The 72,089-nt window shown below is 34.8% G+C and overlaps 1 protein-coding gene across 1 annotated transcript; it reads left to right on the top strand.

The window, feature by feature from the left end:
* The first annotated feature begins 35,989 nt into the window (after positions 1 to 35,989).
* Positions 35,990 to 46,849, top strand: LOC134855538 (uncharacterized). Its single transcript, XM_063872080.1, has 5 exons — positions 35,990 to 36,212; positions 38,054 to 38,145; positions 40,244 to 40,397; positions 45,555 to 45,681; positions 46,588 to 46,849. Exons 1-5 carry the CDS (start codon positions 36,016 to 36,018, stop codon positions 46,693 to 46,695), a joined length of 678 nt encoding a protein of 225 aa, XP_063728150.1. The 5' UTR covers positions 35,990 to 36,015; the 3' UTR covers positions 46,696 to 46,849.
* Positions 46,850 to 72,089: the final 25,240 nt, after the last annotated feature.

The raw sequence follows: 72,089 nt of genomic DNA, 5'->3' as shown, positions 1-72,089 counted from the left end.
TATCTGATGAAGGTTATTCTGCATTACACTGCTTCAAGTCAAAGCACATTCATTTCAAACTAGTTTGACTCTAATTTAACCTAGGTTTTTTGACGTTTAAATCTTGACTATTGCTTCAACAATTAAGGGATCATAAATTATTTCTATTATTGCTTTGACTTGTATTCTGAAAAATTTGAAAAAAATCAAGCTACTACATTGGTTAGAATCTAAACCTTGCTTTTAAATCTAGACACTGCTTCGATCACTAGGCAAGTCGGATCTTGCTTCGACTGATGCTTCATTTTTGTTCCGACTTTCGATACTAAAGTAACGGAATATTTGTGCTCGGGTGGGTTTTTTTTCTTCAGACAAAATTCGACTTTTTAACTAGCCATTTTTGACGGAATTTTGTTTTAGTATCCAAAAGGTATTATTGTACTGAGCATAAATTTGAAAAGATTTTTTACCTGTGATCATTTTTCGTAGAGTTATGGGGGTTTAAAGATTGCCATTTTGGCCCATTTGAGACAATTAACGCGCGATATATTTCGCGATAATAACGCGTAAGCGGAGATTTAATCCCTCTTAGAAATCGCTCCAATTTGGTTGAAAGAAGCTTATTTGCCATAATTTATTTATTACAAGGAGCAAAATTTATTCTTTTATAGTTTAAATGGCGTGTGGGGAGATGATTTTCATCGAAAAAAGTTCAAATTTTAGAATTTTTTTTTAAATTTTATATTACATTTAATATGTTAATGAAATTTATGTTATAACTGCTCCATAAACCTTAAAAGGTAATTGGAACATTCAGTACTTCGCCCTGATACAAGCAGTCTTGTTTGATTTAGCGGAATAATTAGTCTGGAAACAATCGCGAAAGTAATTTATGCGTGACTCGACTGAGCATAAGTTTGAAGTATGAAGTCTAGTAAATTAATATTTTTCAAACTTGATCAAAAGAGAAATTGAATTATACTGCTTCCCCGGGTTCACCAAAACTTCTTCTCATATAATTCCATACCTACAGAAAAAAAATGTTTAAAATCTCTATGACAAACATTTTCCATATATGAAAGCTGTATGATGACTGTTTCTCCATAAACTTAGGAAGTTTATTTTTTTAAACTAAATTCATTTTCTGAAAAGTTTGAGTTGTGTTCGTAATCGAACGCAAGTGGCAAAGACCTGGCTTTAAGCGAAGCAGAAAAATTTGGACGGTCTTTCATTTACAAGGCATAGAAAACGGGGCAAATGTGGTATTTGGGCAAAAATTTTGATAATAGAAGTGTAAACTTTGGCAAAAAACCCCTAATTTTTCAGATGAATTTGACAAAAGCGCTTAAAGAATACAAAGTTGTTCGTCGGTTCAAGGTCGCCTTTAGGAAAAAAGAAAAACATCCAACATATGTGTATCCAGGACTACGTTATGCACACAAAAAAGACTTTTTTTGAGAAAACTTTTGTTTGAGTACGAATTTCGACTTGAGGTTGAAAAAAAAAAACTTTGAGGCAATTTCCAAATTATTTGGAAAAACTTTTGTGTCGCCATCAAACAGTGCTAGTCATACAATTTCCATATATGGGAGTTGTATGTTAGGTTTTTTTTTTAAATTTTTAAAACCTCGGTTTTTTCATCACCAGACTGTTTTATTAGAATCAAACAGCCGCACAAATTAGTTTAATCTTTTTGCCCTTTTCAAGAAATCGTACAAAAACTGTATGACAAGTATTTTTTCATGTCTTTGATCTATGGAGCTGTATGATAAGCATTTTCGACGGATGGAGATCAACCCGGGTCGATTGCTGCTTCGGCATGTGGTTTCGACAATCAGCAGACATCGCGATTGAGCGGTAAACATCTTTTTCTCAGTTTAAATCCGGTCAAGACTATTTTGTACTAGAAACAAGACTGCTCATATCAGGGCGAAGCCCTGAATGTTCCGACTGCCTTATAAGATTTATGAAGCAGTAATAATACTTTAGAAGCAGTAAAAAATAAATTTAATAAAATAAAATGAAAATTTTTTTTCTAAAACTTTATTTTTTTTTGAAGATCAACCCCCCAAACGCCACATAAAGTACAAAAGAATAGATTAAGCTCCTTGTATCAAATCAATTATGGCAAATCAGCTTCTTTCAACCAATTTGGAATAATTTCTAAGACGGATTGAGTCTCGCGTACGCATTAATAGCGCGAAATATGGCAATCTTTAAACCACCATAACTCTACGAAAAATGATCACAGGTAAAATATCGTTTCAAGTTTTTGCTCAGGACAAAAATACATTTTGAATGATTTAAAAAAATTCCCTCAAAAATGGCTAGTTAAAAAGTCGAAATTTGTCTGAAGAAAAAAAACCACCCTGAGCACAAATTTTCCGTTTCTTTCGCATCGAAACTCGGAACTATAACCTAGATTTAAACATCATTGTCTGTGTTATCGTATACCAGCGGATACTGTGATTGTCTAATAAAAATCAGTTCGGGTTCAAAGGCGACAAAAATTTGTCAAGATATAAAGTATAGCCAAACTAAAATAAATGAATACACTTCAGTTCTAGCATATGCAAAATTGCCTTGTAAAATCTCCCACCATTGCTTGGACTTGCACCTTAGCGGAGAACATGAGTCTTGTTTTTCGTTTTTTGCAAATTTTGTTTCCACCATTGCTTCGGTTGTGGCCTAACGGATAACGCGATTGTATAATATAGTTCAGTTCTTTGCTCAAATCCAGGCATCGCGTCAAATCTTACGCATCGCCGCACAAAAGCCTAGTTTTAAGAAATTTTTGACTAGAAACTATTTAAGAAAAAAATTTCAAAATAATTTTTGATTTATTACAACATTCATTAAACAATACTAGCAAGATTTTCCGATTGATTTTTGAGTTTTAGTGAGAAATTAAGAAATGCTCGTTTTCTCAAAAGCTTTGATGGAAAACCGCTTTTTATTGCACCATGAAAATTTATCATTATAAAAGTTAGAATCGTGGTGAGAAAAAAATTTGAAAACTAAATATAATTAAGCTATCCCGCACTGACAAAAATGGTTTCGGATCGAAATAAATTGATTTTAAATCGATTTTAAATCCATCCAAACCGATTAACAATATACATTCTACGAACTTTAATGGATTTTAAATCGATATAAATTGATCTTTTTGAAAATTTTAAATCGATTTAAGGGTCTAAAAAATCGATGTAATTCGTTTTTGATGGATTTTCCGACTCACTAAAATCCATCCGAATCTCACTTAAATCCATCACAATCTCACTTGAATCCATTTTAAATCGATTTAAATCGAGATTTCTTCAAAACATTGGATGGATTTTCCGACACACTAAAATCGATTTTTTTTGCTAACAAGGCAAAAAACATACTATTTAGAAAACTAATTAAAATTTTTTATTCTTGATGTTTTAAACAAAAACACACTGCCAGAAGTTTTAGAATTCAAGAAATAAATAAAAAAATGTTCGTATAAACCAGATTTTGAATTCAAAAATATCCGATAAACTAGACTTTGTGCTCAGAAATCATAGAACAAAATTTATTTTGAAGTTTGAAAGGTTCAAAATATTTGTAAATGTTGTTATAATCAATTGAGTGGCATTTAATGAACAATGATTGGCACCAAAAGTGCCTTAGATTTTTTTCTTGGGCCGGTCTAAAAAGTAGCACCAAAGACGGAGTCTTTTGGTAAGCGGGTGAATTTCGGTGGGGGTAGTCTATAAAAGTCAAAATTGAAGAGCAGTCATCACTCGTATCAAGGGGGAGATTTAGGGAGGGTATGTGAAATACTCCCAAGGTTATCCCATGAATTTTTGACCCAACTTGGAGGGTAACTCGTTTGTGTTCTTTATATCCTTTACCCAAGAGAAACCGCGGGACGGAAGCTGCGACATAAAGTTCATTTGTTCTGATGGCAGTGGTGTTGTGATTTGGATCTCATTTTGCATTTATTGCAAACCTTATTTAGCTTAATTAGATTTAGATAACAGGTCACTCTTATATGACCTTCACTTGCCATTCTCTCCGGCGGAGAGAACGATCTCTCATTGTTTAAATGTTTTAACTTACCGACTAATTCACTTTAACTCTTTATTCTTTTTAATAGTTTTAACTTAGAATTAGCTACAACAAAGTAACAATTTATCATGGCGCTGTCAAATAACGAATCTAACGTGAGAGGAATACCTTCATTTTGGCAAAACCATACTGTAGATCCCCCATTCCCTGGGAAGATTGGAGCGATCTGTTTCACTTTAGCTATAATTGCTAAAGAGAATATAGACATAGAAAACCTACTAAATCCTTCGGAGAGACATCACCCTCAACCTCCAAATTTGGAAAATCCGATGGACGGTGAAACAGATAACCAAAGACAGTCGAGATTGGAGAGAAACATTCAAGAACAAAGACGATAGGACGAAGAGGAATCAGCCTCCCTCAAATCTGAAACCAAGAAATTCAATGGAATGCGACTAGGAGAAGCTGATAAAAAGTTACGATCAGTTCTATATCTAGCTCTGGGAAACGAAGGAAAAAGGATTTTCGGACAAAATTTTATCAAGGTGAAAATCTTACAAATCTTTTTTTAAAGAATTTTGGGACTCCCTAGCGATCACTTTCGTAAGAAAGACAAACGTCGCATTTGAACGACATAAACTGCTAAACCGAAAACAACGGGATAGAGAATCGCTGGAACAATTTAGGGGTGCCTTAGCAGAAATGGCGAAAAAGTGCGACATAACCGCAGGAGAAGAAGAGTGGATACGAGACATTTTCATAAACAATATGAAAAAAATTACGACATCCAAAGAAAACTGCTAACAGAAACCCTTCCCCACGAGAAGCACTAAACGTAGCACTCATAGATGAAGAGGGAATTTTAAATTACCTAAAGCTAACAAACAATTTTAAATCCAACGGATCATCCGTACATAAATCACACAGCCACTTTAACGTTAAAAGAGAGCCAACTCTCAATATCGAAAAAAGCATCAACTGTATGAAGTGCGTCGGAATCTTCTCAAAAGGCCACCTAGCAGTTTGCCCAGCAAGGGACACTACCTGTACTTCTTGCAAGTATAAAGGTCATTTTACCAGACTTTGTAGATCTCGCCGTAAAAATGTAAACATTGTAAATAGGCAAATTGTAGATAATACAGATTTTAAGCCGTCGGATACTCCGAATGTAAATACAGACCATGTAACTAGAGAATGTTGTGGCGTCATAAACGCATGGTCGGAATCTGGACAAAGCGAAAACGACGATTATTCTGTATTAAACGTAACTACGATTTTTGATAAAGACGGAAAAGAATTGAAGAAATTATTGAATATTAGCCTCGGAAAAGAAAATCAAGTAATTTTAAACATACAAGTGGATTCAGCTAGCCCGGTCAGCTTCCTCAAGAAAACGTGTTACACGAATTGAAACTACGAGACCCTTACTTGAAAATCTATCCGGTGGATAAGGCAACCAAGGACCTTTACTGTGGATTCACGGATAACGCCATAAACATTTCTGGAAAAGTGAAACTTCCGATCTTCTCAAACGGCTGGTCAGACAACGACTGTCATTTTTTTGACAGAGGGACACGAGAGAAATATCTTAGGAAATGACAACCTACCGAAAGTGGGGATAGAAGTCTCGTAGAAATACTTCCCGCATTTCCAGACTAACAAGCAGTGTAAGTCAATAATTTCCATCTCTCAAACAGACAAAGAGAGGGAAATTCTAAACATATCAAAAACATTCAAAAATTTATTCCTTCGGATTGGAAAAATTAAAAACCAGATGAAAATCACCCACTTTCACGAACCCCTAAAACCAATCCAACTAAAACGAAGACGAGTCCCCCTACGCTTACTGGATTCTGTTAAGACACAACTCAACAGATTAAAAGACGAGGGACATATTAAAAAACTAGAAAATTGTGACGAAGATTGTTTTTTATCAGTTCAATAGTCATTACTTGCAAAAAAAAAACAAATCCATCAAGTTAGCCTTGGATTCAAAGTTTATAAAAAAAAATCTACAAGAACAAATACCAAATGCCGAACATCCACGAACTGGTAGACAATGTCGCGGCACAAATTGCTAATGATTCCGTTGGAGAAGTGTGGTTTACTAATTTAGACCTAAAAATGCATACGGTCAACTTGCATTAGATAAATTTACTAGCAATCAATGCAATTTTAGTATTGTGGGCGGTGATATTACGGGTACTTACCAATTTTAAACCGGTTATTACGGACTAGGCGATATGACCAACGAATTTTCAAGAGTAATGGATTCTACGTTAGGTTATATCCCTTTAACCAACTGTTACCTAGACGACATTTTAATCGCTTCCAAATGAACATTTTTAGACCACAAGAACATTGTGTTAAAAATTTTATCGACACTGGACGAATTCAACTTTGCTGTGAAATGGTCAAAATGTAAATTCTTTCAAAAATAAATAGAATGGTTGGGATTCAAAATCTCAAAAACAGGAATTATACCTTTATTCGACAAATAGAAAGCAATAAAGGACTTACCTGTTCTAAAGAATTTGAAAGAATTAAGATCATTTTTCGGATCTATAAATCAGTACATCAAGTTTGTCCCGAATATAGCCTCTCTAGGAAGCCCACTTCGACCGCTTCTCAATAAGAAATCGATCTTCCAATGGAACGACGACCATACGAAAGCGTTTGAGAAAATTAAACAAGAAATTGTAAATCTAACAGAGAATACCCACTTGGATGTAAAACGCAACACTAGAGTAAAAACGGACGCGTCTCACAATGGTATGGGAGCTTCCCTCGAACAAGTCCATGGGAATGACTGGAAAACAATTTCTTTTGCCTCTCGTTTTTTAAACCCACACGAGTCAAAATTTTCTACGAATGAGCTCGAATTGTTAGGGGTCGTATGAGCCGTCGAACACTACAAAAACTACCTTTACGGATCGGAATTCGAAGTAATTACTGACCACAAAGCTTTACTTTCCGCCCTCTCACTAAATCACGGAAAAAAACATATCATAGTAGATTAACAAGATGGGTGGACAGATTGTTACCTTTTAATTTTACAATCAAACATCTAGCAGGAAAGGATATGGGCTTCACTGATCTTATTTCTATGATTCCATCTAGAAAAACCCTCCCAATATCTCAATACGACAAAGAATTGTTAGTGACAAATATCAATAAGATTAACAAATCAATTTATTCCTTTTAAAGGAAATATTTTTTTCCCTTATTCCCCTAAACCTAATGTTGATCTAGGTCAGAAGCAGGAGGGTTCGAGACGAAAACCAAAACCGAAAAAACCGATTCCTAGGACTCGCAAACAAGTTGAACTGGTCCCATCCGATAACCTGACAAGGACACGCGTGTCGGGGACATCCTTCAAACCAGTCCCAAGACAAACTCGCCGCTCGAAGAAGTCGTCAACCCCTCCAGGTTACCAAGCTTCAGATGAATCCATGCCAATTCCTTCGGATATTTCGGATACTAGTGAATGGGAATGGATAGCGGGCGGTTTAAATCCGGTCAAGACTATTTTGTACTAGAAACAAGACTGCTCATATCAGGGCGAAGCCCTGAATGTTCCGACTGCCTTATAAGATTTATGAAGCAGTAATAATACTTTAGAAGCAGTAAAAAATAAATTTAATAAAATAAAATGAAAATTTTTTTTCTAAAACTTTATTTTTTTTTGAAGATCAACCCCCCAAACGCCACATAAAGTACAAAAGAATAGATTAAGCTCCTTGTATCAAATCAATTATGGCAAATCAGCTTCTTTCAACCAATTTGGAATAATTTCTAAGACGGATTGAGTCTCGCGTACGCATTAATAGCGCGAAATATGGCAATCTTTAAACCACCATAACTCTACGAAAAATGATCACAGGTAAAATATCGTTTCAAGTTTTTGCTCAGGACAAAAATACATTTTGAATGATTTTAAAAAATTCCCTCAAAAATGGCTAGTTAAAAAGTCGAAATTTGTCTGAAGAAAAAAAACCACCCTGAGCACAAATTTTCCGTTTCTTTCGCATCGAAACTCGGAACTATAACCTAGATTTAAACATCATTGTCTGTGTTATCGTATACCAGCGGATACTGTGATTGTCTAATAAAAATCAGTTCGGGTTCAAAGGCGACAAAAATTTGTCAAGATATAAAGTATAGCCAAACTAAAATAAATGAATACACTTCAGTTCTAGCATATGCAAAATTGCCTTGTAAAATCTCCCACCATTGCTTGGACTTGCACCTTAGCGGAGAACATGAGTCTTGTTTTTCGTTTTTTGCAAATTTTGTTTCCACCATTGCTTCGGTTGTGGCCTAACGGATAACGCGATTGTATAATATAGTTCAGTTCTTTGCTCAAATCCAGGCATCGCGTCAAATCTTACGCATCGCCGCACAAAAGCCTAGTTTTAAGAAATTTTTGACTAGAAACTATTTAAGAAAAAAATTTCAAAATAATTTTTGATTTATTACAACATTCATTAAACAATACTAGCAAGATTTTCCGATTGATTTTTGAGTTTTAGTGAGAAATTAAGAAATGCTCGTTTTCTCAAAAGCTTTGATGGAAAACCGCTTTTTATTGCACCATGAAAATTTATCATTATAAAAGTTAGAATCGTGGTGAGAAAAAAATTTGAAAACTAAATATAATTAAGCTATCCCGCACTGACAAAAATGGTTTCGGATCGAAATAAATTGATTTTAAATCGATTTTAAATCCATCCAAACCGATTAACAATATACATTCTACGTACTTTAATGGATTTTAAATCGATATAAATTGATCTTTTTGAAAATTTTAAATCGATTTAAGGGTCTAAAAAATCGATGTAATTCGTTTTTGATGGATTTTCCGACTCACTAAAATCCATCCGAATCTCACTTAAATCCATCACAATCTCACTTGAATCCATTTTAAATCGATTTAAATCGAGATTTCTTCAAAACATTGGATGGATTTTCCGACACACTAAAATCGATTTTTTTTGCTAACAAGGCAAAAAACATACTATTTAGAAAACTAATTAAAATTTTTTATTCTTGATGTTTTAAACAAAAACACACTGCCAGAAGTTTTAGAATTCAAGAAATAAATAAAAAAATGTTCGTATAAACCAGATTTTGAATTCAAAAATATCCGATAAACTAGACTTTGTGCTCAGAAATCATAGAACAAAATTTATTTTGAAGTTTGAAAGGTTCAAAATATTTGTAAATGTTGTTATAATCAATTGAGTGGCATTTAATGAACAATGATTGGCACCAAAAGTGCCTTAGATTTTTTTCTTGGGCCGGTCTAAAAAGTAGCACCAAAGACGGAGTCTTTTGGTAAGCGGGTGAATTTCGGTGGGGGTAGTCTATAAAAGTCAAAATTGAAGAGCAGTCATCACTCGTCGTATCAAGGGGGAGATTTAGGGAGGGTATGTGAAATACTCCCAAGGTTATCCCATGAATTTTTGACCCAACTTGGAGGGTAACTCGTTTGTGTTCTTTATATCCTTTACCCAAGAGAAACCGCGGGACGGAAGCTGCGACATAAAGTTCATTTGTTCTGATGGCAGTGGTGTTGTGATTTGGATCTCATTTTGCATTTATTGCAAACCTTATTTAGCTTAATTAGATTTAGATAACAGGTCACTCTTATATGACCTTCACTTGCCATTCTCTCCGGCGGAGAGAACGATCTCTCATTGTTTAAATGTTTTAACTTACCGACTAATTCACTTTAACTCTTTATTCTTTTTAATAGTTTTAACTTAGAATTAGCTACAACAAAGTAACAATTTATCATGGCGCTGTCAAATAACGAATCTAACGTGAGAGGAATACCTTCATTTTGGCAAAACCATACTGTAGATCCCCCATTCCCTGGGAAGATTGGAGCGATCTGTTTCACTTTAGCTATAATTGCTAAAGAGAATATAGACATAGAAAACCTACTAAATCCTTCGGAGAGACATCACCCTCAACCTCCAAATTTGGAAAATCCGATGGACGGTGAAACAGATAACCAAAGACAGTCGAGATTGGAGAGAAACATTCAAGAACAAAGACGATAGGACGAAGAGGAATCAGCCTCCCTCAAATCTGAAACCAAGAAATTCAATGGAATGCGACTAGGAGAAGCTGATAAAAAGTTACGATCAGTTCTATATCTAGCTCTGGGAAACGAAGGAAAAAGGATTTTCGGACAAAATTTTATCAAGGTGAAAATCTTACAAATCTTTTTTTAAAGAATTTTGGGACTCCCTAGCGATCACTTTCGTAAGAAAGACAAACGTCGCATTTGAACGACATAAACTGCTAAACCGAAAACAACGGGATAGAGAATCGCTGGAACAATTTAGGGGTGCCTTAGCAGAAATGGCGAAAAAGTGCGACATAACCGCAGGAGAAGAAGAGTGGATACGAGACATTTTCATAAACAATATGAAAAAAATTACGACATCCAAAGAAAACTGCTAACAGAAACCCTTCCCCACGAGAAGCACTAAACGTAGCACTCATAGATGAAGAGGGAATTTTAAATTACCTAAAGCTAACAAACAATTTTAAATCCAACGGATCATCCGTACATAAATCACACAGCCACTTTAACGTTAAAAGAGAGCCAACTCTCAATATCGAAAAAAGCATCAACTGTATGAAGTGCGGCGGAATCTTCTCAAAAGGCCACCTAGCAGTTTGCCCAGCAAGGGACACTACCTGTACTTCTTGCAAGTATAAAGGTCATTTTACCAGACTTTGTAGATCTCGCCGTAAAAATGTAAACATTGTAAATAGGCAAATTGTAGATAATACAGATTTTAAGCCGTCGGATACTCCGAATGTAAATACAGACCATGTAACTAGAGAATGTTGTGGCGTCATAAACGCATGGTCGGAATCTGGACAAAGCGAAAACGACGATTATTCTGTATTAAACGTAACTACGATTTTTGATAAAGACGGAAAAGAATTGAAGAAATTATTGAATATTAGCCTCGGAAAAGAAAATCAAGTAATTTTAAACATACAAGTGGATTCAGCTAGCCCGGTCAGCTTCCTCAAGAAAACGTGTTACACGAATTGAAACTACGAGACCCTTACTTGAAAATCTATCCGGTGGATAAGGCAACCAAGGACCTTTACTGTGGATTCACGGATAACGCCATAAACATTTCTGGAAAAGTGAAACTTCCGATCTTCTCAAACGGCTGGTCAGACAACGACTGTCATTTTTTTGACAGAGGGACACGAGAGAAATATCTTAGGAAATGACAACCTACCGAAAGTGGGGATAGAAGTCTCGTAGAAATACTTCCCGCATTTCCAGACTAACAAGCAGTGTAAGTCAATAATTTCCATCTCTCAAACAGACAAAGAGAGGGAAATTCTAAACATATCAAAAACATTCAAAAATTTATTCCTTCGGATTGGAAAAATTAAAAACCAGATGAAAATCACCCATTTTCACGAACCCCTAAAACCAATCCAACTAAAACGAAGACGAGTCCCCCTACGCTTACTGGATTCTGTTAAGACACAACTCAACAGATTAAAAGACGAGGGACATATTAAAAAACTAGAAAATTGTGACGAAGATTGTTTTTTATCAGTTCAATAGTCATTACTTGCAAAAAAAAACAAATCCATCAAGTTAGCCTTGGATTCAAAGTTTATAAAAAAAATCTACAAGAACAAATACCAAATGCCGAACATCCACGAACTGGTAGACAATGTCGCGGCACAAATTGCTAATGATTCCGTTGGAGAAGTGTGGTTTACTAATTTAGACCTAAAAATGCATACGGTCAACTTGCATTAGATAAATTTACTAGCAATCAATGCAATTTTAGTATTGTGGGCGGTGATATTACGGGTACTTACCAATTTTAAACCGGTTATTACGGACTAGGCGATATGACCAACGAATTTTCAAGAGTAATGGATTCTACGTTAGGTTATATCCCTTTAACCAACTGTTACCTAGACGACATTTTAATCGCTTCCAAATGAACATTTTTAGACCACAAGAACATTGTGTTAAAAATTTTATCGACACTGGACGAATTCAACTTTGCGGTGAAATGGTCAAAATGTAAATTCTTTCAAAAATAAATAGAATGGTTGGGATTCAAAATCTCAAAAACAGGAATTATACCTTTATTCGACAAATAGAAAGCAATAAAGGACTTACCTGTTCTAAAGAATTTGAAAGAATTAAGATCATTTTTCGGATCTATAAATCAGTACATCAAGTTTGTCCCGAATATAGCCTCTCTAGGAAGCCCACTTCGACCGCTTCTTAATAAGAAATCGATCTTCCAATGGAACGACGACCATACGAAAGCGTTTGAGAAAATTAAACAAGAAATTGTAAATCTAACAGAGAATACCCACTTGGATGTAAAACGCAACACTAGAGTAAAAACGGACGCGTCTCACAATGGTATGGGAGCTTCCCTCGAACAAGTCCATGGGAATGACTGGAAAACAATTTCTTTTGCCTCTCGTTTTTTAAACCCACACGAGTCAAAATTTTCTACGAATGAGCTCGAATTGTTAGGGGTCGTATGAGCCGTCGAACACTACAAAAACTACCTTTACGGATCGGAATTCGAAGTAATTACTGACCACAAAGCTTTACTTTCCGCCCTCTCACTAAATCACGGAAAAAAACATATCATAGTAGATTAACAAGATGGGTGGACAGATTGTTACCTTTTAATTTTACAATCAAACATCTAGCAGGAAAGGATATGGGCTTCACTGATCTTATTTCTATGATTCCATCTAGAAAAACCCTCCGAATATCTCAATACGACAAAGAATTGTTAGTGACAAATATCAATAAGATTAACAAATCAATTTATTCCTTTTAAAGGAAATATTTTTTTCCCTTATTCCCCTAAACCTAATGTTGATCTAGGTCAGAAGCAGGAGGGTTCGAGACGAAAACCAAAACCGAAAAAACCGATTCCTAGGACTCGCAAACAAGTTGAACTGGTCCCATCCGATAACCTGACAAGTACACGCGTGTCGGGGACATCCTTCAAACCAGTCCGAAGACAAACTCGCCGCTCGAAGAAGTCGTCAACCCCTCCAGGTTACCAAGCTTCAGATGAATCCATGCCAATTCCTTCGGATATTTCGGATACTAGTGAATGGGAATGGATAGCGGGCGGTTTCCCGTGTAGAGATGTAGTCAGAGAGCATTTTATTTCCGACTCGAATGAGCTCGAATTGTTAGGGGTCGTATGGGCCGTCGAACACTACAAAAACTACCTTTACGGATCGGAATTCGAAGTAATTACTGACCACAAAGCTTTACTTTCCGCCCTCTCACCAAATCACGGAAAAAAACATATCATAGTAGATTAACAAGATGGGTGGACAGATTGTTACCTTTTAATTTTACAATCAAACATCTAGCAGGAAAGGATATGGGCTTCACTGATCTTATTTCTAGGATTCCATCTAGAAAAGCCTTCCCAATATCTCATTACGACAAAGAATTGTTAGTGGCAAATATTAGTAAGATTAACATATCAATTAATTCGTCGGAGAAACAAAAAATTACCTGCTCAGCCATTGGTTCTAATCTAGAAAATTCCGATTACGGTAAATTACGTAATTACTTAATATCGTTAGTATTAAAACTAATAAACTCGACTATCCCAATTTGTTCATCTAATCACAATAGAACAAAATTTTGTACTTCAAATTGCATTCCAACGGATTATTCAATCACGAACCCAATAATTATTTCTATTTCTAATTCCGCATTTTTTTACTTCTTAATTCTTTATTGTAGATTGATTAACTCGCCTGTAGATAAAAAAAGTGTAGCTACCGATAATATGAATCATAAGAATATTGTAATTAATCCCTCTACTTCTGGTATTTCAGTAGATTTAGATCTCTCGCTATTACCCGACCACGCTAATCTCGTTAAAAAATACCGCGAAAACTTGAAGTTGCCGGATCGACCCTTGGACTTGAACATCCTCTTTAACGCCAAGCTGGTAGCCCTTTTGACAGAAGACGACGCCATGTTGAACTCTATAGTCAAAGCACTTCAAAACAAAGTGGAGAAGACTAATGCAAAATCTCCTTACTTTAAACACTTCACCAGAGATTTACACGAATCCGACGGATTGTTATACATGGACGTAAACTAGTTATACCTTTTACCCTGAGAAACGCGATGATAAAGACACTCCATGAAACTCATCCAGGTCAATTCGGAATGAAGTGTTTGGCCCAATACATCTGGTGGCCTCATATTAACAGGCAAATTTACTTTCATGGCATAAACTGCTCAGAATGCACATCGGCGGGTAAGAATTTGAAAACTGTTATCCCAAATTCACAAACTAGTGAAATTCCTCCATTATTGGAACCAAACGATGCACTTAATTTAGACTTCGCTGGACCCTTGGATTCCTATTCGGGGTCAAACAAATATATTTTACTTTGCATTGATAGATTTTCCAAATTTCCGTCGGCAAAAATTACGTCTTCTACTTCTGCAAAAACAGTTATCGAATTTTTACAGGATTATACATTTTTTCATGGTATACCGTATTCAATAAGGGTAGACCACGCGACTTGCTTTACAAGCCAAGATTTTAAATTATTCTGTGATTCGAACAATATTAAAATAATATTTTGTACAGTAGGTGACCATCGATCCAACGGATTAGTCGAAAAATTGGTACACACTGTAAAAATTAAACTACTTGCTATTTCACAAGAACAACCAAAATGTACACTGTAAAACGCTGTTTCAAAGATTATCTGGAATTTACGTTCATCTTACCAATCCAAAATCAATTGTTCTCCATTTGAAATTCATTATAACAGAAAACCAAATACAATTTAGAAACAATTAGCTTCTGGTAAACCTTCCTTTGGAAGTTTAGACAAAGGGAAATCTACATTGTCTAAAGAACGGGCAAATGACTGGAACTCGGGCGATAAACTCGAGGATGGATACAAGGACGACTTGGTAGCGAAAAAGAACCAAACGCCGATCGAAAAGGGCTATGACATTGACTACGCCTCATCCTCGAAAATCAAGTCCGATAGAATACCCCTCCAAAGCCCCTTCAAAGGTAAAATCCCTCTGAAAACAAACGTTAACATCAATTGAGACTGTTTCTATAAGGAATTAAACAAAAATATCATAAATTCGTCTACTTCGACAGAAGAATTATCCGACGGAAAAATAGTACAAAAGTCGGACTATTCGGAATGAAGTACTATTTTAAAAGTTTTCAACCCCAAACAATTCGGAACGATTTCTAAGACGGATTAAATTTCCGCTTACGCGTTAATAGCGCGAATTATATCGCGCGTTAATTGTCCCAAATTGGCCAAAATGGCAATCTTTAAACCCCCAAATCAGACCTTTTAAAGGAAATATTTTTCCCCTTATTCCCCTAAACCTAATGTTGAACTAGGTCAGAAGCAGGAGGGTTCGAGACGAAAACCAAAACCGAAAAAACCGATTCCTAGGACTCGCAAACAAGTTGAACTGGTCCCATCCGATAACCTGACAAGGACACGCGTGTCGGGGACATCCTTCAAACCAGTCCGAAGACAAACTCGCCGCTCGAAGAAGTCGTCAACCCCTCCAGGTTACCTAGCTTCAGATGAATCCATGCTAATTCCTTCGGATATTTCGGATACTAGTGAATGGGAATGGATAGCGGGCGGTTTCCCGTGTAGAGATGTAGTCAGAGAGCATTTTATTTCCGACTCATGCATGACTCATATTCCAAATGGAATTGACCCTAATTTTAGCGTAACCAATAATGACATAAAATCTGAGGTTTTAGAAGACAATACGGCCCAATACGGAGAAAAATTTGGGGACCAGACTTTTGAGTGCCCAATAAGCATTATCCCCGCTAACCGAACCTCTAGAGGACTGGAACAGAATACTACAACACAGGTGGAGGAAGAAACCATCATCAAGCCACATGAACTTCAGGACGATTGTAATCCAACGGACTTGGGCACAGTAACAGACTTCCCGGTTTACGAGATAGTAGACTCCGCGGACGATGGCACCTCGACTCACGACTCTACCAACAAACCTGGTAAATTTCCTCCCATCATCCGACGCTCTAGTAGGATGTTGGACCACCGAAATTTTACGGTCAAAGGTATTTTATAGAAGCAATAGATAGATCTCAAGAAACCTCGGGTTCGGCAGCTAACCCCATCGTGATAGAAATAGACGATAACACCACTCACGATGCAGACAGTGCCGTGGCTCCGGCGTAGTTTATCTTAATTGATTCGGATTCACCATCTCCCAAACAAACCTCCACCTCTTCAACTGATGAATCGTTAAAGATGGCGATAATTTTGGAGAACATTCAGAACCAGATAGTGAACTCTTTAATGCTGAACTTGAAAACTTTTAAAATGAGTATAGAAGTTGTAAACGATATTCTTAATACCTATTCCCTTCTCGAGTACTTTCCACTTCACACAACGGTGCTAAACTGTATTTTCCACAAACTTGAGTTGGAAGACTTAGTGTGCATAACTGTTTGTAACTCATCAGTCCTTCGGAGTGCTCATTCGATACTTGCTCGTCGCATTCTGCCTTTATAAAATTCATCTCAGCCAATTATCTAACTTCCGCGACCTCACACCCAATAACCTGCGGTGATAATTTCGTTTTTGGATTTTCTAACCCTTTCTTATCTTTTTAGATCCTATCCGTTGGATACCGGATAACCTCAACCTCAATTATTAGTGCATTACTTAGTGCTAGTGTTGGTGCTTAAGCTAATTTCAATTACTTACTCAGTAGTGCAAAAAATCTTTTTCTCTGTCCCCAAAAGGTGGAGAAAGGACTCAGACTCAGTTATTTCGTATTTTACTTATCGGGCACTAATTAAAATCTTTTTGGAAAACTTTGCATTTATTGCAAACCTTATTTAGCTTAAATAGATTTAGATAACAGGTCACTCTTATATGACCTTCACTGGCCATTCTCTCCGGCGGAGAGAATAATCTCTCATTGTTTTAATGTTTTAACTTACCGACTAATTCACTTTAACTCTTTATTCTTTTTAATAGTTTTAACTTAGAATTAGCTACAACAAAGTAACATTTTATCAAGTGGGAAGTGCAATTACACAATCGAGGCTTCAGCCGACGTTCTAGAGAATATCTGCTTTGCCGGTTTATTCGCGACCGCAGAATGTTTCGGTCCATATGATTACAACGAAAAAGAAGCAAAGATGTGGATAATAGTAAACTCACAGAATATAATCAAAAAGACGATTTCAATCAAGAATAGTTAAAACCAGTTTGTTTCTTGCAATGCTGATTGACAGTTACGTACAATAAAACTAAATTGACGAGAGTCACCGTCGGTGATAAAGCGATTGTATGAAGAAAAATCCGACACTAAGAAAAATCCGAAAAAAAATATATTGCAGTTTCATGTTCATAAAACATACAAGCTTAAAATTGGTGAATAGGGGGTGAATTGGGGGAAGGGGGGATGGTCGATCTTGTTTTTTTTAAGCAATTCAGTCAATTTTGATATCTGTAACGATTCAGTCAGTTTTGGTATCTCTAACGACACGTATCAAATTTTTTCTGTCATTTGAAAATTTGAAGAAAAAAAGTTACAAAAATCGATTTAGATCGATTTCAATTCAGACCAGAATTAAGATCAATTTGAAGCGATTTAAAATTGCCTGTAATCAGGGGGCGGATCTAGGATTTTCTCGAGGGGGGGCGGATTTTCAAAAAATTTTCGAAAAATTTGACGACCTTTTTTTTTTGTTAGGTCGATCAGATTGATTTTCCGAGCTCTCCCAAAGCAGTAAAAGAACCCGTTTTTGGGCACTTTTTGGAAAATTTTGACAAAAAAAAAGCGTTTTTTGGCGCGCGCTCCCCCTCAAAACTAGTATATATTGGCGCCGAAGGCGCCTTTAGAAAAATTTTAGGGTCGATCGGCCACAATTGGATTTCTTAAAAAGTACCAAAGGGGGGACCCTTTGGGTTGGCAGAGGTTCGAATCCCTGAGGGGGGGCGTCCGCCCCCCCCCCCGCTCCTCCCTAAATCCGCCCCTGCCTGTATTCAATTCAATCTTTTTACCAATGCATTTTAATCAATTTAAATCAATTCAAAATCGATCCAAATCGATCTGAATTTTTTTTGATGAACTTTGTTTTTTTTTACAATTTAAATCGATTTCAATCTAATACGCATCCTTTTTCCGTACTAAAATTGATCTAATTCATTTTTAGTGGTTTGCTTTACAATATTTGTAAAAGATTCATTTCCAAAAATGAAAGAAAAAAATCAACGCGATTATTTTTACCTTTGTTGACCACAACTCAAATTGGAATAATTAACTCCCGATGTGTTCGTCCTCATTACAACAAAGCGACAATTAAATAATTATATTGTTGGTTCACTTTGTACGCACTTTGAGTTTTTTCTGGAAGTTAGGAAGTTGATCAAGTTTTTATTCATTCAATTCAGTGATTGCATAAAGCCAGAAAAAAATTCATATTGAGCGTTCCATGCGAGGGAGTTTCAGTATCTCAGAAGCATTTCTGAAACGTGAAAGGTCGGATTTTGAGTTATTTGTTATTTGTCTTTATCAATGGGAAAATTGATGCTACTTCAATCTTTACAAGTTGAGAGCAGTTTTCGGACTGGATTTGCGCCTTGAACAATTTTTGTGTTTTTCTTTTCAAATCTGTTTTTTTTTTCGAGATAATTTTAAGCAACCATTGAAGCCAATTTTAAAAACCTTTTCAAGTTAAATTCGATTCGATTGAATATTTCAACAATGGGTTTAAGCGTTAATCTGGAAAAACAGAAACTTCGTATTAAAACACTCACTAATTCACCTTTAAAGATGTTCTGAAACACCATCTTTAATTCATGCTCTCTGCCATAAAAGAAATTTACAATTCATTTATTTGTCATTACCATTGATAATAATGGAAATACCACCGATCAGAGAAATCACCATCTATTAAATGTTATCATTAGTATTGTTAGAAAAGGATGACGAGTTCAAATTTAATTTCTTTTCTTGTTTTCATTTATTTTTGTATCATGAGTGAAGCTGATACGATCGTGTATCCTTTGGGAGAACCTAACTGGTCGTCGCAGACTTTCATTATTCCATTAACAACTCTTGGAAATTATCCGTCGACAGAATGTCAAAAAACCAGCAATTTTTATTGTCTATCTGCTTTTGAAACGGATAATATTCTTGTAAACTCAGCAGTTGAGCTTCGTGATGGTTTTGTATACAGCGGTTTAGTTTTTCATGGCCGAGTTCTAACGGAGAATATTATTACTATTCAAGAAAAAGCGCTCAGGGCAGCCGATAAGATATTTCAGCCTGCCTTCCGACAGCATAATTTTTTTATTCTGAGGAAAAACTGTTGCTTCATTCAATTTAGAAGTTATTACACGTACGGATTTTTGCGATTAAATTTGAATCCAAAAGAATATCTCTCGAAGCTCACCAATTACAGAGAAGAAAATAAGACTCTGAATTTAATCTGGTCATACTACAAGACAGATTGCAATGTACATATAATCAGTAAAATAGGATTTGGCATCGGAAAGTTGAAAAGAATTCACCGCAAGAGTGGAATTGGAGTTCCAGGAGCCAACGCACCCTACAAATTGAAAGTTGGAGACCACTGGACGCCTGAAATCCCGTTCGAAAACGCCGGTGATTTTCTTACTTTCAGGTGGTTTAAGATAAATATTCTATGCCGAGACCAACCATGGATTTGCGGCGGAAACAACAGAATCCGAAAACAGTAGGCGATTTAAAAAAAAAAATATCGCTCAAACTTTTGAAACAACCGTACCAAAGTTTCCTGCATAAAACTGGATTAATTTTTTTTAAATTAAAAAGAAGTCTAGATAATCTATTTTGTTGCAAGTATAGACAAATCCTGGATGTTGTATCGAAAATAGCCGACTATTTTCAAAAAATAAAAATTCATCATCTTCCATTAGAAACGACTATATTTCAGTTTTGATTTAAAATAAATAATCATTTACTGCAAAGTCCTTAGTGCTTGCTTTAATAACTACTAGTTTTCCAAAATTTAAAGTTTAAAATTTATTTGGCTGAATACAAAAGTGTTACGATCAAGTAAAAATTGCACACATAAATCCAAAATGAAGTTACCTTCGTTTAAAAAAAACAATTTTGAACAGTTTGCTCCTTACTTACCAACTATAATCAGTTTTTTTCTTCTTGTAGAGAGACATACTATAAAAATCAATTTTATTTAATGTTATTTCATAAAAATTTAGTAGGGGTAGCGAAAAAGTTTTTTTATTTAAAACTCAAGAAAAACTCAGTCCGTACCGTTTCTATGAATTGTTTTGTTCTACAATTCTTGCTATAATTCTTGTTTCTGAGAGATTTTGGAAAAAATGGCTTGGTTGTTCTCTGCGTAGACTTTTTCTTGAGATAGGTTGAGAAATTTCATTGCTACTTTTCGTCATTAATTTTTTGACACTATCCAGAATGCATCAATGTCTTGGATTCAAAACAAAACAAAAATCGATTTTAATTATTATCATTTTGGATCACTTGTTTCAATTGTCATCACAAGAAAGTTAAGCTCAAAGTTGTTTGTTAAACCTTCATAGAGTCGTTTAAAAAAGATTGATCAAACCTTACGAAAAGGTGAAGAGACAAAAAGATTATCAGAAAAACAAAACGAACATAGAAACTTGGGTGATAGAATGACTTGATCTGATTTTGATCTGATAGAATGACAAAAATCGATTTTAATTATTATCATTTTGGATCACTTGTTTCAATTGTCATCACAAGAAAGTTAAGCTCAAAGTTGTTTGTTAAACCTTCATAGATTCCTTTAAAAAAGATTGATCAAACCTTACGAAAAGGTGAAGAGACAAAAAGATTATCAGAAAAACAAAACGAACATAGAAACTTGGGTGATAGAATGACTTGATCTGATTGTTCCTTCAATTGAATAAATTATTATTATAATCTACAATTAAAGTATAAATCTCAACCAAACAATTTTTAGAAACAACTTGATTTGCAATTTGTCATAATAGATTAACAAATAATTATATATATATATATATATATATATATTTGGCAATAAATGGTATTGAGATGGCCAAGCCTCATTGAAAATAGATTTCAAACGTAGTTGCTAAATTCTTTTGATTAATATAGCGCGAGTTGCCAACTGCCATCAACTGTCGCCTCTTGTTGACATATTTCATTTCAAACTAAACAACAAGAATTGAATCAATGATCTTTTGTAAAATTATTCAAGTTTTCGAAAACCTTTTTAATATGTTTCTGGAACTAAACGATGATTTTTTTTGGTTTAAAAAGATAAAAAAATATTTTCTTAATAATGCCCCAGCCTGATATGTCAAGCACATACTGTAAAGGGTTTAAATATTTCAGAAATGACAGAGTCAAAAGATACCAAACATCAAACATTAAACACTCAGTCCGTACCATTTCTATAAATTGTTTTGTTCTAAAATTCTTGCATGTCAGTTTGAATAGACAATGAACAAAAGGAAAAAATTTTGAGTTTTTGAAAATAATTTTTTTTCTTCAGGTTTTTTTAAGATGCCGTGCTTAAGCCATTAATAAATAAAAAACATGTTCAAAAATTTTTTGCAAAAAGAAATGACGTGTTTTTAGTGCTTTGAATTATTTAAATAAGAATATTTGATGCTGTAATTACGAGGACTTTTGAATTCTATGTTATTTTTGAATGAGATCATTTTTGCAAGTTTTCACAACACTTATTTACTCAAAATATCTTAGTAAGCAAAGTAAAGAATAGATTAAAAAGATTGATTTTGCTATTAGGCTTATAATTCGAGCGTTGGCTCCTTCATGTTTCTGAGAGATTTTGGAAAAAATGGCTTGGTTGTTCTCTGCGTAGACTTTTTCTTGAGATAGGTTGAGAAATTTCATTGCTACTTTTCGTCATTAATTTTTTGACACTATCCAGAATGCATCAATGTCTTGGATTCAAAACAAAACAAAAATCGATTTTAATTATTATCATTTTGGATCACTTGTTTCAATTGTCATCACAAGAAAGTTAAGCTCAAAGTTGTTTGTTAAACCTTCATAGAGTCGTTTAAAAAAGATTGATCAAACCTTACGAAAAGGTGAAGAGACAAAAAGATTATCAGAAAAACAAAACGAACATAGAAACTTGGGTGATAGAATGACTTGATCTGATTTTGATCTGATAGAATGACAAAAATCGATTTTAATTATTATCATTTTGGATCACTTGTTTCAATTGTCATCACAAGAAAGTTAAGCTCAAAGTTGTTTGTTAAACCTTCATAGATTCGTTTAAAAAAGATTGATCAAACCTTACGAAAAGGTGAAGAGACAAAAAGATTATCAGAAAAACAAAACGAACATAGAAACTTGGGTGATAGAATGACTTGATCTGATTGTTCCTTCAATTGAATAAATTATTATTATAATCTACAATTAAAGTATAAATCTCAACCAAACAATTTTTAGAAACAACTTGATTTGCAATTTGTCATAATAGATTAACAAATAATTATATATATATATATATATATATTTGGCAATAAATGGTATTGAGATGGCCAAGCCTCATTGAAAATAGATTTCAAACGTAGTTGCTAAATTCTTTTGATTAATATAGCGCGAGTTGCCAACTGCCATCAACTGTCGCCTCTTGTTGACATATTTCATTTCAAACTAAACAACAAGAATTGAATCAATGATCTTTTGTAAAATTATTCAAGTTTTCGAAAACCTTTTTAATATGTTTCTGGAACTAAACGATGATTTTTTTTGGTTTAAAAAGATAAAAAAATATTTTCTTAATAATGCCCCAGCCTGATATGTCAAGCACATACTGTAAAGGGTTTAAATATTTCAGAAATGACAGAGTCAAAAGATACCAAACATCAAACATTAAACACTCAGTCCGTACCATTTCTATAAATTGTTTTGTTCTAAAATTCTTGCATGTCAGTTTGAATAGACAATGAACAAAAGGAAAAAATTTTGAGTTTTTGAAAATAATTTTTTTTCTTCAGGTTTTTTTAAGATGCCGTGCTTAAGCCATTAATAAATAAAAAACATGTTCAAAAATTTTTTGCAAAAAGAAATGACGTGTTTTTAGTGCTTTGAATTATTTAAATAAGAATATTTGATGCTGTAATTACGAGGACTTTTGAACTCTATGTTATTTTTGAATGAGATCATTTTTGCAAGTTTTCACAACACTGATTTACTCAAAATATCCTAGTGAGCAAAGTAAAAAATAGATTAAAAAGATTGATTTTGCTATTAGGCTTATAATTTGAGCGTTGGCTTCTTCATGTTTTTCCTAGAGATTTTGGAAAAAATGGCTTGATTGTTCTCTGCGTAGACTTTTTCTTGAGATAGGTTGAAAAATTTCATTGCTACTTTTCGTCATTAATTTTTTGACAATATCCAGAACGCATCAATGTCTTGGATTCAAAACAAAACAAAAATCGATTTTAATTATTATCATTTTGGATCACTTGTTTCAATTGTCATCACAAGAAAGTTAAGCTCAAAGTTGTTTGTTAAACCTTCATAGATTCGTTTAAAAAAGATTGATCAAACCTTACGAAAAGGTGAAGAGACAAAAAGATTATCAGAAAAACAAAACAAACATAGAAACTTGGGTGATAGAATGACTTGATCTGATTGTTCCTTCAATTGAATAAATTGTCATTATAATCTACAATCAAAGTATAAATCTCAACCAAAAAAATTTTAGAAACAACTTGATTTGCAATTGGTCATAATAGATACACAAATAATTTAAAAAAATTATTTGGCAATGAACGGTATTGAGATGGCCAAGCCTCATTGAAAATAGATTTCAAACGGAGTTGCTAAATTCTTTTGATTAATATAGCACGAGTTGCCAACTGCCATCAACTGTCGCCTCTTGTTGACATATTTCATTTCAAACTAAACAACAAGAATTGAATCAATGATCTATTGTAAAATTATTCAAGTTTTCGAAAACCCTTTTAATATGTTTTTGGAACTAAACGATGATTTTTTTTTGGTTTAAAAAGATAAAAAATAATTCCCCAGCCTGATATGTCAAGCACATACTGTAAAGGGTTTAAATATTTCAGAAATGACAGAGTCAAAAGATACCAAACATTAAACATTAATCTTGATTTTGTACCAAAAAATTAGCGAGTTTGAGTGTCTGCGGCTATACACCTTAAATGATAAGTGTTTTTATATTTTTTTAGAATTTTTTTCTCAATTTATTTATATACGATTTATTTAAATGGATTGGATTTAGTCAATTATAGTTTTTTATCAAAACTTTGTAATTTTAGATGCTTTTCATTCCTAGATGAGAATTGTTCTTTTTTTTAAGCATAACAAGATATCATAAATAGTTTTTCAGTTAATCGATGGTTTTTCGGATTATGATTTGGGCTTCAGTTAGAAAACAATTAAATCCAAAAACTCAATTATACTCAGATTGTTGGATCATCGCTGGGTTTATCAAGGTTCTGCGTGGTAGAAAGTCTGAAAATGTTTTTTTTTTGCACGGAATAAACTTTTCTAGCCTAGGTTTTGTTCAGAGCTTAGACTTTTTTGAAGCTTCCAGTTCCGATGACCAAACTTCGAAGATTCCAATATTAAATCTTTTTTCGGTCATCCTACCAAGTTTTCAAAAAAAAATTGAACTGAAGGAGTGCTGATTACATACGCTCTTGTGTGAGATTGAATATTTAACCTCCAGGTTAGAACTCCGTGCTGGCTGATTGAAAATCAAATCAAAAGCTTGCACCCCTTTTTTTGATAGTTTCGACCCACTTAAAGGCAACCACTTTTGTAGACTTGCTTCTTTATTTTTTTTCTATTTTTTAAATTATTTTTTCACAAAATGGTCGGGACAAACTTGAGAAGCGTCGAGTTCTCTTGTTTTCTTTTTTCTCATTAGCTCTGGTTTGTTTTGCACTGGTTTGTTTTTCACAGTCTCTTTTCCCGCACAAAGTGAACCGGATTCCACCTTATTGTAATCGTAACGCACAGTATTGTAGTATTGTAATCGAAATAAAATTGGGGTATACTATCTAGTTTTTATTAGTGATCAAAAATGTGAAATCTATCGACATTTTGAAATATAAAGACAATTACTTAGCCATGTTTGTTTTGGATTTCAAAAGGCAAATGTATTTTTTTTAATAAGAATAATTTGTTTCAATAAAAAAATAAACTGATTTCCTAATTTTAACATTCAATCCAATGTTTGTCAGTAGATTCTGCTAAGTACAGTGGGATATTACTCAAATATTATTGAGCTAGAAGGAAACTTGTGGAGCTGTTTTCCGATGCCGAATTCAGAAACAAATTGTAATCAGAAACAATTGAATTCAGAAACAATTGTAATCAATTTCTGACAGAGTCCTCAGATAACTTCTAAAACAAATCAAACGCTGGAGATTTTGCCTTTGGTGTCCTAGATTCCCGAGTTGACCAAAAATGCTAGTCATACAATTTCCATATATGGAAAAATGCTAGTCATACACTTTCCATACAATTCCATACGTACAGAAAATTGCATGAAAGGTCTATGATTAGTATTTTTTCATAAATGGAAATTGTATGACTAGCATTTTTCCATAAACCAAAAATATTGATTTTTTACATTTTATATTCTCAAAATTTTTTGGTTGTGTTCGTAACCGAACACAAATGACATAAACCCGGGTTACTCAAACGTAGTAACCGAAGGTTTTTTTTTAAGATCATTTATCCACGAGGGATAGGAAAAACATACGAGCTGTACAGCTCATCACGGCGAACCGCTGTTGTGCCCCTGCTTAAGAACTACATGCATTTTTTTTGGTTATTTTTCCCAATGAGGTTTGGCCATCTCGCATCAAAAATGCTTTGGAAACAGCCTGCAATGTCTTAATTCTGTCTCACGCAAATAATGTAACGAAAGTATCAAACTTTTAAAATTTGGCAAAAATTTTCAAAGATGATTATTTCTAAAATTTGAATTTTCAAATTGCCAGACATTGATCAAGGCATACAAAAATATGCCATACAAAAAACGAGAAGTCTTGAGCATTTTTGAAAAAAGTTATCAAGAGAAAAGGAAAAAAATATAATATTAGTATATCCAGGACTACGTTATACACACAAAAAATTAAATTTTGATTGCAAAATTTTTTTTTTCAAAAAATGTTTGTTTGAGTACGAAAATCATTTTGCGGTTAAAAAACACAACAATTTTTTGAGGGCAATCTCAAAAACAAAGAAAAGATTTTGTTGTCACCATAAAAAAATGCTAGTCATACAATTTCCATATATGGAAATTGTATGATTAGCATTTTTTTGACAAAAAGTTTTTCTTTTTTATTTAGAACGATACACCAAAGTTTATGCCAAAACAAGAGAAAAGTTCTTCGAAAATTCCATGACAGAATTTTAACAAAATGTATGAAATTAATTTGACTAGTATTTTTTCATAGACTTAGTTTATGGAATTGTATGATTTTTGGTCTATGGAGGTCAATCCGGGTTCTCTGTCACGCTATAGTTTTATCTATAGTTAATTTAAACTAAATATTGACATTTGTTTATGGTTGGCTTATCAAACCAACTATCGGCTTATCAAAGTGGATTTATAGTAAGTCGAATATAGTTGATTAGGAATGAGTATATAGTTAAAATTTATTTTTTTTTCGAAAGAATTTGAGTTCATTACAAATTTTTGTGTGCTACTTTCATTTGTTCAATATGACTTACAATTAATTAGTCAAACAAATCAATCCTAATTAAATAGTAGTCAATAAACAAAAGATGCTGTTTGTTCTGACTGTGGAACTGTAGGTTTAGGTGGATATTGATTATAATTATGTTCGAGAAATTGTGATTGTTTTGTTTGAATTGAGTTTGCTATAGGATGACTGATTTTGTTGTTTGCAAAAAAAATCAAATTTCTGCCGTGCAAAAATAGTTTCCCTGTTTACTTTGTTTTCTTCCAAAAAAACGTTTTTTAGTTATCGGTCTGTGTTGTTGGTAATCCATTTGTGGGTATTTATAGAAAACAGTTGGTTTAGCTGTTGATTGCATTTTTTTTTGGAACCGGAACGCTGTTTCTATTTTTTGATAAATTTTTGAAGTATTGGTGAGAAACTTTGTTGTGTTGTTAATGGTATTGTGGTAAGTATTTCTTCATTGGTAAAACGCGATAGTTTTCTGAAAAAATTGTTGATTTAGTCTTATCCATTCAAATTTTCTCGTAAATGCATGAATATTGATTTTGGATTATTGTAAGTTGTTCTATCGTATTGCAGTTTACTGGTGTTGTATCCGCTGTGAATGAGATTACTCTTAATTTTTCTGGATTGTTCTACAACGTCTATATCATGTTGAAAATAATCTATTACAAATGCTAATATTTTGTAGATAGATTTTACAGTTTGTGAAGGTTCTATTTTTGCGAATTGCTTTCAAAATTGTAAAAATAGATTGATTTCTTTTGATATTGCTCCATGTCATGATTTTGGGGTGGTGTTTTAAAAAGAGAATCGTCTGTATCTAGAATGGAGATATAACTATAAATTAGTGCGAGAAAATCATTTGTGAGTTTTGATGTTGTATATTTTTGAAATATTCCGCGAAAACTTGTGAAAAAATTAAGTTTATACCATCTAATTGAATTTTATGTGGTGGGGCTGGGTTATTTAGATCTGCACACAGGTTTTCAATTGTAATTATAGCATAATGTGAGATTATAATGCATTCATTTGATAAATAATTGTCTAATTTTTGCTTCTTTATTTTTAACTCTGGAATTTTTGTCGGCATGGGCTGTTTCCTTTTCGAATTAATTTTATTATGAGATTTTGACAGACTAGTACATGTCCGCGTGATGCGTCTTTGTCAGTTTGTATGAAGAATGAATGTTAGGATAGAACCATCTATGAGCTTGATCTTTTTAATGGAGTGTTATTGGAGAAACACGTGCCATGTGAAGCAAATTGCTAGTGCGTTTTTATCATCAGACCTAACTTAAAAAAACGGGTACCAACCAACTCAAAAAGAAAAAAAAAATTTTGTGCTGTGGAGGATAAATTTCGTAACCCGAGTTTCTGCAAAATTAATTACTCATACATTGGTGATCTTTAACCCATCAAGTTAAGCAAGGGAAAATTAAACGCAAAATACCAAAAAAATGGCCTTGTTCTGGTTGCAAAAACGTAGCTAGTTGTAGGATTTTAATTGAAAAAGAAATTTACATGGTATAGAAAAACGATCTGATTGTTTAAGGTAGATAATCGTTACTGTTTTGGAAAATATCACAACTTCTACAGTAACAAGATAAAACCAAAAAAATTCTTGCATGTTTGCTAAAAGAGTAAAAATGCTTTAGTATTGTCTACGTCCTTTACAAAAATAATGAGATAATTAGTTAAACGTTTCCGGCTGTTATAAATCCGAGTTATCAAAAAAAGTAGTAGTGGAATTTAAAAAAAAAATTAGGGTAAAAACAAAAAATTAACAAAAAAATTTAAATCTTGCTACATCGGAAATATAGATTTCCTGGGCAGACTAGGCACTTTTTCTGGACTTGAGTATGTTGTTTCAACTTTTTTTCTGGCTCTGAGTTTGCTTGACCATGTACGCTGGGAGTCAAACTGCTTATTTTTTTGAATGAGAGCAGGATTCTTAGCAAATTTATCAATGTGACCATTGATGATGATCGTACATGATTTTAAAAAAGTTTGATTTGAATCGGTGAACTTTAGAGTACTGTTTATTTTTTTTTATAATGCTGAAAAAGCAACAACGCAATGTACTATTTGCACGTGAATTCAAGTTTTGTAGTGTGTCATAAAATTTGATTTTTTTTCAGCCAACTTGCTTGACCATTTTATAAGGTAAGAATGATACAAAACACCTCTATAAACACTTAATTTGAAAGCTTACTAGCAAAGAAAAAGGTTTTTTTTAAACGATTTATCTTTTAGTAAGAATAGTTTTTCATGAAAAATTGCTATGCCAGGTGAAATTTACAATACAATGATCTTTGTTTCTTTAACCTCAGATTGAAATTTTCTTTCCTTAAAAGAAACAAAGATCACCATAAACTGGTGCAAACATTATTTCTTGTTACAAAGTTAATTTAGTAAAATCGGCTGGTGCTACAATTCATTAATAGTTATCTGTAAATGTTTAAAGTGAGTATTAGCTTGTAACCTCAACGTAAGGCGTCATGTGTAAAATGTTTTTCATTTTTCTTCAATTGCTTTTTTGGCTGCAACCTACCTACCAAAACGATACCATAGTATATCCACTTGGAGATGCAAAGTGGAGTTCTCTGACCTTTATTATTCCCGTGAAAACATATGACAACGATTTTTGGCTAGATTGCAAACGTCAGAGCAATTTCTATTGTCTATCCCATTTCTCTACTGACAAGGACATAATTGGTACCGGAGTGGAGCTACGTAATGACTACGGTGTTTTCAGTTGGAGTGACAAAGCTGTTATTAAATTGCGAAAACTAAACAGTTATGTCCAGGACCAATCAGACAAACTATTTAAACCCATTTACAGAATGCACAACTTTTATCCCAAGAAAGGAAGCTGTTGCTCACATCAGTACGAAAGCTACTATAATCAAGGATTTTTGAGGTCGAATCTCACACCAAAAGAGTATTTATCAAAACTAACTGATTATCGAAGCGAAAACAAATCATTGAATCTTATTTGGTCTTATTACAAACATGATTCATGTGTGCATATTATTACCAAGTTAGGATTTGGCGAAGGCAAATTGAAAAAAGTTCACCACAGAAGAGGTACTGTGTTAGGGCTACCATACGTACCTTATCGTTTGAAAGTTGGTCAAACTTATACACCTGATATTCCATACGAGAACCCTGACGAGTTTTTAACTTTTGACTGGTTTAAAACAAACGTATTATGTAAAGATCAACCATGGATATGTGGAAGGAGATCCCGATTAAGCAAATGGCGAGACTATTTTTCCAGAAATAAATAGACTGCCCGAATTTTGACATACTTTTTTGAGAACTTGTTTGCCAATTACAAACTTTGTCTGTTAGAAGATTCAATGCAAAAACTAAAGACAAACAGTTTTTCTGAAAACTTCAAATTTTTGTTTATTAAAAATTAATTGACTGTTAAAAAGCATCCCTTTGTTGCCATGCACAACTCAGGAACAAAACAAAACTTGTTGAAAGCACGAGTAGCTCATTTGATGAGTATAAATTTCAGCAACAAATCGAATAATTTTTTTAAGGAACAAACTCGCGGAGAAATATGCTTTTGCAATTTTTTACCTATGAAGAATTTTTTTGTCATGTTTTGCTGGAGGAAATTTGAAACAGGTACATCATGTATCAAGCCTAGTATCACAGGGATCAGGTTATTCCACAGAGATGAGTTTACTGTCAAAAAACAAATTTGAATAGGCAATATTGGTAGTATGAATCAACTCGATCATTAATGATATAATTATTCTGGTTTTTGACTGTGTGCAAATGTCAAATTGACGCCCCGCTCAAATCTTTAAATTAACAATTTTTCTGAAATATATCTTCATTAGTGTAGTCAAAGCGTTTTTTGCTACCTGCATATCAACTGGTTACTGCTATTGGACCGTAGGAGCTTGATCAAGAAAATCTGTAAGCAAACTGTCAAAAATTTGCGATTCGATTGAGTCAAAGCTTGTTTTTAATACAAATTTTTTTTTAAGTTAAAAATTGAAAACAAAATATTTCATTTTAAGAACAATTTTAAATTGGAAACAATTGGAATGGATACACCATATATAAAACATACGGTGACAGATGTGGAATCTATCTAAGCAATTAAGCAATTTTTTTCCAAGTTTTATGTTTTTTTTTTGTCAATCGAACTACAGAAATGAAAAAAAAAAAAATGCATAAAACTGCACACTGTGATAAGGTATCAATTATCACAAAGTATGGATTATCAAAGTATCAAAAAAGTATCAAATATCACAATTTCTTACAACAAAAAGTTGTATGAATTCATAATTACGCTAAAAGTCTAATGAATTTCAGAAATTCAGCTTGAAGTAAATATTTTTACGGTACAAATTTTTACAAATGGAAATTGTATGATATACATTTTGCTGCAGACTCCATTATTGAGTTCGTTTTATAATAACTTTTTGTGAAGGTCAACGCGGGTTTGAGTTTTTTGGTTGATTTTTTTTCCATTTTAAGCTGATTGACCGTGCTCAAGATTTGATCAGGCATTCCAATTGACCTAATCGCCATCTAGAAGGTCCACGGTCGGAGTTTATTTTTGTTGAAAAAGGATAAAGTTTTATTTATCTGAGCAGAGTTTAATGATACAAAAGCTCGTGGAAGTTGGAGAATTTCACGTGAAGTACTGCTTAAATTCAGAACTGATTAAGATCTTGAAAAAAATTTATTGCAATTTTGACGCTTCACACGACATTAAAAGATAATAGTTTTTTCAGCTGTTGATGCCCGCATTTAAGAAAAGAGAAAACAAATCGATTATAATGAATTTTCGTGGTCTTAAATATTTAAAAAAAAATCGATTCCCATGTTACATTCAGACAAAATTGGACTGAAAATGGATTTAAATCCATTTTCTTGCCAAAACGAAATGCCTTATAAAATTTTCGGAATCCATTATAATGGATTTTATAAAAAGTCGTGAATCACATTCAAATAGATTTTTTTCCACTTTATTTTTGTTTCGCGAATTTCTGCATTTATCAAGTGAGTCATGCTGAAACAGTGCAAAGCAAATGTGCGGCCTAAAACATTTCTAAAACTAAACTCAAATTGCAAGAAGTTTCTGTGAAGCCCTCTCCTGAACCCACAGCCCCCCACTGAATCCCCCAACCTGAACAACCCCTCTTCCCCAACCTGAACAACCCCCCACCACCTGAACCCCCACCCCCCTCTCCCACTGAACACCCACCACCCGGGGTTGTTGTAAATGGGCAAACAGTGGGGGGGGGGTAATGGAAGGGGGATCAGGGCACCTCCAATTTTACCCCCCCCCCCAAAGTTGCTAATAACTTAACAAAATTGTTGAAAGGAACAAAATTCAGTTTTTGAGTAACATGAAAAAGTAACAAAAATATCAAAGCTAGGCAGAAAAAAGAAAAAAATTAAATTAACCAACGTTAGTTTAAAACATAGAAAAGACTTCATGTGGGTTGAAGTTCGCATCTCATCTCAGTAAAGTGGAAAAAATATCGATTATAATTTAGTTTCATTGTCAGTGTCAACAAAAGTTTATAATCGATTTGTTTTCACTTTTGTGGACACTGACAAGGAAACTCAGTTATAATCGATTTTCATTCATGGAACTCCAATGCGGGTGATCATATTCATTTTTTCTTTTTGAGCTGAATGCCTGTGCTCAAGGTTTGGTTGGGCATTCCTTTTGACGTAAAAGCTAATCACAAAGATTCTTATTTCTTGTGATTGTCTGCTAAATCGAGAAAATTTCACTAATGGGAAAAATTGTGCACTGGATAGGCGCACAATTTTGTGTCTGTATGCTCCTGGATTCCATAGACAAATCTTTAATTAGGATAAATGTTTGTCTGAACAATCAAAGGGAATGACAGAACAAAAGAAGAACAAAGGGAGCGTCCTTATTGCGGAATCCGCTTACAATTCACAAATTGCACAGTTTGGCCGCGTAATGTTGTGATATAATCAATCTGCGCGTATTTTAATGCTACAAAATGTTGCAGACATTTGGACGATTGAATGAAATTAAAAGAACTAATCGAAGATCTTGAAAAATGGTTTAGGCTTTTCTGATGGTTCAAACCTCATTAGAAAATAACCTTTTGTCTGTGAAAAGGTTTTCACTTCTAAAATATGTAAATAAGTTGCTAAAAACAAAACTCTATCCGAATGGTACTTTTTGTTGACTGCAGTTTGGTTCAAAAAAAACATTCTCACTTATAAAATGAGTGACTAAATTTTTTTCGCAGCATTTGAGTCGTTTTCGTTTGGCAGCATTTGAGCCAAACCAGAAGTTTGTGACACTTCAGTACTTGTTTGCCCTTACAAGCAAAAACAGAGTTCACAAAGCCTCCTCTTTTCGTAGAGTGGAGTTTTCGAGAAGCAGGCTGTTGAACTTAGTTTGGACAGCATTGATAAAGAAAAGCTATTCGTATTTTGACTCTTATTATGACCAAATAACCACGAAGGAAAGAAACAACTTATAAGCTGCGTTGCTCATCACGGAGAGTTGCTGTTATGCTCTGGTTTAGAGATACACGCTAATGTTCGCTGAAATTTCCGGACTGGATAGCTTTTACCGGCTTTCTGATTTCTTAGTGACTGATGGAAAGACCACGGATCAAAGTGGGCTCACAACAAGTGACCTTTTTTTGATTGAGGGGCGGAGATTTAGGCACTTCAACACTCTTTACAGCCGCTTACTTTTTCTCAAAGGTTGTAATTTTAAGAGCAGATTTGGGGAACAGGAACTTCGATCCTCTCAAAATTGTATCACCTGCTTCGTCTTGACATAGACCTTGGTACTTTTCACAATGATAGAGCCGCGCAAAACTTAGATAATGTTTTTCAATCCCTTTTTTGAATCCATAATTTTTTATGAATCCGGAAAATTGTTGTCTGAGGCAGTGTGAGAGTTACTACGTCACAAGGTTGCTAAAGTTAAGCAAAAATCCATGAGATTTTTTAAGGCTAACAGACTACAGCGCTGAGATCAAAACACTGATCCTTATAAGGTAATTTTATGTCTTTTTGCAAATTTCACGCGATCACCAAGTTGAGATTCAGTGTCTGTAGAATAGCTTTTCCGGAAGTACCATACAATTAGTTTGAAAAACTGAATGCATGAGGTTCCATTAAACAACCCTGGACATTTTTTTTACGTACACTTGGTTTAAACAAACAGAATTTTTCCGGAAAAAGCATGGATTTGTGGACTTGATCGGAAAACCAGAAACTGGTGGTCAATTTTTTCATGGAGAAGACTAACAATTCTTTTAATTTTACCAAAACAGATTGGTTTTGCTTGATGCCTTCAATTAAATTTTTTTTTCCAAAATTACTCAAAAAAGTTTCGTAGTTTTTTGCCTGTCGAAAGTCACAAAACGTTTCTGTAAGTGTAACTTAATCAGACTAAGTAATCAAGCAAGCCACATGATGATTCGAAACGTTGCAATAAAAACGCCGAACAATAAAATGACTGACTCTCTAACTGTCGTTGAACTGCCACACGGTAAGAGGTGAAAATTAGATTCTATAGTCATCGACTCATGGACAGGAACAGTGTGCTTTTATGGTCGCTCCATTCGGAGCCAATCTAAATGTGGTTCAAAGATATTGAATATAATAAAAATTAACGATTTTATGCCAATACCAAATTTTGCCCATTCTTGCTTAAATTGGTCAGCAACCCCAAATAAAAATCTCTGAATAAGCGATCACCGTTAAAAACAAGCTCCGTTAATTCCATAAGGGGTTAGTGTTTGGAAAATTTTTGAAACATGGATCAACTCTCAAACACCGCTACCTCGTCAGAGAAAGGAAAAGACTCCAAAATGAGGACTAAATTGGCTTTTTAAAGCAATATAAAATTTTTTGCGATACAGTAACGTCTCAATTGCGCCGAAAATGAGTTTGAATGAGTTTTGAATCAGAAGTGGCTTTGATACGGATAGTTTTAGAGCCGATGTTAAAGTTACTTATACATCTCCCAGAGGTCGCTTAGCGCCAGAAGGAATAGTCTGAAATGTTAAACTTCGTTTTCTTCTTCTTTGCTGGCGCTTTTGTTCGTTTTCTGAGTCTCGATCTTTCTCAATTTCTTTTTGATTGATCGTGTGTATCTCTTAACTTTTCTTAACATCTTGCAACAAGTAACGCTTTCAAATTTTTCCCCAGCTTAACCAGGTAACAATGAGAAGACTGGTTGTTATGTTTTTTTTTGTCGTTTCAACTCTTCCTAAATTTTATTAGTATTCGAGTTTCTTAATTTTACTTTTTATGGTAAGTTAATGCAGAAAAACGATTGAAATGGTTATTTTTTTCCTCTTGATGATAAATTAGCTCTGTTCAGTTGATGATAATTACTAGCATTTACTTTATTCGATTAATTCTAGGTCCGCCTCTGGGCAAAACGGTTGACTTCGGATTGATCGAATTACAGATTTTTGTATATCACAACACAGCCAAAAACCTATCAAAAATAATTGGAAAAACCCCAAATTTTAAAAGCACTTGTGGAAAAAACAATCAAGACAAACATTTGTCAAGCAAACATTCTTTTTGGGTAGGTTGAGTTACAACCCGTACAAAGATTTCCATATTTGAGTCGAAATATTCTATTATAATCGATGTTTACATTCAAAAACGTTGAGAAAACAATTGATTTCAAAGCGCTTTAGAATAAAGCATTTTCTGAGCTCTCCTAAATCACTATAAAGCCCCAATTTTGACAAAAAATTTTCTGCGCCGCTGCAAAACTTTGAAAAACCAGGCCAAAAAAACGTTTTTAGGCAATTTTTGAAAATTTTGACCAAAAAATTGCGTTTTCTCAGAGCGCGCTACCCCCTCAAAATTAGTATATATTGGCGCCAAGGCCCCTTTAGAAAAATTTTAGGGTCCGTCACCAAAAATGGATATCTCAAGTAATTTTTGGGTCGGCAGGGGGTGAAAACCGCTGGTGAAAATATATAATGAAAGACTGAGAATAGAAGAAATATAAACGGCCAGAATTTGGCATAAGTTTTATTGATTTTTATTAAAATTTATTTTGGAAAAATGTCGAATTTCAAAACAAATACCAATTTCGTAATATCAACATTTACATGAACTTCAACTTTACAATATAACAAATTTCATGAACTTCAACTTTACAATATAACAAATTTCATGAACTTCAACAATTACAGTATCGAATTCAATCATATTGTCATAAAAGCAGCATACACTTCCAAATCAATGAGTAATCGACTGTTTTTTTTAACTTTATTAAGTCTTTTCGCAGACCAATCAGGGTGTAATGTAACATTCGGCTACTGTCCTCGTGTCGTCCCGACTCTTGTAGACGAAGAGACACTCGGTGGAAGGTATATATTAGAAATGATCTACACACATTTTGCCCCCTCTGAAATTTAGTGGCACAGTTCGCCCTTAATATCTTACACACAAAGAGCCGTAACAAATGAGTGGTAAATAAGGGTCTAATTGTGCCAGTGTTAAATTTAAGAGGGGCGAAGGATCTACTCAATAATCTCCGCCCCTTTCAAAGAAGGGGGGGGGGGGAGATTGTTAAGTAGATCAAAATGGTCGATTTTCGACCAATCAGAATATAAAGCTCAGTGTTTTTTTTTCACTGACTGTGTTTATGTATAGGGGTGGAGGTTCTTAAGTCGGTACCATAGTAGGGGGGGGGGAGATTGTTAAGTAGATCCAGGGCGAAATGTGCCACATTCTTTAGAAATTTGTTTCTTCTACATGGTTTGCAATCTTAGTGACATCTTCAAAATTTTTGAATTCCTTTGTAAAATTTTAATGAGTGGTAGGTAGCTCTGAAATAAATTATATTCCAATGCTTTTCACTCTGTTTTGAAATTGGAAATTTTTGACTGATAATTTCCTTTTTTTTGGCGTGCGCTTTCTACTCAAAATAACTGGTGGTATATAAACCAGCCGAGCTATCAACCAGGCGTAAGTATTATGTAATAGTTAAGTAACATTTATGCAAACTTAGTTGATTTGATAACTTTACGGCTAAATTTATATGCTCTGCGCATTTCGGCTGGTTTATTCACGCTCAAATAAGTGTATATTGACGTCAAAGGCACCATTGGAAAAATTATTGAAGCTAATTGATCAAAAACTAACTTCAAAAGCATTTTTCTCGAACTGGGTTAGAATAAGACAAAAATTAAAGAAGAAAATTTGCTTGGATTTTACCAGATCTACAATGGCGCAGGTTATTTTGTTAGATTCGAACCCAATTTTTGTACAAAAAGCAAGGACTGCTTCTCTTCAATCTCAACCACGAAGCTTCAAAACTTCCTTTTCTGTCGATATTTAAAAGCCAATTAATCCAGGTCGGACAAAATGTTTTTTCGTCTCAATGAAACCAATCAATCTAATTTTTAAGCAAAACCCGAATCAATGAGAGCAGAAAAATATTATGGCAGTTAATCAGGGGCAGATCTAGGATTTTCTCGAGGGTGGGCGGATTTTCAAAAAAAAATTTCGAAAATTTTGACGACCTTTTTTTTAGGTCGACCAAATTGATTTTTCCAGCTCTCCCAAAGCACTGTTTTGCCCGTATTGTGGCTAAATTTTCTGCAAATTTTCCGCAGGCAAATTTTTGAAAAAACAGTCAAAAAAGCCGTTTTTGGACACTTTTTGAAAAATTTTGACAAAAAAATCGCGTTTTTTTTTGGCACGCGCTCCCCCTCAAAGTTAGTATATATTGGCGCCGAAGGCGCCTTTAGAAAAATTTCAGGGTCGGTCGGCCAAAAATGGATTTCTGAAAAAGTACCAAAGGGGGGACCCTTTGGGTCGGCAGGGGGTCGAATCCCTGAGGGCGGGGGCGTAACTTTACCTTCTCCGATTAAATAAAAAAAATGGAGTGCGGGCAAAAAGTAGCCACATCGTAAGCCAATCAGAATTGAGATAAGAATACAAACGTATGAAATATTATCATTTCTCGATTCTGATTTGCTTACGATGTGTCTACTTTTCGCTACTTAACCAAAGCAAAATACAATTCTCCATCTCACTAAGCTTTTTAAAAAAAAACTACTTACCGTTGCGTGTAAATTATTCGCTTCTGATTGGCTGAAGTATTCGCAATCAAGAACCAAGTTTTTAGCCGATATTAACTTTGATCCGAACGCGCATCATTTCATAAGTTCTGATCAATTTTTTCCAACTTGATTTTTTTCAGGTGGTTTGAGATCGAAGTAGCTAATATGGTAAAAGGAGGCAGAAAAATGACTTGCTCTTTTGTCGATTTTGACATCAGCAACATTGGATTTGGTAAGTCAAATTATGTTTTGATGTACTTTTCAACACCAACTCCATATCATTTTGAAAGTAGAAATCAGCAGCTTCAACTAAATTCTATAGATTGCATTTTTTTTATTTCATTGCTTTTGTTGTAACTAATTTTTACCGAACTGTTACTTCTGAACAACCTTGATAACAACATCTAACAACTCTTCTCGGTTTCTCTAAATAAATAGCTTTTTTCATTTTCCTAATTTGTACCTATAATTTTAAGCTGGCGATCGTCTGGGAATTTGAAAGTATTTGAGAATTATCAGCATCCAATCACAACTGGTTGGTTTCTGACCAACAAGATTTCGAAATTGGCACCCAAAAAATAGTGTAGTAATTGTTTTAAGAAAAAAGAAAAAAAAACTTTTTTTGAAAATTATCACTCCACACGATATTTTAAATTAAAAATGATGAATTTCACCAAAAGCAAAGTAATGAATTAACCAAATAGCATGTCTAAATTCAGTTTGAAACTATTTTATGACGGATTAAAACTCCTCTCTCTTTGTCAATTAACGCACGGAATAAATCGCGGGTCAATTGTCCCAAATTAGCCAAAATGGCATTTTTAAATATCCATATTTTTAAAACAATGAAGGTAAAAATTTGTTTCTAAATTAGAGCTGAAGAAATTATTGACTCTTCGATGGTACAAAAGTATTTGCTCAAAACTTGCTAGTTAAAAAGTCGTAAGTCGTCTTGAGAAAAAAAATCACGCGGACACAATTATTTCATCTCATTCTTCAAAAGTCAGAACAACAAAAAATGAGTTATAACATTACTATTGTATATCAGGGCAAAGCCCTGAATGTTCCAACTGCCCCTTATTCCATATCAAATAAATTTTGGGAATTGAAATTAATGAAAAACTGTAAATTTTGGACAAACTCGAAGATCAATGGTGAAACTCTGAGTCGTACGTAAATAATACGACCAATTAATTGAATTTGGAACAAGTTTTTTTTTTGTGCTGGATTATTCGCCACCCATAAAAAAAAACTCGCGTTTTGCTTTCAGGATTATGGATAAATTCTGCAAACCGCGCTTAAATTAGTTCAGAGCTTTGCCAAATTGGCAATTTTCAAACTCCCAAAAATTTGCAAATAGAGATCGAAGGTAAAATATCTTTTTGAATTTGATTTTGAGGAGTCGATATCGTCAACAGGGCATATAATTTTTTGTCAAAAACTGTTAATTCGGTCGACGAAAATTGAAAGAACAAAAAACACCCCCAGCAAAGTCGGAACATAACGAGAACACATTGTGTTTCTAGGAAGAAAAACACTAAAAGCTCTGCCGGTGGCGTGGCTGCTTTGCAACCGTTTGTTGCTCTCATAAACATTACTTGTATCTGAACTGACACACTGCGCGTATTATCTCAATTGCAGTTTTGCTGATTTTGTAAGAGGCTTGTGATTTTGTAAAAACCCTGGATTTACTCAGTTTCTTCGAAATTTATTAATTGCTGAAAGCTGATCGGGCAACAAGAGGGTTCAGTCAATTATTTTCTGGGTCATTAGAGGTCCCAATCTAGCTATTCGATGTTCTATCTCACAGTTTTGTCCAAAAATTATGGCTACCCTGATGAAAATGGTCATAATGTCAAACTCTGTTCAGTTTCCAAAAGCTACTTTTTCTAAACAACGTTATGTTTGCAAGTACGTCTCCGAACTAAGCTTTTAAGTCCCTTTCGACGCTGTTTTACTTTCTGCACTTTCAAACGCAACCAAAAACGCCATCAAAAGGCATTGAGGTCATGTTTTCAAAAGGACTTTTGAGGTCAATGTTTCCAAAAGGACATTTGAGGTCAACGTTTCCAAACTCCGTTAAGTTTCCGAAATCTTTTTTTTTCCAATTTCCGTTGTATTTCCAAACTCCGTCTCAAACACCTATTTTCTTTCCTTTTGTCTTCGACACTGTTTTATTTTCAGTGCTATCAAACGCAACCAAAAATGCCATCAAAAAGTTTGAGGTCAAATGGTTCGCACCATCCTACCTACCTAAAAACAAGTTCCTTTTAAATGGCGCAAAGGGTTGATTTTTAACTTGATGCATAATAATTTGTTTACCAAATTAGGAATGCGACTGCGAATGAACAGATCTCAAATCTTCCCATCATCTGCAGTTCGGAGTACAGTCATCAACGGTCTCCAGATTCCCTCTCTTTCCCAGTCCCCCCACGGGGCATTTGTAGTGGAGTATCCGGGTGACAAAGTTCCATATGAAGACAGGTACGCGCAATCACATAAAAAAACCATCGACGCAATATTAACCTCGGCCAGACATTTTAAAAGTTATCAGACTCTCGCCCCCCCTCCACCTGCAAGTTCTTACAATTGATCACATTGTCCAGTTGTTATGAAAATTGGCATGCAGACTAACTAGACCAAAACAAACCAATCTGGTTTACTCTTTTTATCAACCTCGTAAAACCACTCGATACATCAAAAAATTCTGGCTCGTGTGGGGTGGGGGGAGGTGGGGGGTTGTGGGGGCGGAAGGAAAAGAGGGAAAATTATTCAACCGGTACTGTCAACCATTTGTCAATCCATCGGTGCTAATTAAATACCGGCAGGTACCGGCCAATGGCGCCGTCTGTCATCCTAGGTGTGACCTCTAACTCTCACTCTCATGCTATACTTGAAAGATTAATTTGGCACATTCTCTATCTGAAACTTACACCACTTGAATCGGATATACAAAACATAATTTAATGATTCTAAAAAAGGCCTGCTGAAGAGGGGGGGCATTGCTGGCCTCCCCTTCCCCTCATTTCATGTTCCCCGGTTTTTACACCATTTTTGGGTAAGCGCTCATATAAATATTGGAAGGCGCCACAATATAAACTAAATTTGAGGAAGAATTGTCAAAAAAGTCGTAGCAACAAAACTTAAATTAGTTGATCTAAGAAATGTAGACATAATTTTTGTTTCTATTTTTTGTCTGTCACCCTTGGTCTGACCTCTAATTCTCACTCTCATGCTAAACTTTGAAAAGATAAGTTGGTATTTCTATCTGAAATTTACACTTTTTGATTCGAATTTTCCACATAGCGCAGCCAACATATCCAACAGAACCAAATGGGGGAAAATTCCACGTGCTAAATGGGAGAAAACTCCAACAGACCCAACAGAATCAAATGGAGGAAAGAGCACTTGGAATAACCGGAATCAGTTCGCCAAACTTGGAATAAACTTCAAACACTATTACTACGGCTGAACGCTTACAGCGACACAGATTGGGAAATTGGCAGCGAATGTGAACGGAAAAAACCGATTCGAAGGCGAACAAATGTTAATATCGATTTCTATCTCTAGCTGGGGGAAAAAGTCAAGACGAGTTACACAACAAGCGGCCGCATCTGGATCTGGGGGGTGACGAGATATCCACAGGTCATAGGCGCAAAAGAGGTGGAATTTCAGAATGCAAGAAAGAAATAAACAAAAGGTTTGAAATTTTCTAACCACTGTCTCCAGCAACACATCAACGAGTTTCTCGAGCAATTCCGCTCAGTAATGAGCGAGTTGGTCGCAGTATGTGACTTTGGTACACTAGAGGTACGCATACTGAGGGATGTCTTCATAGTAAACATGAACAGCCGTGAAGCTCAGAATGAGCTGTGCCGGTCGTCAGAAAGGACGAGGAAGTGTATAGGCTCGTTTTGTCGTACAAGCGGGGGACAAATGTTCCAAATCCTATGTTTCAACAACTGCCGGCAAGAACTGCTCATCGGGTGGTGGCCTTCAGATCAAAAATGAACCAGTGGTAGTCATCTGGGGGTTACCGAAAAAACCGATCACGCGGCAGTGGACCACATCCTGGGCGCGGATTTAACCGAGGTGGAAACAACTCTGCAAACAAGCGATAATATTCCTGTGATCAATCTGGACTAACCCTGATTCACATCACAAAGTGCCCAGCGAAAGGGGTAACATGCAATTATTGTAGAAAAAACCGGCAAAAATCGGCAGAAGCAAACAAGCACACCACAGAGGGCATCAAAGTATTAAATGTTCCAGCACGGGAGTTCAGTTGGATGCGTAAACACAGCAGATACGTCATCACACTCAGGGGAATCGGTTAGTTCGGGTGACTATCTGGTTATGTCAGTCCCGTCAAAACGGTGCAGAGTACTGAATGTCACTGGAGCTCAACTGCCCAAACGGGAAAACCACATGTGTGTGGATAGACAGCGGATCACAAACGGGAAGGCCGCACGTGTGTGGATAGACACCGGATAATTGAAAAGCACCCTCGGTGCGAATAATTCGAATCTACAGGCGTTGACGCTAGAGGATAATGAGTTCTGAGACTGTGAAATTAATCAGTTAAAATTAATGAGGAGAATGAAAGTCGTCCTCGAAACAAATGGATGGGAGACAATGGCGAGGATCAGGTTCATCGGAGGGAGCCCGCTGGGACTGTATGAATGGAACCTAATGGCCAATTTGGGTCTCCAGCTAGTCCAACAGAAACCAAGACGAGAAATGATGTCTGGAGAGCAGAATGCAATCTGCGAGCCGGAGATAACACTGAGCGCGTGGCAGGAAAACTTTATTGAGCAATTTTCAAATATTTTTCATAGGGTAGAAAAGTAAGAAAACATAAGGTACAGACAGAAATCTTTTCCAAAATAGTCCCGGTGCAACACCAAGGCAGAAGGGTGCATATAGCGCTGCTTGACAGAGTCGATGGCAAAATTGCAAAACAACCAAAACGAGGACATATCGAAAAGTTAGAAGAATGTTCAGATAAATTTTTCGTTAGAAGAATTTTGAATATAGAAGTATATTTCGAATATAGAAGAATTGATGGAAACAGAAGCCATTTGATCAGCGAAAAGAAACCCGGGAGAATTTTTTCTACTATGGACCTCACCTACCGGCGAAAACAAATCTACAGTGCCATTGTTCTCGAAAAGGCGGTAAATTCACCGGTACATACAACAAAAAACAATCGCATTCAATTTTACCATCATGCAAAACCAAAATTAGTTCCAAGCCGCCAAAGACATTCATTACCCCTAAATTACCCGACAAATGCGTCAATTGCAGAGAAATTCGTCAGATTAACAGCCTCCGTTAAGAATCTCAAGTCTTTAATTCAGAAAAAAAAGATGACGAACTAACCGAGCCAAAAGAGACAAATAATCCTGCTCAACTCAATTTTTGGCAATCGAATATTTATCTGAATGAACCAAAAATTAGTTTTCTTGCTGCGGTAGACCGTTTTTTGCGTTTGTCGTCGGCTATAGTGCTCGGAAACAAAAGATCGGAGATTTGCAAAAGTTCAAAAAAACGAATGAAATCACCCACGGAGTTCCCCGCAGGGCTCATATTGACCGAGGGACGAATTTTATGTCAAATGAAGGTAAAGCGTTTCGCATCGGCGAAGGAATTGAAATTGTTAAATTACCGGTCAATGATTAACGTGCATCAGGTTGCATCGAGCGGTTCATAGGCAGTCTTAAAAACTCGACATTAGGATTCAGGAAAGAAAAAAACCGAAATCCTTTTGGAGAAAATGATTGAGAGTGCCCTAGAAGCTTTACGGTTTTCAGCTAATTTGGCTATCAAAGTCTCCCCAAACGCGAGGCAAATACAGTTCTGCGGAGCTCTACAAACAACACTTGTTGCAAAATCTGAAATGGGCACGGGTACTAGAATAACAATTTTGCTTTTTAAATGATAACGACTCTGCAGCACAGGACTTGCCAAACCCGCCAAATTCGGAGTTCGATCGGATCTAATGGACGGCATTAAGAATCAAAGCCATCCACGGAAGCTAACTGAGGGACACACACTGAACCAGGGGGACGAAACTATATCTCGGAAGCAAGCATCGAGCGCAGATACTCTACCAGGGACTTCAGGCCAACTTTATCAACGTACCGGAGACCGGAATCTGAGGAGGTCTAAAACAAATTGTGTCTGAATCAAAATTTGAAAGTGCAGACACACTAATTCTAGAAAACGGCATTGTACTCAGGAAGTTGGTGGTGAAAAAATTTAATAAGATCAAGGCACCAGCGGGGCTGGCATAACCACCTACTCCACGTGATCTGAAAAGGAAACAACTCAAAGGAAGCAAATAAGGACCGAAAAATAAAACCACGAGCAAACTGAGTTCAAGATTCGAGGCATAAAGCAAATCGGAGAGCGAAAACATTTGCGAGAAGATTCTCCTGGCAACAAAAAGTATAAGTGCAGAATGGAGCAGCAGCCCTACAGTGAAACCGACCGCCGAGCTAGAAGGGCAAAAGGAGACGATGGAGCGAGTAGAATACGAACCGAAAGAGCAGAGAACACGAAGCGAAGCGTAGAAATGGAAACCACGGCGAGTAACATGTACACATAGCAACTCCAGCGGCCGAAACAAAGAAATCCGGACAAAACAACGATTATTCTCCTGTAGCAGCCAAGACTCGAACAGCAGCTAAGACGAATTTTCGTCAGAAAAACCGGGCGGAAGCGACCCGCAGCCACAAAGATCGTCAGGGTCATGATTCACCAAATATCGAAAAAGAAGGGAAAAGAAAGGAGGAAAACGAAAACTAAACACATTTCTGTTCTAAAATTTAGGGCCCAGAGAGGAGAAAGCTGGTAGTTGATTAAAAACTCAATTTCGTATCGCTATTTGTTGATAGTTTTAGTCATGCTAAAACAATCTGAAATGAAATCAGGAAGCAATGTCCAGATCAATCAAGTTAAATTTCGTGTCCTTAAAAATTCAGTCATCATCATTCATTTATTTAAAGTTTCTTTTATTTTTCACAAGAAAAGAAATAATTGACATAGAATGCTATTTCAGTTCACACAAGTTTATTCAATCGGTACTGTCAATCATCTGTCAATCCATCAGTGCTAATTAAATACCGGCAGGTACCGGCCAATGGCGCCGTCTGTCATCCTAGGTGTGACCTCTAACTCTCACTCTCATGCTATACTTGAAAGATTAATTTGGTACATTCTCTATCTGAAACGTACACTACTTGATTCGGATATACAACACATAATTTAATGATTCTTACAATGGCCTGCTGAGGAGGGGGGGGCATTGCTGACCTCCCCTTCCCCTCATTTCATTATGCCCAATTGTTGCACCCATTTTTGGGTAACCGTTGACATAAATATTGGAAAGGTGTCTTAGGCGCCACATTACACATTACACACTAAATTTGAAGAAGAGGTGTCAAAAAAGGCATAGCAATAAAAATCAAGCTTTTTGTCAATTTTTTGTTTTCTTTTTGTTTTCAAAATACTACTGCTCACGCCACTGGGTTCTTGACATGAACCTTTCAGATATAGTATCAAGAACCAAGTATACTCCACGTCTAATTTTTCATGGATTGGATCATTTGTTTGGCGACAGAATTATCTTTTTTTTAGTCCAAACTTCCACGTTCTTCACCTGGACGAGGAATCTTGCCTGTTGTACTACTGCAACTACAACTACTTCCTGACCTCCAACTTTGCCTGGATACTAGCCAGAAATAGGACCCTGGATCACGACAAGGTCATACAGCTGATGATCGAGTTAACATCCTCCTAACTGAACCAAAAACCGGATAATATTCCCCTCATCTCCTTACACTGGCCAGATTAAGTTTTTTTTAAAGGAATTTCTGGGTGAACTGAGAAAACATTCGCAGGTGGGGGAGGGAAGGGGAGGAAAAAGAGCCGTTTTCTTGAACGCAAAAAGTCATTTTTTTCCGCCGCGAGATTTTGAATGATCAAAACAATGGGAAGGCTGTCTATGCGCGGCCTTAAAACCCGAATTATCCGTGCTAGAAAAAAAATGCATAGCACCATACATTTGACGGTGATCGCCTAATTTACAAATAATTTACAATTGTAAAAACTTCAATGACTGCCCATCCCTTTTCCAAACTGATGCAAAAATAATAAATTTTTTTAAATGAGCAAATAAATTGTTCGGCTCATTATGGCAAAACCAGTAGTTTTTCTTGATTTTGACGGTGTGTGTAAATGGTGGGTATTTTTGGCTGTTCTCGCCATCTGAGACTCGAACCAGTAACCTCGAGTTTACCAATTGAAACATAGATTTACCATGTCTCCAGTGATTGTCGAGCATAGTGTTTCATACATTTTTACACATCACACATTTTTAGGTCGTTCAATTTGATTTTAGCTGTCACGCTAAAGCCCAAAAAACATTACTTTTTTTTCAAAAAAGCAGGCCCAAAATATATCTAAAGTTACTTTTCAATTTGACTCGACGATAAGAAAAAAAGTTAACTCGATTTGTGAGGTGACACTACATTTTTAGGTCGTTCAGTTTCATTTAAAGCCCAATAAACACTCCATTTTAAAAAAAGAAAAAGAAAAAAAGCAGGCCGAAAAGTTTTATTTCAATTTGACTTGACTACGATAAGAAAAAGAAGTTAACTCGATCTGTGAGGTAACACTACTGAAACGAAAACTGGAGTTCAACCAGGCGCAAGTGGGACACTTCAGTCGCGTAAGACAAAAAGACTGCGAGGAGAAATTTAGTGAAAAAGATATCTAATTTTATCCGTGAAAACAGATTGGCAGATTTAATTTCTAGAAAAAATGAAATATTTTATATTTATATATTGGGTAAAGTCGTTATATATGAGAACTCTTGGTGATATAGCTGTTCAAAATTTAAAAAACTTAACTTTAGAGTTGTCCAAAGTGAATTTTAATTGACATGGGAAAATCAGGGATTGACATTAAAAGTTCATCCTTTTGCTCTTTTTGAGCATATTTACAACTTATGATTCATCTCTTGGACACATCTCTTCGTAAAGATATAAAAAATTAAAGCAGCTCAAAATTTCTGAAACTGCTTTTATCTCGGAAATGCTTCAAGAAAACTAAGATTCCCTTTTGGTTGCAAAATGTATTTTGAGTTTTGTTGCAGGAAATTTTGTCAACACCTTTCCAGAAGTCCGCAGCCAATGTTTTATCTTAGTCGCACGCCCAAATTACTATCTCGAGTCGCGTGGCCAAAGTATTTTTTCTTAAAAAGCTTCGTCAAAACCAATCTTGGGTCGCGCCGCCACATTTTTAACTTGAATAGCGCCGCCAAAGTCCTACCTCAAATCACGCCACCAATGTTTGATTTTATGGTGCACCGCCGAAGTCGTATTATGAGTCGCGCTGCCAGAGTATTCTCTTAAGTCGCGCCGCCAAAGTCTCGTCGTAAATTATGCCGCTAAAACCGTTTTTGAAACGCGTTGTCACAGTCTTGTCTTGTCGAATTCATATTTTAAGTCGCATCGCCAAAATCGTATCCTAAGACGATCCAAGCTTATATCTTGAGAAGCGGGGGGGGGGGGGGGGGGCAGAGTGTGTTTTTTTAAAAGTTGCACCGCAAAAACATTATTAGACGCGCATGGTGAAGCGCATGGAAAAAAAATGAGTTTTTCGTTTTTTTTTCTTGCGTGTTTGTTTTGTACTTTGGGTTTTTGTTTTGTCACACTGGTCGCGTTATTTTCTTACGACTCGCTTTTTGCAACATTTCATGGGATAGCACGGCCAAAGTTTTAGGAAAAGACTTTAAGCTGCGGTTAGGTTTAAGCATGGAGTGTAGTGGCGCGACCAAAGAAAAAATTTTGAGCTTCGGTCCTACTTAAGAAAACTCAGATGACACGCTTCAGGAAAAATTGGCGGAAAGACTTAAAAAAATTAACGCGTTTTCAGACAAAACTTTGGCAGTTCGTTTTAAGAAGAAAATCTGGGCGCGATATGGAGGAAAATATTGCGACACGTCTCCAGAAACGACCCTTAGCCGGGGCGCGACTGAATAAAAGACTTCTCACTTTGCGCCGGTTTAGATTTTCCGATTATCAATTGCGCTAATCGCGTCATTATCTTTTGTCACACTTGTTGTGCCATTTTTAAATTTCGCCACGGTGCGGCTTTTCATACGTTGCGCTTTATCCTACAGTTTTTTTTGTCACGCGATCAAAGCCTTAGGAAGAAACTTCAAGTGCGGTTAGATTTCATGCCTGAAATCTAAAGGCGAGACTCGAGAAAAGATTTTCGCCACGTGACTTTAGAAAACAGTGGTAGCGCAAACTATGTATAAAAAAAATTTGCAAGGTATCTTAAGAAAAAAATTGGCAGTGCGACTCAAGAAAAGGCTTTGACTCTTGGCTTGACTTAAGAAAACATGGTGGTGGTACGATCTAAGAAAAACTGAAGGCACGACTCGGAAACCGTTTTGGCGGTACGAATTAAGATAGACGGGCATAAGATAAGACTAGGACAATAGTAAAGACTTCATCGGCGCGACGATCTAACCCTTGAGTGAATGACATCAGACACAACCCTTAGCCGCAGCGCATTTTAACAAAATACATTGTGTTTTTTGTTTCATCGCACCATTTTCGTATGTCGCCCTTTTTGCTACGGTTTTTGGGTCCCGCGGATAGAATCTTAAGAACAGAATTTGAACTACGGCTAGGATTAACTTTTGAGCATAAAGACTAGGGAAACGGCAAAGCTATGGGAAACTACGCTCATCCGCATCAAGACTTGAAAATACACTCAGCCGCGGCGCGTTTCGAAGAAAATGAGTTTTTCTTTATATTACTTTAGTTGTTCGTTTTGAGATTTTGGTGTTTTTTTTTGCACAGGTCGCGCTATTTTCCTGTGACTCGCTTTTTGCAACGACTCATGGGGTAGCGCGGCCAACATTTTAAAGAAAACTCAAGACAAGAACTTTGGCGGCGCGACTCAACAAAATAATTTGAGTCTCGGCTCGACTTCAAAAAAATCAGATGGCGCGATTTAGGAAATAATTTTTTGCGGGAAGACTTAAGAAAAAACGGGCGGCCCGTATTCAGATACACTTTTGGCAGCTCGATTTAAGAAAAGTCTCTGGGCGCAATAGTGGTGACAACTTTTGCGGCGCGACCGACCTCAGAAAAGACTCTTAGCCTCGGCTCGACTGAATTAAAAATCTGCTTTTACGCCCGTCTAGATTTTCCAATTGTTAGTTGCGCTAATCGCGTCATTTTCTATTGTCACGCCTGTCGTGACATTTTTTATTATCGCACCGGTTGCAGCATTCAAAAATTTGTTCTTTATGCTACGGTTTTTTGGGTCGTCACGCTTTCGAAGCCTCGGGAAAAAACTTCCAGTGCGGCTAGAATTCAGACTGATCCTAGTGACGAGACTCAAAGAATGTTTTTCGCCACGTGACTCTAGAAAAAACTGGTAGCGCAAACTAAGTAAAAACTTTGGCGGCGCTTCATATTAAAAATTGGCAGTGCGACTCATGAAAATACTTTGACCCTTGACTTGACTTAAGAAAACATGGTTGTGGTACGATCTAAGAAAAACTGAAGGCACGACTCAGAAACCGTTTTGGCGTTACGATTTAAGATAAGACTGGCGTAAGATAAGACTAGGACAAAAGTAAAAAGTTTTTCCGCGCGACTTGAGAAACAACCCTATTTCGCTGTGCGTTTTGGGAAAAGATTGGTTTTCATTTCGTCGCTCCATTTTCTTACGTCGTGCTTTTTGTTACGGCTTTTGGACAACTGTCAGAATCTTCAGAAAAGAATTTGAGCTACGGCTAGGATTAAACTTTGAATATGAATTCTAAGGAAACGAGTCAAGAAAAGACTTTAGTGGGGCGACTCAGAAACCCTTTTGGCTTGAGTGTTGTGTTCCTTCGCACCGGTCGAGCCATTTTCTTATGTCACACTATTTGCTACGGTTTTTGGGTCGCGCGGCCAATGTTTTAAAAAAAGACCCTGAGCTTCGGCTAGGTTTAAGCTTTGAGCATGAAGTGTCGGGCAGCGACACAAAAAAAAGACTTTAGCGGCGCTGCTTAAAAAATGGCGGAGCGACTCAGAAACCGTTTTGGCGGTAAAATTTAAAAAAAGACTAGCGGAAGAACAATAGAAAAAATTTTTGAGGTGCGACTTCAAAAACGAACTACCCCTAGCCGCGACGCGTTTTAAGAAAAAACCTTGGCGTCGTGATATAAGAAAACAATTGTTGTGCGATTTTGAAAAATTGTCTTAAGAAAAGACTTAAGCGGCGCGACTCAAAAAAATCGTTGAGTCTCGGCCATGCATAAAAAAAATAGGTGGTGCGACGTAGGAAAATTTTTCGCGTAACTATTTAAAAAAAACAGGACGCGTGAAATTAGTTAATGCTCTCGCGCGGGACATCTGAAACGATGCTTGGCTGCCGCACGACCTAACAAACGACTTCGTGAAAAAATTGCGTGTTGCGGTTTTAAGGTCGCGATGATTTTTTAAAGTCGCGTCGATCCCGAATTGCCAGGATTTGTTTGCACCAGTTTCAAAATACCGATGTAATTTTACTCCAGTGTGGCACTGGTCGTGTCGCGCTGATCTGGAGCTAGCAAACTTGTGTGGCTACTGTCTGGAAAGGTTAAGGTTTGATAGCGCTGGTCTGGAATAACAAAACTTGGTTAGCATTGATCGGTAATTGCTAAAATTAGGTGGAGCCGGTCTTGTGACCTATGTGGAGTTGAAACGCAAACTTGAGTAATAAAAAGAACAAACAAATTCTTGAACAGTTTTTCTATCATTTTAGATCATGGAAAATCAAATACTCGAAGCAGTTGGCTGGAGTTTCAATGTCTGTGCATTAGGCCGATGTAGTCAAGATGCTATTCTAAACATAGCAAACCGTTTCTTGTGTTTTCCAAATTGTTCGTAATATGTAATTATATGGCCAGCATTTCGACATTTTTTGACAAAGTGAACATACGATAGATGGCTCCCAGGAAAACGTAAGTATGACAGATGGGTCCCTGAATTTTTGTAAAATTATTTTAAAAAACAAGTTAACCGATGCGATTCATGTTTTCGAAGATTTTAAGGCCTAAAGATTTTCTTCAAGGATCCATCCAGTTTTAAGGGACCCAAATATCACAGTTGTATCAAAAAAGACCTTTAAAAAAAGCTGTCTTTATTATGCTCATTTTGGAGAAAGTGAAAATTAGAATCGAATTTATACATATGATCAGCAAAAGGAGTTTCCTAGCTGAATAGACTTTTTGTATGTCCGAGTTATAATTTTTTAAACAAAAAAGCAATTACCTAAGTTTCAGTGTTCAATTAATTTTTATGCATCATCACTGGTGCCCTAACCATTTTGAAAACATTACACGAAAAAAATGTGTTTTCTTCAGTATTCACTGCTTTTCGCTATTTTTAATTCAATTTGATCAAAACAGCTGAAAAACAAATAAGTTACAGTCCCATATAAAAACATCAGTAGATCTTTTGTAGAAAAAATAATAACCTGCATTTTAAAATGGTGACTTTTATTTATTTGACAGAAATTTTTTTCATTTGCGTCAATCCTGAATTGCCAAGATTTGCTTGCACCGGTTTTGAAATGCCGATATAATTCCGCTCCAGTCTTAAATTACCAAATTTGGGTCACGCTGGTCTGGAAATGTCAAGTTTGCGTCTGGCTGGTCTGTGGAGTTGCCAAGTTTAGGTCGCTACTGTCTAGAAAAGCTAAAGTTTGGTCTCGCTGGTCTGGAATTGCCAAGTTTTAGTCAGACCGGCTGAAAGTTGCTAAAATTGGGTCGCGCCCGTAAAAAACTGCCAATTTTGGTTAGTTTCGGTCGGGAATTGCTAAATTTGTGTCGCGCCTGGGTTTTCTCAAGTCCTGGAATCTGTTTTGGGCAGCACTGAGTTAATGGTGATCAACAGTCATTTTCTAGTTTTGATATTTTGTCTTTTTTCAAGCATTGACTTATGTAGATTTGAAACGCAAACTTGAGTAATCGCAAAAACAAATGATTCTTGAAAGATTTTAGTCGTTTTTATGTCATTGAAAATCAAGTACTCGAAGCAGTTAGCTGGAGTTTCATGTTGTGTATGCATTAGCCCAATGCAGTGAAGATGCTACTGGAAACATAGCAAACAGCATACTGCTCCTCATTTATTCCAAATTGTTCGTATTAGCTAATTGTATGTCAGACTTTTCGACGAAATTTAATACCAGATGCAAAATGAAACAAATCTATGGTAGTAAAATACAAGTACAATAGTTGGTTCCCAGGAAAAAACTAAGTATGAAAAATGGGTCCCTCAATTTTTGTAAAAATATTTTAGAAAAAAAATAAGCCAACGCGATCCGTGTTTTCAAAATTTTTCAGGCTTATACTTTTTTCAGGAGTCCATGCAGTTTTAGGAGACCCAAATATCTCACTTGTATCAAAAAAATTTTTAACATACAAAAAAGCAGTGTTTCTTAGGGCTCATTTTGTGAAAAATGAAAATTAGAATCCAATTGATATATATTTTCAGCAAAAGAGTTTCTTAGCTGAACCTTTTTCGTATGCTGAACATTTTTTGTATGTGTCATAGCTGAAAAACGCATTATTTTCAGTTTCAGTGTCCAATTCATTTTATTATGCTTCATCAGTGTTGCCCTAATTATTTTGAAAAAATTACACAAAAAATTGGTAATTATGATTTTTTTTCAATATTTTTACTGCAATATAATCACTATTAACTTTTAATGCAATTTGTTATAATCAAAAAAGCCGAAAAAAAAACAAATAAATTACAATCACATTTTAAATTTTCTTGAATAATAAGAAAATAAAAACATGGTTTGCATTTCAAAATGGTGATCATTTTTTTATTTGATTGACACGGAGGAAAAAAAGTTCACAATTCAAACTAAATATGATTTCATACATATTTTTGCAGAACTGAAGTTTTGTGCAGATAATATCTTGAAAAAATTTAAAAAAAAAACAATATCTGCAATCGCTAATAAGCATATATCTCTGCTAAATAATTTTGCTAAATAATGATAATGTATTTCCTGCTAATCGCAGAGGAGTTATCAGTAGGCCTCAACTGAGGATAGTCTATTTTTACTATCGCTGAACATTCCAGACTGGGTTATTTTGTTAACCGACGCTCTTTTTAGCGACTCGAGGCCATTTATTGGGTCTAGAACTTTCACGTAATAGTAGGCTGTGGTAGATCAGAAACTAGAAGTCAAGTGAGAGCTCGTCCTCACAAACTCATCTTTGCCAAAATTGAAAAAAAATAATTTGTTCTCAGGAGACTCTTTTTACCTAACTTAGAGGACAAAACCATCAGTCATTCTGCTCTGCTTAAAATCAAAACTGATTTATTTGATATTTTAATCAAACACTGCAAAAATTTAACAAGTTATTACTTTTTCCTGTTCATCGAAGCCATCACGGATGTTCAGTTAGGTTTATCTTAGTCATTTAAAAACCTGAAATATAATGTAAAGCTTACTTTTTTTGTTAATTAGCATCTGTCTTTTTGCTATAGAACTGTATGCCAGGTTGGCCAAAGTGCGAAGACATGTGTCGAAATATTTATTATTCGAGCTGCGGTTGAATTTCAGCATGAGAAAAGACAATTTGGTTTTTCAGAAAAAAACTGTGGATGATGTTTTTTTTTTTAAATATTGTAATATTGTTTGCTAACTTAAGTTTTAACAGATGGAACTTGAATTCAGATAATTGCTCAAAAAAGTCCTCAGTTTGTTCAACAGTTTGTTTGTGAAGTTCAACTTAACATTTTAAAATGCGCAAGATAATAAAATAACAGAAAAATTGTCTCTAGATGAATCAAGCTTTTGCATGTCTCTGGGGTTCGACTGCTTTGAAAAAATTTACACACCGCCAAAAATTTAATACAGCAAACAATTAGCGAATTTTATTACTCGTAGAAAAATAGGAGATTTTGCGCAGCCGTGTTTCAAGCCGGTTTTCAACCAAAGATTTTTCAAACTAAAATTTCTCCATATATTTTGGCTTTTTTTTTTCAAATCTTCGATAGGTTGTCCATAGCTGTACTTCAATTTTTTTTCTCATTTTGCTGTTTTTTTGAGGAATGTAAAGTGTTTCCACAAAAAATCATTTTTCTGAATTAAAAATAGCCGTAGAAAAAAATGGATCTAGAACATCAAAAAAAAATTATATGAACACATTAAACTGACAAGCGTTTTAGTTCGGCTAGTGTGAAAAAGTTTACAAATTTTAAAACATTTAAAAACCCCTAAAAATTGTTATCTTTAGTACTCGTAGAAAATAAGAGAGTTCTTGCTTAGATGTGTTTCAAGGCCATTCATTGTTCCAAGGCAAATACAACCTTGTGAAAAACGAAAATATTATGTACAAAAATTTGCAATGCCTAATCATATTTTTTTCTATGATATTTATTTTGATCAAAATTGAAAAAAAAACTCAATTTTTTGAGGACAAGAAATGTGAACTATGTAAAAAAAAGCAATTAAAACGTATTTACAATGATTAATCAAGGATCAGCTATGCTTTCATTTTTCACCTTCAAGATTGAGCATACTATGAAAGCAAACAATAAATTTTATGTGGATGTTTTCATTCCCGAGTCATCTCTATTGGCTTTTACATTGTTTCACTTGTTGTTCCATGGTAGTATTTCGTTTTTTTTTTTACAGTTTTCGTTGTTTTTATAAGATTTTGACGTCTAAAGAAAGGGATTAGACTCAAAGTGTTCGCTCATCAATCTCATCAGATCTGACGCCATTTTGCACTGACCTTCTGCTCATGAAATTTTGATTGCCGATTAACTATCTCACTGTAATCTTAATCATAATTATGAAAAAATGAAGCACTTGCTAGACAAAATAACTGCTAAATTTTGTGCTAGATGCTGTGATATTTTACCCATCCACAATAAGTTGATTTCAAATCTATTTTCTGTTCACAAACAAAGAACGAATCATTCAATTAAGTTAAAATATATTTTTTTTGGATTATTGCATGCAAATTGGGCCCGGAACATTGTGGAGAAAACCATTTGCTAATGCTTTGGCGGGCGAGTGGTGACCATTCGATTTGGATTGATTGGCAGAATCAAAAACGATCACAACACCTGTTGCCTCCAATACCAAACTATGAAACAAAATCAGATAGCAAAACCAAAACGGCCTAAACGAATTTGTTCCACTAGTATTTTGCCATTGAAAAGCTAAGTCTTGAGAATGTGTATAAGCAAAAGCCACACTTTTCAACCAAAAAACTTTCAGAGTACAAATTCTCTATATCTTTGAGTTTTTTCATGGCTTCGATGGTTTCTCCATGGCTGTTTTCACACAATTAGTTCCACACAATTGAAAACGCTCAAAACCTGTGAGCTTTAAAACTCGTAGAAAAAGAAAAATAGGAGAGGTTTTCAGCGGCCATGTTTCAACACTCTTAATTTTTTCAAGACAAATGTTAGATTTAACAAGTATTGAAATTATCCCCTCAAAAACAGCTTTAGATTTCTTGTGATTTCATTGAACTCAAAATTTTGATAAACAAATATACTATAAACAGAAAAAATTATATTTTTTTTATCTATGGAAAAGGAAAAAACATTAAGCGTTTGAGGAAGAGAATTGTAAAATGTGTATAGAGAAAAAAAGATTAAAAAGTAAAAAGAAAAAGTTATCAATCATCAGCTACGCTTACCATGGTCACTTTCAAATTTACCTCCAAAACTGTACATTTTACGATATTTTTCAAAAAAAAATCAACGGAATGTTTATTTCCAAGTCTTCCGTATAATAACAAAAATCATAATAATCATAATAATAAATTAGTTTCCAAGTATATATAAAACAAAAACACTTGTGAGAACGTTATCGTTTGGTTTTTTCAATGAGACAATATTTGCTCCAAGGTTGCCTAGAAGCAATGAGTACAGATCACAAAATAAATGACTTTTTGTCTTTTATAGCAGTGCAATCGGATTGGCCTTTAAAAACTTCAAAGCTTGAAGAGGTTTGAAAATTATCCCACATATTCGATGATTCTACTAATGTGCTGCTCATGAATTTTGTGGAATCAGAAAACTCACTTGAAAAAATAAGGCCCAAGTCAAACAGTTTCATCAAAAAAATACTGGATATTTACACGATTTCTCAATAACTCTGTACAATCAAACCGATCGATGTGTTTTATAGTTTTCTCAAAAGTTGTCACCAGGGTGGAAATGCTCCACTCATAAAACAATAAAGCCGAAGCTTTGGTCCACCAAAGTCAAAGTATGAGTCAAAGAGGGTCGAATCATGTTCTAAGCAGGGCCGATATTGTAAAAAGTTTTCATTTTGTCGATGCTTCTTCCACGACTGTATTTTGACTTTTTTCTAAAAGTGTTTTTGATATCTGATGAAATGGATCAGGCTTGAAATGTTCTTCCATCAGATTTTGACACCTTTTTTGCGATGAATTTTTGCTCATGCAAATCGTCACTATGTAAAACTAATTGAGTACAAGGCTGAGTACATGCGAGATATGTGCTAGATGCTGCGCATAATTACCTCTTCAAAAGTTTGTTTTCGAGCATAAAAAACTCATAAATTTGAATTTTTGAGGAAACTGGGTACCTCTGATGCGAATGAACAAAATGACCCACTAATTGAACCCCGAAAAAGTTTCCGATGTTAATGAAAGGAAGAGAAGTTTTTAAAACATCTGCTGCTTGCTTCCAGGTTAATTAAAGACAACCTTGAAGCATGCAGCATTTGCTTTGAAACCATTTTTACTGTTCATCGACATTGTTGGCTCAATTCAATTAAGTCTAATATATCAAGTCCTGCTCTTCTAAAAAAATTCCTATCAATTACGGCACGGAAACTGTTTTCTGGGCATATATGGTATTAAGTAGTCAAATTTGAACTCCCGTGTTTCAAAAGAAAAACTTTTTAGGCCACCATGGTCTGATTCTCAGTGTTATCTGCGCCATTGGCATGTCAACTTTTAACCACGCCATTTAAATTTTTGAAGTGAATTTTAGTTTGTGTAACATTTCCCGTCGGGTCTTTTGTCCGCTTAGGTATGGTCATACAAAGAAACCATGGTTAATGGTGTGTGTCTGAAACTTGTTTTTCTTTTTCAAATGGTCTCTGAACGAAACAAGACTGCTCGTATCAGTACTTTTTCAAAGTTTTGCTGGAGAAAATTTTCGTGCTAACTCCGGTATTTTTGAAAGATTTCAAAAAGTTTGAGTAAATGTAAATGTGTTAATTTTCAATTAGTTGTTCAATTGTTTGGCATCATATCAAGTGTACTCGTGTTTTTGCAGGCGAAAGAGCTTCTGTTTTCAACATGATCGGTTAAAAGTCGTATGGATTCTAGTGATTGCAATTAGATACTCTGTCGAAATCATATCCCATTAATTTTTTAAGGGTTGTTAAATTGATATAAATGAATCTATAAGATTTATATTCCAGATTTCAACATTATAATCAAAAAATTGTTTCCAGTGGTGGCCTGAATTACTAACACATCAAATTTTGGAGTGATTAAAACAGCAATATACAAATTTTTCTAATAAATATTTCGCTGTACCTGTTTTTTTGCACAAATTTCTGAAAATTTCAATTTAATCAACTTTGAAAATTAATTCCGCGAGATATACGACTATCTTCTACTAAGGTTTTTCGATGTATTTTTCAAACCTTTTTGCTAGCCTTTACAATTCGTAGCAAAACCCAAATTCTAACACGGTCTTCTCCAGTTTGTCCCTTGAAATCTAATCGGGACGGGATTCTTGAACAACCTAGATAAAAAGATCATTTTTAGCCACGCCTCAAAAAAAACATTTGCTAGGAATAAACCGGAAAATGCCAAGGAACAGTGGGGATCCGACTTTTTTAAAAATCAAAACTCACTACATTTTTTTCTTTCAGTTTCAATTATTGACTTAACAAAGCTTTTGACACGATTCCACACAAGCTATTAATACGGAAATTTTTCAATCATTCCCCACATGGATCAATTCTTGATCTTGTGATAACATATTTAGGTGAAAGACAGCGAACTGAGTTTTTCTGAAACAAATACTTGTTCTCGGCCAAATACTCTTCCTCATTTTTAAAAACAATTCGGTTGATAAAACCAAAACCTCTCGAATAATTTTGTCTATTTTCACTCTAATGACACTGTAATACTGAAAGTACTGGAAAAAACCATTCAGATTTTAATCGAATATTCAATACACTAAATAGTTGGAGTATAAATTAAAAAAACTGACAAGAAGCATTGGTACTACAAATGATAAAAACCAAAAAATGACAACCAGTATTGTTAAATTGAAATTATTAAATCAGATCAATTTGTTTTATTTTTCCTTTTTGAATTGGTAATTGATTGGCACATGCGAAGGAAATTTTAGCCTAAAGCGCTGCAATTCTGTTTACACTGATACAATTTTTAGCAGCGAAACAGCTTCTTGTATTTTACAAAGTTCCCATATAAGGCTTGTATTCGAATATGGAGTACTTATGTTTCGAATTACCAAATCTAAAAGTTACAACTAAAGAGCTACATTTTTAACAGCAAATCAAATAATTATCGAATGTTTCACAAAGCGATTCATATAATGAGAATTTAAAGTCAAGACTGAGTTACAAAATTCACTTAGGAGAGGAAACACACTTGGGCTCCGCAAATCAGAAGTTACAGAAACAAAACAATCAATGAATGATTGAGAAACAGATTTAAGAAGGTAATTTAATGCAATTATTAACTTTTGTAAAGCAAGAATTCAAAAACTCGTTGATGAAAAGTAGAAGCAGCTCAATGTATATCAAACACCTCTTGGTTACTATCTTGTTCGATTACATGTTTTTTTCTTTAAAAAATGTTTTGCTAAAATGCGTGTTTTCTATTTTTCATTTTCTAGATTAAGAGTTAAAATATTGCTGCGATGATGTCAGTTTAAAAAAATTATACTTTTTTCTTTTGTTCCTTACTTCTTAGTAAAATCTCGGTTTTCTCCCTTTTCGAGTTAGTCGATGATATCATGGGAAATACAATGTCCTGTGGCAACCCAATGATTGTTTATTAGCTTTTCTGTTTGTCTGCAAGTTTGAACGAATCTCTCGTGTACTTTCCTATATACAGATATTTATTCATCTATAAGGCATCTCAAACCATTTGTGCTACCATTTGGCTTACTCAATTTAAATACGATTGTCTGTTTCTCCAGAGTCAAATGGGAATAATTATCCAGAGTCAAATGGGAATAATACTAAGTTTATGCCGACTAGTGGTTGTTGGGTGACAATTGGTTGCGGATCATAGCGAACAGTATAACATGTCAAAGGGGGTTCCTGGGTGTTTGTGTGGAATGGGTTCGTTGTGGTTTATGGTTTGACTTTTTGACTGACTATTTCTAATGTCGTTTCAATCAGTAAATTTTGTGTAGCTATTTATGTGATCGCAAAAATTAAGTCTTTTTTGTCTTTTCTAACAGGGCAATCGGATAAGCCTTTACCAAAATTCAGAGACTCAAACAAGTCCAGCAGTTTTATCAAAAAAATGCTAGATCTTTAGCAGATTTCTAAATGACTCTATAGAATCAAACCACTGGTTCTGTTTTCTAGTTTTCTCAAAACTTGTTAACAAGATTGAGATACTCCACTCATAAAACGTCAAACCGAAGCCTCATTGGACCAAAGTCAAAGTATGAGTCAAAGAGGGTCGAATCATGTTCTAAGCAGGGCCGATAATTCATTTTGTCGATGGTTGTTCCACGGTTGTATTTCGATTTTTCCCCATTTTGATGATTTCTCAAGAAATTTGACATCTGAAGAAATGTATTAGTCTCAAAGTATTCTTCCATGGGATTATGACACTTTTTGCGATGAATTCTTGCTCATGCTATTCAACATTATGCAAAACTAAATAAGTGCATTGCAGAATGCAAGCAAGCTCTGTGCTAGATGCTGCGCATCTTTACCTCTTCTAAAGTTTGTTTTCCAGCATAAAAAACTCAATAAATTGAATTTTTGTTGAAAATGGGTACCCTCTATTGTCAATGAACAAAATGACCCACTAATTAATTCCCGAATATATTTCTGATATAAATGAAAAGAAAAGAAGATTTTAAAACAACTACTGGTTGCTTCCAGGTTAAGTCAAAACAACCTTGATGAAACCGTTCTTTCTGTTCGTTGACATTGGTGGGTCAATTCAATTAAGTCTAATTTATCATGTCCTGCTGTTCTATGAATAATTTCAATCAATTAAAGCCCGGAAACTGTTTTCTGGGCATATATAGCCTTAAAGAGTCAAATTTGGACTACCATGTTTCAAAAGAAAAACAGTTTAGGCCACCACGGTCTGATTCTGAGTGTTATCTGCACCATTGGCATATCCACTTTTAACCACGCCATTTATATCTTTGCAGTGAAATTTAGTTTGTGTAACATTTCCCGTCGGGTCTTTTGTCCGCTTAGGCATGGTCATACAAAGAAACTTTGTTTCAAAGTGTGTGTCTAAAATTTGTTTTCTTTCTTTAAAAAGTCTCAAGACTGGTCGTATCAGGGCTTGCTCAAAGTTTTTGTTGGAGAAAAATTTCCTGCTAACTCCGGCAAACTATATCCAAGGAACTTAGTAACGCTAATTATTTGCTTTGATTAAATCTTTCCTGCTATCCGCGAAAAGTTTTTGATGAATTTTTATATTAAAAAAAAACGTTAATGAAAAACAAAATGATTGAAAAAAACTTAAAATAATTTAAATGAATGTATCTGTGTTGATATTCAATTAGTTGTCCAATTGTTTGGTATCATATCAAATATTTTCATGTTTTTGCGGGCGAAGGAGCTAAAGAAGTTGATAAAGCTTGAAGTACTCCGTTTCCATTTTCTAGGTTAATAGTTAAAATAGAACTGAAATTATGTTAGTTCAAAATTTATTTTTTTCTTTCTTCCTTACTTCTTAGTAAAATCTGGTTTTTCTTCTTTTTTAAACTAGTCGAAAATATCATTAGAAATACAATGTCTTGTGGTACCCCAATGATTTTATATTAGCTTTTCTGTCGGTCTACGGTGTTTGATCGGTTAAAATATTGTGGGTGAAAACTTGTATATTATTTTATTACAAACAGATAATCAAGTCAAAATCAGATTCTGTTAAACTTTTATAACGGTTGTTAAAAAGATATAAATGAATCTTTAAGACTTCTATTCAGTATTTTAACATTATAATTAAGATTTTTTCTTCCAATGGTTTCCTGAACTATTAAACACATCAGTTTTTGGAGTGATATAAACAACAAATTATAAAACAAAATTTTAGTAAACATTTCGTTATGTCTTTTTTTGCACAAACTTCTGGAACTTTCAATTTGCTCATCTTTGAAAATTATTCCGGCAAGATGTACGACCATCTCCTAACTTTTTTTACAAAATAGATGGGAATTTTTGAATTGGTAATTGATTGCAATTTGAAAGAGCATGCCGAGAAAACTTTAGCCAAAAGTGCTGCAATTCTGTTTACACTAAGTCAATTTTCAACAACGAAACATTTTCTTGTATTTTACAAAATTCCTTTATTAGACTTGTTTTCGAATATAGAAATTTTTTTTCGCATTGCCAAAAGGCGGCTATTGAGAACTAGGAGAAGACCAGCTTCTTCTCGAAGACTATGCTTGCATCTATGAAAGTTTAACTGAATGTTTTAAACAATCAGGGAATTATAAAATTACCACTAAAGAGCTACATCCCTAGCGGCAGAACAGCTTTTTAAGGGAAATTTCATGTGGTGAATCACATAATGAGTTTTTAAAGTCAACACTGAGTTTAAAAACTCACTTAGAAGAGGAAACACAAATAGGCTCCGCAAATAAGAAGTAACCAAAACAAATAAGTCGTTGAATGATTGAAAAACAGGATAACAAAGTAGTTTATTGCAGTTATTAACTTTGATGAAAAAAAACTGAAAAACTCGTTGATAAAAAGTAGAAGCAGCTCAATATATACTAAAATTCTCTCCCTGCTACTATCTTGTTCAATAATATGTTTTTTCCTTCAAAAACCTATTTTTGATAAAAAAGCGGTTTTTTCCATTTCTCATTTTATAGATTAATAGTTTAAGTATAACTGAAATTATGTTAGTTAAAATTCTACTTCTTCCTTTCTTCCTTACATCTTCCTTTTCCTCTGTTTCAGACTAGGCGATAATATCATGGGAAATACAATGTCTTGTGGTATCCCAATGATTGTACATTAGCTTTTCTGTCTGTCTACGATGCTTGATCGAATCTCTCGTGTATCTTCTCATCTACAGATAATTATTAATTATGATCTCTAAGGGTATTTGAAACAAGTCGCAAATCTAAAAATCTGCTTTCATTTGACTCATTCATTTTTAATACGATTGTTTGTTTCTCCAGAGTCAAGTGGGAACAATATTAAGTTTATACCGACTAGTGGTTGTTGGGGGACAAGTGGTTAGGGATCATCGCGAACACTAAAACATGTCAAAGGATGTTCCTGGGTGTTTGTGTGGAATGGGTCCATTGTTTTTGGCGTTGGGTCAGGGACAAAGGGGTTTATGATTTGATTTTTTTTGACTGATTATTTCTAATGTCGTTTCAATCAATAAAATTCGTGTAGCTACTTGAATCTGGTGTTTGAACATGAACTTTCTACTTTTTGTAGCGCTCGTAGCAAAATAGAGGGTGATGTGTTGCATTGTTTAGTTATTGACTAATTTTTCTTCATGTCGCTTAGATCATTTATGCTAGATCACTTGCGGTTCAAAACTGAACCGAAAAAATCACTGAGATTTTAGGCTTAAAGATAATTGAAACTGAATGATTTTTTCAAGGGTTTTGTCCATTTGTACCAAGTTTGATATGAAACTCAATTTGACATAAAACTGATTCGTTCACCAAGTCACAAAAGTTGTCAAGATTGATAGATTCTATAGCCATTGGCTCAAGGGCCAGAAAACTTACCTCTCACGCTTTTGTACCTCTTTCTGTAGGAGCCAACTAGCGGTCCACTTAGACACGGAGTTTTAGGATCGATACAACTTAAAACCCTCACCAAAAAAAACCACGGTTCTAAAGAGAAAGCCTCCTATGGCCAGGCTCCTATTACCAGGTCTTTAAATAACTGAAACAACCAAACGCCGTTAATTACACGGTCGAGAACCAACTATTTTCTTTTGTTTTTGTTAGACAGTGTGCATTCGATGTAGTTTAGTTGAATCAACACAAAACTGACTTCATCCCAACATAATCGGACAAAATTGTCTGAGGTAAATCAATTCAGTAGCTGAAGACATAAAGTTTTAAGCTCGCAAAAGTTTTCGATTTTACGAGATAAGAAGCTCAGGAAATTTTAAGCTCTAGAAGTTTTTAAATTTTTTGAGTTTTCAATTGTAAGGTTAGTTCGCTGGGAAGCATTCACACTCAAGTAGGACAATGATGTTATTCAAAATCAGGCTTTTCTTGAACACTTTTGGAAGTACTTGTTGAATTTTCCGACCGGAACAAAATCAACTCTACTCAAGCACTGATTTTTTGCAGGCCAGTTGCGAATAGTGTGTTTCCCGCAAGTGAAATTTCAGCTGTTCTGATTTATGTCTTGTTATTTTCAGCTACTGCGACAAAACTGGGCATGGCAAGCTTTGTTCGAAATTTAAAAAAATTAAATCTGAACCCGAACCAAAAAAACTTTTGTATTTTGAACGATTGGTAATTAAGAGACAGGTAATCAAAAGATTTATACTTGAAAAAAAATGTTCACGAAAAAGAGTCATTCCTGCTGTAATATTTTTCCAGGTATGCTACTATACTGTTTTGAAGATTTTTTTTAAGTGAAAAAATGCAAGAAAGGCCAACATAACAGCCGTATTTAGTGGGTGCCATTTTTATGACAAGTTACATTTTCTCTAAAGAGAACATTAATTGCTGTGCGCCCAGAAAAGAACGAGGACATGGAAAAAGTCATGTAACGCAGTGTGGTTGAAAAAGTTGAAAATATGTAACAAATTGAAACACATTTTTTATAGTAAATAACCTAATAGCGCTTTGCATCGACTTTTTTGTCATTCGCCTGAATTGTTTTAATATTGCACCTGATGAACGTTTTTTTAGTGTTTGCTATATTTTTTTCTTTCAGTTGTTCAATAAATATTCAAAGACGACTGAAACCTTCAAACTGTTACACAACTGTTTTTAATAGTTATTTATTGCTATTCTATTTCCTAAAACTCTATATATTTGCTCTTATAAATCACAGAACTGTTTTTATGGATATGGCGGAGGAACAATTCCGATTACTCCGATTGATTCTGAATGTACCTCGAATTTATTTCTTCCACGAGCAATTTTAACCCTTGTGTGACGCAGTCACGGATAACTTTAATTCCCCGATTTTCAAATAAACGACTCAAACTTTTGACATGGGCTGCAAAAATTTAAGCCCAGTAGATCAACAAAACAGCAAATAAGCGTTTTTATTAATATACTTTTTGATTGTTTCAATTAATTTCATGAAAAAACTGTCCTCGCAGCAACGAATGGTCCAATTATCTAGTTTTGATGACGTTTTCCTTCAAAAAATCTGTTCTGAGTTTTTCGACTGATTTTTTTCTCTGTCTCCACATATCCAAGGCTGAGCCTGACACATGATTTTCTTTTTGAACCATTTGAAAGTCACAAAATCCTCTGGATTTTTGTACGGGATTTCTGGGCTCCAAAAATCTTGATGAGTAACTTGCTATTTTGGGCCCTACAAGAGAAAATACCCTGCCTACTCAATGACAAAAAAGTCCGCTTTTATGGTGATTTCTGACCAACCTGCCTTTGCCAAAACCTAATTTGGTTACAATGTTGATATCACAATCTTTCAAATAATAAGACCAAATTAGGTTTAATGATTTATTGTCTTCCGAGTAGTCTGTAATTTTGGATACGTATAACTCGGGTGGAATTTTTAAATTCTGTAAGCCATAGTGATGGTAACTGTTGTACTGTCCGACACAACAATCATAACCTTGCTTCACAAAAAAGTTATGCTTCTGATACATTGGCAGAAAAGCTGCATCTGCGGCAAGAAAAGCATTAATGGTAAAAACCGATAATTTATTTCGGAATTCTATCTGACGAGGGCGCACGTCAAAACCAAATTCAAAAAAATTGTCTCTCTCCACTGCTGGATTGTCATTATACTGATCAGTTTCATAAGAAGAAAGACAGTAGAACTTGCTTTGTTTGCTACAGACAGGCCAAAAACTTCTGCCGGGCAATTCAATTGGAATTAAAAACGTCGTTGAAGTCCAATTTGCTCCTACCGCGGGGTATACAATAATATCGGCCGCGTTCAAAAGATTAAGTTGAATAGTAAATAAAACTAATATGACATTCAGCGTCATCACGATTTTCTATAAAACGTTTATCAAGTTTGCATTTGAATTGAAACTTCTCCGAATATTTAGATTGCAGAGGCAATGGTTAAGAAGTAGTGATATTATAGCGGAATAATATCAAGTTGCTTTCTTAACTCAAAGAAAGTTGTTAAGCAAATGATTTTTCAGAAGTTTTTTGTCTTTCGTTTGTTTTTGATTGAAAATATTCATATGAAAAGAAGTCGAATGCAGGAGTAACATCGTTGACCCTCTCCCTAGCTATGGATAAGTTTTGAAATTGTTTGTTGTCATAGATATCCAACAAAACGCTTACCTCATTCGGCTTTGGAAAAAAAAACAATATCGAATCAGATGTGGTCATTGCAAGAAAAGGCCTTGTTCGATAGAAAACATTGCATTTTTGGACTTTTAATCACTCAATTTAAGATGCATTCAATTTCTGAATTATTTGTTAAATTTTTGAGCGTGTGCATAAAGTTGGCAAAAAACAAAACCTCCGCAATAATACTGTGCCATTTGTTTTAGGTTGATTGAGGTTGTTTTAGATTAACTTCTTCAGAAAGAAATTGAATTTCCCATTCAGTATTCAAGCTCAGTTGCTGAAAGTTTGATAAAATTATAATTTACATATTCTTATTTGTGTTCAAGTTTTCTGCCAAAAATGATACCAGATATGTCAATCAAGAGGTGAAGTTGGAAGCAATAACAACTTGCTTAATTTGGCTCAAACTTACTATTTTTTTCATAAGTCTTTGCCCAATCTTTTTGTCTCACGTTAATCATGTATTCAAAAAATTAGCTAATTTTTGTCAAATTACCCATCAGTAGCAACTTCTATGGAGTAGCAAAATTTCGAAATTTAAACCAAACTATTTCTTTTCTGAAGATCAAATTTTCGGAGAAATTCAGGTTTCTACAGGTTTGCCAAATAGTGCGGTGATATTTTGAATTTTTGTTAGTGCCATCTTATCGATTTCAACGTATGCAATTTTTTTTGTAACAAATTTTTGATGCCACAAACTATAGTTGCTTTTGTATTTTTTGGTAAAATACCTGTCAAAACTTCACGCCTTTCTTTAAAATCATAGTCATCCAACTGCCTGATAACTCCGATATCTTTTTACTTTAAATCAAATTTTCGTTCAACAAGATATTCGATTTCTTTTTAATAAAGCGTATCTAAATTTGAGTTTATCTGTGCAAGAAAGCAGTTGATATGAACATATACCGGGTAATTCAGATAAAGTTTAGTTTAATCGAATGAAAAGTATTATGTATTGAGAAATTTTAATTAATAAAAAAAAATTAACGAAACGGCCAGCTGTAGTTTTTGTTTGGCTCAAACAAACAATAATCTAAGTCCTAACGGTAGTACAAACGTAGATAAATCTACAGACAGACTGCAGATGGAATTTTCTCTTCAAACAAAACTTCTTCATCTAGCATTATACAAATTTTTTTTTTGATTAAGTTGCAATACATAACCGTACCTAGTTGATTTTCTATACACTTCTTTTCTAACACAAGTTGGTTCTCGAGATCTGAAATTCGACACTTCAGAATTTTGAGTAATAAAACACAATTTTATTTAGAATAGTCAGCGGTGAAAACAAACTTTCGAATAATTACACAATTACATTTTTTCAAAAAATAAATTCTGGCTCGAGCGCTTTAAAGTTTTAAAAAACCATTTAAAAATCTATCAAACTTATGACTTTTATTCGCTACTCATGGGTCCAAGATGTTTATCTCACGACTGAGGAACATTTTTTCTTGCAGTCTTCGATTAGAGGTTCTCCTATATACTAGCTAGTAGCTAGCAGAAGCTATAAAGTAGAACTACAAAAATAGCAAAAATTGTATCGAAACCACTGCTATTATCAAATCAGTAATAAGCCTGTGAAAAAAATCAGAATTGAGTTTAGATCTGTAATAGATTTTTTCAGATCTGAAACAACCTTTAAAAACAAAAAACTCAGAACTGAAGTTAGATCTGAAATAACCCATTCTCAAGCGTTAATTTAACTTTCACAACAGATCTGAATTGAAACATTAACTAAGTAAGGGTAGGTTTTGCATACTTTTACATGTACAGTCAATAGATTTACATACAAAATTACATACATTGAAGACCCGTACTCAAATGATTTCTGCAAAATATTTGATTTTTTTTTATTACTCACATATATTGACTCTCAGATCTGAAACTCTTTATTTTAGATCTCGATAAGAATTTACAAATTTCAGATCTGAAGTTTATTATTTCAGATCTAAAAGAGCTTTGAAAAACAAAATTTCTGATCTGAAATCAGATCTAAGAAATCTTTTAAGCAATAATATTCTATGCAGTTCGAGCAGAAATTGAGCTTTTGTTTTTTTGATGTTTTTGCAATACACACTTATGTTTAGTTTTACTAGTGGTAAAAAAAGCTCCGAATAGATTTACCAACAGTTCGTTAAATTAAGTTTGTTGTTCATCTTTGCTTAAAAGTTCTCAAAAACTGTCAGAAGAACTGTCAAATTTTTGATTTTCATGCGCTACCTATGCGTTTACAATGTTTGTCTCATGCTTGGGGAAATATATTATGGCAGTCTCAAACTTTGCTGAGTACCTTCTAGTAGCTAGAAGAAGCTATCAAAAACAAAAACAAAACCAAAATTAGCAAAAAATGCGTCAGAATTATTGATTTTTCAGATCTGAAAAAAAAAAATCAAAAAAATCATATTTCAGATCTGAAATTAGATCTGAAATAAATTTTTTTTCAGATCTAAAATAACCAAGAAAACAAAAAGTGTGATTGAAATAAGATCTGAAATAACCAATCCTTAGTGTATCCAAGCGTTATTTAAACATTTCACTACCTATATTAGATCTAAAAAATTATTTCAGATCTGTTTCAGAAAATTTACTGTGTACGGGGAGTTTAATTCTCTTAGGATGCTACTACAATGGGCAACTTGCATTGAAAATATCGCCGCACTGAGCGGTCATGGGTGTTAACCGTTTATAAAGGATTGCGAGAAAAAATATATTCCATTAGACCCCAAAAACAGTTCACTGACACGAACAATCCAATATAAACACGAACAATCCAATATAATCCATTTTAATCTATTAAAATCCATCATATTTGGCACTGAAACTGATCTAGTGTAATTCATTATAATTGATTGAAATCCGCTATTTTTTTCTAATTATCTTCTTTCATTCTCGCAAAAATTTTGCAAACGTTGCAAGAAATTCTAGACCATGACTTTTACAGACAGTTTTAAAGTGCAGAATATGTACCAAAACAAATACGTGCAACAGATCACATCTATATATGTTAACTCCCCTTCCCAATTAACACACACCACAACCCGCAACACAGCCCGCATCCCAATCAACCCTAGGGGCCCGGATTGACCAGAAATGCTTATCCTGCAATTTCCATGTATGAAAAAATGCTTATCCTACAATTTCCAACGGTTTCGTAGTTTCAAAAAATTCTAAGAAAACTCTAGGATAAGCATTTTTTCAGCTATGGAAATGGTAACATCAGCATTTTTTCATATATGGAAATGGTATAATAAGCAATTTTCATTATATGGAAATTGTATGACAAACATTTTTTAACAACTCAAATGAGGCACAACTAGCGTTTAAACATACCCCATAAGACGTGCAATCTCTGAAAAGAGAAGAAAACCTGAGAAAAATCAGAATGTTTGGGAAATTGGAACCTCAAACTCTTCATTATCTGCAGGCGAATCTCCTCAACTCTTGAGAGAGCAATAGTTTCCTAAGCCTGCTCAACTATTTATGGCCCACTCAAAATACACCAGTGCTTCCTCTAATCAATGTTGGATTTTTTTCTCTTTTTGTATTCTTCGAATTAGTTTTACCCTCATAACCAGACAAAATTTTGACTACTTCTACATCCACCAATATTACTCGCAACTAATTTAAAATGGTTTATAAACATGTTTGTACAAATTTCTGTAAATCTTGCCTGTAATAAAAAAATGCTTATCATACAATTTTCACATATGAATATTGCATGATAAACATTTTTATCTTCAAAATAAATTTTGGTTTTTGATAGACAAGGTGCTCTAAATTGAGCGAAATGCTCTTAATTAATATAAATTTGATTGTAAACAAGTTGTTACAGGTTTCTGAAAATCTGCTTTTTATGAAAAAATGCTTATCATACAATTTTCATAAATGGAAATTGTATGATAACCATTTTTTCCCCAAAAATTGAACAGGATTTTTTTATCACTATTTTTTTGAAATGTAGGAAAATTGTATGAGTAGCTTTTTTCCATACATTTGATGAATGGAATTGTAAGATAAGCTTTTTGGGTGTAGGGAATTGTAAGATAAGCATGTTCGTTTAATGGAGGACGACCCGGGGGGTGTTGAAAATTTAGAATTTTAAACCAGTGGTAACCTTGGCGAGGTTGTGAAGAGGTGAAAAATATCCATTAAACCATTATTTTACGATGAGTAAACTGGGGCAGGGGGAATCAAACTGGAGGGGGTTGAATGATAAAAAAAGATATTCAAGCATTTGTCCATTAATTCAAGCTTCGGAATATAATAGACCAAATCTACTATCTTAAAATCTTAAAAATCGTATATAATGAATGTAATACGGAGCATTTGGTTGGACCGGAGGTTATCAACACTTGGCAAAAACACACATTAGAACGTACATAGCTAAGATGTGCAAAACATTGAGCATGCGCGTATTGATTTTATGGCTGCGATAGACACTAGATATGAATGCCGAAAAAACTATCTTGTGCGTTAAATAACACAGGCGAATCTTTCCGGTGTTAATAGCCTTTTCCAGTGAAAAGTGATGAAAAACCTTTGAAATGGAGTAACTTTGGAAATATTAATGGCAATTGAATGAAATTTCGCAGGTTCTCCTATCTACTAGCTATGAGAATCTGATCCCAAACATGGAAGAATGACACCGCGAGACCTCGGGGTGACCTTTAAATGACCTTTTGGCGGTTAGTACCAAACTTTCATATGAAACCCTAAGGTTAACATCGGAAAGTGGCGTATTCCGCAGCCTCAACCCTTTCCCCATAAAACGTGTAATCAGCCTCAAAAAATTGCCCCTTTCCGCAGCCTCAAAAAAAATAGAGTCGGTCGATCGAAGTACAATAGTGAGGGAAAAAAATCAGAAGCTGAAAATGCAAAAACTTTTTCAAAAGATTGGAGTTGTGGATTGAGATAGAATGAAGCTAGGAAAACAATGGCTTGAAACTAGCTACTTAGCTGAAACTTTAACAGAAGTTCAACTCCACTGAGGAAAAAAGTCGCCAAGGAAAATGACACTAGTAGGAGGGCGGCATGGTAATTAAGACCCCTAAGTAGCCTAGATGGACGGGATTTTTACTTATATCCCGAAGATTGCTTTTTGGCATAGTTTAACCCTTATTGAGCAAACTATGTTCTTCTGAGGAAAATTGAGATTGGAACAAAACAAAGATAGGGTTAAAAAGTTATAGGAGTGAAGTAATTACCCTGATTCAAGACCCTCTCCCTAGCTCTAGGGTGCCTAAACGCTAGCTGAGTAATTAAAAGTATTCCTTGAGAATTTTTTCAGTAAACATAATTTGGTTTGGAGGTGAAATTAGATTTGATATTTGCACAAATTAGTTAGAGATACCTACGGTGAACATGGAACTCATAAACTGTCTCCAGGTGAAAACTCCGCTCGGGACTTTGCACAAGGGTTACAGAGTAAGTGTCAGGAGTTGTTCTTAACTGTGGTTATAACTAAAACTCATATAGACAAACATAGCAAAAAATTTACGGGTTGAATCGCATGGAAGTTGAATCGCAATTAGGCAATTGAGTTGATAAATTGCGAACCCGTTCTGTTGAATAGATTACTCGATTTTTTTTCTGGCCTTTTGGAGCCTTCTGCCTTCTTGCAATTGTGAGTATGAGTGATACAGCCTTAAGAGCAGTTGAGATGGGAAAAAGACATGATACCGTACAGAATAGTTGCCACCCAGTTAATCCTTTTGGGCTTGTAGATAGCAGGGAATCTCGGTCGCCCGCTGAGTTCACTACTTCAGGGACCACTTTGTGATGTCCTTAAGAGAGATGGAGAACGAACCTAAAGAAGCAATAACATAAGTCTACAAACTTATCTTTTTCAATTTTTTGCTATTTGTAATCATTATATTGTGTTGAATGAGCGAAGATTGAAATTCGTTGGAAAAATTATCCAAGGACCACTTTAGCATCATTTTCTCTGAAGAAAGATTGACCGAGCAATAAACTTGAAGAGATGCTCGCTATATACATTTATACCAGTAATGACGTTTGAGTTTAGTTGAGCAAATATCCCGGGTCACAGTACACGACTTGTGTTTCGACTTTGAAAGTTGAGCAAGTGCAAATTTGCGAAAGAAATCAGCAGCCGAAAAGCGTTTTTAAGTCAAGCACAAAATCGAAACATACCGATTTTGGTCGATAAAGCCGAAACATAGGTCAATCACATTTTTTTTCAATTATATAAATTTTTCTCAGACTTTGATAAAACTCAAGTCGGAAATAGAGAAAAAAATCTGCTCGGAAAAACCTCCTTTAAAAAATTGCGACCCGCAACAATCAATTGAACAGATCTAAGTCAAAAAAGTTGAATCATAAGTCAAGAAAGTCGAAAAAAAGGGTCTAGCAAAATCGAAACATAGGTTAAGCACAGTCAAAACATACCCAATTTTGA

The sequence above is a fragment of the Symsagittifera roscoffensis genome, chromosome 10 (genome assembly GCF_963678635.1).
Source record: "Symsagittifera roscoffensis chromosome 10, txSymRosc1.1, whole genome shotgun sequence".
Taxonomy (NCBI): Eukaryota; Metazoa; Xenacoelomorpha; order Acoela; family Convolutidae; genus Symsagittifera; species Symsagittifera roscoffensis.
The sequence above is the reverse complement of the archived record's forward strand: the minus strand, read 5'-3'. Positions and strand labels throughout refer to the sequence as shown.

Coding starts and splice junctions, on each gene's coding strand:
- LOC134855538 (XM_063872080.1), top strand. CDS start 36,016: ATGAACTTCAACAATTACAGTATCGAATTCAATCATATTGTCATAAAA. Junction 36,213..38,053: donor GAAGAGACACTCGGTGGAAG/GTATATATTAGA, acceptor GATTTTTTTCAG/GTGGTTTGAGATCGAAGTAG. Junction 38,146..40,243: donor CATCAGCAACATTGGATTTG/GTAAGTCAAATT, acceptor TTACCAAATTAG/GAATGCGACTGCGAATGAAC.